This window comes from Lissotriton vulgaris, chromosome 8, assembly GCF_964263255.1.
Source record: "Lissotriton vulgaris chromosome 8, aLisVul1.2, whole genome shotgun sequence".
Classification (NCBI taxonomy): Eukaryota; Metazoa; Chordata; class Amphibia; order Caudata; family Salamandridae; genus Lissotriton; species Lissotriton vulgaris.
The window spans coordinates 1345280605-1345352693 of NC_141696.1; positions in this window are offsets into that span (position 1 = coordinate 1345280605).

Here is a 72089-nt window from a genome sequence, read left to right on the forward strand (position 1 = left end):
ACAAGTACGGGAGTTGCTGCAGATCTTTAAGGCCAAATGTGTCTCTACTGGAACGTATGGGGTGGGTCTCTGGGGGATTGAGCCAGTGGAAGTCATACGACGCATTGAGAACGGGTTCCTACGGTACTTGCTGGCCGCCGGTACATTTTGGACATTATTAAATCTGCCCGGTCCTATTATGGCACAATGTTTGGACTAATTCATGTACCAGTTTGAATAGAGAGATAATAGAAGACTGCCTGGCATGTGATTGAGCTACTAATATCAAATGGTTCAGCTATGTCAAAAATTTGTTGTATGAAATTGGACATCCCGAATATTTCTCAAACCCAGTTAGTATGGAGAGTGTGTCCAGAACTGATTTAAAAAGTCCCTTCAATGACACCTTAAGAGTAAAATATGGCGGGAAGAAAGATTCAAGAAAACTGTCATGGACCATGACTTGATAACAGTTCACAAGGACATTCAGTTGTATCTTTTGGTTAAACAACCTCTATATCATCATATGCTCTTGACCTATTTGCGCCTGGAAACTTTTTACAGACTTGTTAGTCTACCACAGTGCAATGACTGGTCAAGAGAAAAAAGAACTTGTCCCTGGGACAATGTGTCTGTTCAGTCAAATATACATTGCATTCTTTTTTGCTCTTTCTACAGTTATCCAAGGAGGAAATTGCTCAAACCTCTGCTTGTTTCATTGGGTCTGAGGTCATGTAGAGGGGCATATGACAAATTAAGAATTTTAGATGATGAGTGCACCATTAGTACTGTATCCTCTTTCTTGAGAACAATTGAGAGGTACAGAAATACAATGTAAATTGAATTCTGCTTCTTCCATTTTTCACCCCTGTCAGCTAGAATGTCTGCAACTCAAAATGAATTTCTATATTACCTGCTGGTATTTTATTACTATTCTCCTTATTTCTAACTGCTTTTTAAACAGTCTTTTTCACCTTCTATTAATTGAGTATGTAATATGAAGAGACTTTATATTGATTATATTTGTTGTTTTTAAATGTGATTTTACCTGTACGCTTTTATGAATTTGTCTCTGCAATTCGAATAAAGCTTTTTGAAATTGAAATTGAACTTGCAGAACACACAGCTTTACCACTACAATCAGCTGAAACACTCGGTGAAGCAGCCTGATATGCAGTAGGAAGCCACTAGGGACCTACTAACCATAGAAACATGTAAGTGATGTTCAGGGTGATCCCAGGGCTGTATTTTCTTCGTTTATTTACTCCTGGCCTCCTCTGCCAACACTACCACTCCTAGACACATACCTCTCTGGGGCCAGATATTAGGTACACCTGTTGCCCCAGAACAATGGAAGAAAGTCTAGAATTAATGTTTTTGATACAAAATTATTTTGTCTGTAATTTAATTTATTAATTGCTAATTCATAATTATGTGAATCAAATAGTTAGTTGTTATTGTAATAGCTTGATGTTATAATTCTTGTATTAAATATTGTTTAAATATAACATTGCATTAATTGTATAGCTTTCAAATATTTAATTCTAATTGTATTAAAAAAAAAATATTGTAATAGATTTTAATTTTTATTTTTTTATTCTACCAAATGTTTTGTGTTTTGGGTGGTACAAAGAGAATTACATTTATTTTGAATATTTATCATTCCTTTCCTGCATGTTTACTTAATTTATTTGTAAGAAAAATATTTTTTTAAATTAAATGTAATTTATATATAATGCATATATTTCTTTATTTTAATAGGGTTTCTGGTAAACAAACAATGTCTGCATGTAACAGTTTTTAAAGATGACAATCTGCAATTTCCCCTGTCCCGCCATCAGATCAGTCTGATACCCAAATTCTGCATGCAACTCCTATCACTTATATGCAAACCTCTGAACTGACTGACTGACTGACTGACTGATTGTACTTACTTATAAAGCGCACTACTGCCGAGGCGTCTTGGCGCTGTGTTAGAGTAAAAGCTCAATCATGAAGGCATCTTACCGTTGCTGGGGAAAGAGAATGGTGAATAGTGAAAAGGACTTCATATATATGTACAGTGGAGATTCAAATCTATACAATCGATATATACATATATAGACAATTATTTTTTTTCCAAAGCGTCGAAGCTGACACTCTGCAGCTGATCCCGGGACCCCTGAGCCAGTGATCACCTCAGACAATCATAGAAAACGGATTCTACGGCCTTTGGGTCACAGTATTTACAGGCGATTCAACACGACCTGCTATCCAATTGGACTACTGTGCAACAGACCTTTGTCTTGAGAAAGACCCGCCGCGACTTTAGATACAAGCGCAGAAGGGTCGAAACGTCGACACCCCACAACAGGCCTTCGACATCTAGGATTTTAAATACTTAAAGAAATATTGGAAAATCCCTAGAAAATTGTCAAGAACGGCTTTGGAAAAAATAATTGTGTATATATGTATATATCGATTGTATAGATTTGAATCTCCACTGTACATATATATGAAGTCCTTTTCACTATTCACCATTCACTATTGTCACACTTTTGCACATGAATTCACTTGGACAGTCTGTTTGTTTGTACTCATGAAATAATTGAATGACTTTAATTCATAAAAATATGGAAATGCAATGAATAAGACCTCGAGTCATTAATTGAGAGGTTTGGAATTGTGTTGTCATAAGAGGGGGCTCTTCTAATAGAGTCAGGACTATTCTAAATCACTTTTGGTTTTCACCCAACAGAACCATTTGTTTTATTAACCATTAATTACCCAGGTTCTGAGGGACACAGGGTTACCCCTTTTTCTTTAAATAATGTTGCTGGGGAAAGAGCCATGTTTTAATTTGAATTATTTTCGTCTGCGTACAGGGAGACAGTGAAGGTCTCTAATGGCTTTTGATGTAGGGTGATGTTTAGGGAGCCCAAGCAGTACTCTGGCTGCTGCATTTTGAATAGCCTGAAGCTGATCTAGTTACGCAACACCCATTCCTAGATAAAGGGAGTTGCAGTAGTCCATTCTGGACAGGATGGTAGAGACAACAACCGTTTTCCTTAGGGCGAAAGGAATATACGGGAGAATCTTTCTCAATCCTCTTAGGGGAAAGAAGCAAACGTACGTGACCTGATTGATTTGTGGGGCCCAGGTCAGATTTTTATCAACCATTACTCCTAAACTCCTGGCTTTTGAAACTGGTATCAGGGGTGGTCCAGCAGCATTAGGCCACCATAGCTGGCTCCAGATTTGTTCTTTTGCTCTGAATTCTAGGAATTCTGTTTTGGCCACGTTTAGTTTTAGAAAATTCACATTCATCCAACTAAATAGGGATAAAATGCAATTACTGAAATCCATGGCCCGGGTATCTGCTGACTCAGCTACAGATACTATAAGCTACGTATCGTCAGCATAGGACACCAACTTGAAGCCATGGCTCTTTATCATCCTGGCCAATGGAGCCACATATATGTTGAATAATTATGGCGAAAAGGCCAATCCCTGTGGGACTCCACCCGGCAGGGTAAACTCTTCTGATCTTAGGCCATTCCAACAAATCATTTGTCTTCTGTCTGACAGAAATGATGATACAAGAGACAGTGCTGTGTCCCTGACATCAGCCTCCTGCAGCCTTTGATTAAGCACAGTATGATTTACCGTATCAAAGGCTGCGGTTAGGTCAAGCAGGACTAATATAGCCCTTCCCCCATCATCTGTTACCTTGCGTATTTCTTCTATTGCCATAATTAGAGCAGTCTCCTTAGAATGTTTGGCGCGGAAACCATGCTGAGTGGTATCCAACAGATTGTTTGTTTCCAAGAATGACATTAATTCCAAGTTCATTGCTTTTTCCAATACTTTCACGGCAAATGGCAGACAGGAGATGGGTCTATAGTTCATCTCAACCTGTGGGTCCATTTTAGGTTTTTTCAAAAGTGGACGTATACATGCTTTTTTCCATGCCTTGGGGAAAAAACCGTCAGACAGAATTTTATTGATTAGTGGAGATAAGGCAGAGCTGATGAGTTTTGATTCCATATGCACTATGTATGGGGGACAAGAATCCACAGGGGAGCCAAATTTAATACTTAAAACCAATTGCTCTACCCTTTTTTCTGACATTGGGGAGAATGATAGCAAGCCTTCATGTTCCATCCTAGATTCTGATTGGACTACATTTATTTGTCCTATGTTATGTATTGATTTTTCTAAGCTATCATACACTGCTTACAGTTTGTTTTGGAAGAAAGTGGCTATTTTATCTAATTATAACCAAAAGATACCAGTAGGTCACAATGGAAAGGAAGTAAGCTGTTTGAAAAATGTGTTGATTTGGGAACAGTCACCAAGTCCAAACTTGAATAGTACGCGGTGGCCATCAAATGATTTCCATCAGATACCCGTCCTGTGCCGCCCTACATCATTTGGGATCCTTCACCCGAAGGAAGAGATGTTTTACCACTTAGGATTAGGTGAACTGTAACCTAATCAAGTGGGAAGAACTCAAATGTGATAGTTTTGTGTATATGGCATAGGGAGGGTAAAAGTATATTGCAGTGCTTAAATGTGTTAAAGTAACAGTGTTATAATAGTGAGTGATATTAAGATTGGGTTGTAGAAATGGAAAAAAACTATTTTAATAATATCCTATCCACACCCAACAATAAAAACAGTGCATGATAGTATTAAACATATAAATACTCAGATATATAGAAGGCCAACATGTTTCTGCGGTAGTTGGAGTCTCGAGATCTCCTCCAGCTTCGTCAGGACCTTATGTCAATGCTACTGCATGATGTGAATTTAAATGAAGAAGTGAAAATAAATGTCACCTGAAATTCGCCTGCTCAGACCGTCACGTGGAATGACCAAAGAGGCGGAACAAAAGAAACACATAATTAAAATCAACAGTTTACTATACACATCTTTGAATGTGTCATGTTAATTAATGCCAAATATTATTGGTCAACTAGTCTCAATAAATAGGCCATATGCTATCATGTCACATTACAACATGGAATCAGTGAAGAAGATACCTTTATCTTATTACTCACCCAATATGTGGGGAATATACACTCCACCTCACCTGGCTACAGCTCAGGTAAAACGGAGCACCACTCTGAAGAAGAGAGAAGAGAGAAGGAAATGAAAGAGGAAAGATGCTTCACTGCTATTTTATCTACAAATTTTTGTTCTGGCGTGAACATTATGTCACGTGGACATCTCATCAGTGCATTGACAGTTTGAAATAGTTCTTTAGATGAGTTTGCAGCTTCTTGGATTTTAATCGTATAATATGCAGCCTTTGCCTGTATTATTACGGCCTTATATTCTTCAAGGACTGCGCAATATTCCTTTTTATGATCAGTGTTATATTGAGATCCCCAAAGTCGCTCCTTTTGTCTGCATTTGATCTTTATCATTTTTAAATTGGGGGAATACCATGGCGATGAAACCTTTTTAATTATAGATTTCTTGGTTACCTCAGGTGCCATCTTGTCTGCTGCTGTGTTTAGCCAATTATAGAAATCCTGAATGGATTGGTTTAAGTCATTAGATATTTCTGGTCCTTTTGTGAGTGCTGATATATGTTGTGATTCATCTATTGATTTCCATATCCTGTATTTATTATCCAGGGAACGAAAAATGCGTCTTCTAGTAGATATTGTTGTCAGTATATCGAAATAAACAGCAAAATGATCAGTCCACGGCAACATTCAGACTTTCCTAATTGATATGCCAGAGTTGTTGGTACATATCCCGTCCAGCGTGTTTCCTGCTATATGTGTGGGTTCATTGATAATCTGGATAAAATCAAGGCTGGCTAACTTGTCTAGCAAGCAGTTTGTGTCAGGATTGCCTTTGTCTTCCAAACGGAAGTTAAAATCTCCCAGGGTTGTGAAGTGCTCAGTGTCTAAACAGGCTTCCATATAATTAAAAATAGCTTTTAAGAAGCCTGCTATGGGTCCAGGTGGTCTATAAATTACCAAGCCTGGGAATGTTTCTACTTTATTCCATTTTATGGAGAAAAAAATAGCCTCCATCTCGGCTATGAGCTCAGAGCCAGTTTTGACCGAATATTCCGAGCGGAATATATTATCCCAATTCCTTCGCCCTTAGCTCCTACTCGGTCTTGGTTAGTAACAAGATATCCTACTGGGATTGTTATCTGCCAATCGGGATCGCTATTCTCATTTGCCCAGGTTTCAGTAAGAAAGACCAAATCCGGTTTTTCCAGTTGAATCATACATTCAAGCTGGAATTTGTGTTTAACCATGGATCTGGTATTGAGTAAAATACCCTTAATAGGAGTTTTGTTGGCCTAGTCTCAAGGAGGGAATGTGATGACAATGCGTTCCATTCACATATATTGCAGTTAGGATGCAATGTGTCTTTTGAACCTAGTGCTATGGTATGTGGGGCACCTACTTGATAATTAAGACAGTGTAATTACTCTCTTGTGTAGACGTGCTTATTAGATTGCACAGGGGTTCTGGCCTTGGGCACGTCTCTAGCGCGGACGGGCGCAGACGGGATTGCCTTTGGTGTGCCTTGGGCGCGCCCGCTGCACTCGTACGCTGCGCTGACAATACATCCGTCCTTAGTATAGGAAGTGACGCGGGGAGGGAGGGAATCACGGTAGCACCAGCAACAACTAGAGTGCTACTCTTCTAGCGGGTCCGCTTCCTGGACTCCACGTTAGCGCTGAAGTTGGGTAGAGTATGGTAAGCAACCAAAAAGCTTTTTCAATAAGAACAAGTGACTGGTAAAGTTAAAAAATGTTTTACATGTGTCTAAACCCCAGCCATTTGCCAGCATTCATATGCATCCTCTAACACTGGAGCAGGCAGCGTTTGGCCCTAATATCATAAGTGACGAGGGGAGGGAGGGAACCACGGTTGTACCAACAACAACTAGAGTGCTACTCTTCTAGTGGGTCCACTTCCGGGACTCCGCGTTAGCGCTGAAGTTGGGTAGAGTATGCTGAGCAGCCAAAAAGCTTTTTCAATAAGAACAAGTGACAGGTAAAGTAAAAAAATTATTTACATGTGTCTAAATCCCAGCCGTTTGCCAGCATTCATATGCATCCTCTAACACTGGAGCAGGCTGCGTTTTGGCCCTAATATAGGAAGTGACGAGGGAAGGGAGGGAACCACGGTAGCACCAGCAACAACTGGAGCGCTACTCTTCTAGCGGGTCCGCTTCCTGGACTCCGCGTTAGCGCTGAAGTTGGTTAGAGTATGCTGAGCAGCCAAAAAGCTTTTTCAACAAGAACAAGTGACAGGTAAAGTTTAAAAATTATTTACATGTGTCTACATCCCAGCCGTTTGCCAGCATTCATATGCGTCCTATTCTGCAAGAACAACCAAGAGGCTCTTGTTCCATTTCAAAAACCCTTCAACCTGTGAAGTCCCAAACCCCACCAACCAACCCTCCACACGAAACCCTCCAACCTTACCAAAACACGAGTAATCAGGTTGAACCTCAATGATGTGCAATCTAGTTGACAAACCCACCAATCCGCCCTCCCCTGCCTAAACAAACAAAAACAATCGACAAATTCAGTTTTAACATGCATGCTCCCTCATGCCTCAAAAATACTCATTTTATTAGACTACTGTTAATTATGCCCCATTCATCTTTTTTAAATATTCTGGTGCCTTAATTTCCGAAATAAAACTAAGAGTTTGCACATTAAAAGTCACTTTCAATCTAGCTGGTGGTATGCGCAAAATGTGGTTTGACTTAAAAGGACACCCCTTCATGTTCTTTTTCAGCATTTAGGCGGGCTTGACAATATATATATTTATTGCCTAAGAAGAAAGTTTCCAATGTATACTAGCATTGATCGAGGTCTCTCAGCTCCATATGATTGACCTTTTTTCAGAATTGAGGGAAACCGGTGTGCACACTGAACTTCCATGTCTCGTCCCATTTTATCGAGTCCGGAAATGCGCCTTTTAGGAGATTCACAATACATAATCTGGCATTACCCCTCTCCAGCCCCTTTGGTATCCCCAGAAATCGTAGATTATGCTTTTGTTGTCTATTTTCATGATCTTCAAGTTTCCACATAATGTCAGTCATGATGGCAGCTTGGAATGAGCTTTGAGTCTTTAATGCACTAACCTTAGTCTCTAGCCTCTAGGTCTGCCCTTCCACCATTGCTAATCGATCAGCAATATGTCTTATTCTGCTTCCTTATTCCCCCATGCAGATTTTTAGAGGCCACTTTTGCCAGCCAACTATCATTCTGAGCTACCTCCTGTAGCTGTTTAATGAATAGAAAAATAGTAGATAAGGAGGGTTCCAGACGCTTGCCTGCCACAACATTCAACCCTTCAAGTCCCAATTCTTTCCAGGACTTCTCCTAGTCATGATAGGAAAGCTGTGAAGCGGAGTAGTCCCACTTTAACTACTGACAACTCCCCCTCCCCTTTTTTCTTTAGCGATGATTTCTTCGATTGTGTTACAACTGAATCCGCATTGAGGCTGCTACTGCTTGAGTCTGAGGCTAGCTCATCACTGGTTGTGAGATTATCATCTGCTAGTGAAACAAATCGCTTACAAAGGGTCTCAGGAGACAAAGCCACTCCTTGTGAGAACAAAGAGAGTATCAGTAATTATGTTGTTGTGTTGCCCATCATTAATGTCTGGGTGGGAACAGCCATTCTGTATAGGTTCTGGGGTACTCATTGAACATTCTGCTACCGTCGGTTCAATCATGGGCCCCAATGGTGGTAAACTGTCTTGGGCTTGAGACTCCAGTCACACTAGTGATTCTAGGTGTTTACCAGGAGCTTGAGTCAGGTGCTCTTTTATTGCCTCCGTCTGAGTTCATAGCATCATGTTGTTTGGGTTTGATTTACCATGAGTGTTCCCTTGATATATGAGCAATGAAAGTCTGTATGTACCCACTTTTCGAGTGTTAAACTCCATAAGTCACCTGCTGCGCTGTTTTTTTCAACCCTGCTTCATGTTTCCCTTTGCTGGTAGCCTTGGCAGTCTTAGCCTCCTATTCCTAATTACGGTGCACCACCTACGGCACTGTGACAGCCATCCCGGTCCCAGCTCCGACAGCTATCAGTGAAGCCACTGCACTCGTCTTCTCAGTCTACATACCCCGGCCCTCCATGACCTTGGGGAAAGACACTCCTCGAATCTTGCTCATCCACAGCAATCTACGACTGAACCAGGCATTACACAATGCCAGCTGCAATATTGCAGCCAGAACCAGGCAAGTTAGGGCATTATTTTTAGTATTCCCGAACCGTACTTCCAGCAGCTGAGTTGTTGGTGGCATCTTCTTAGCGAGGATTGCTTCAGAGTGCTGAATCCTCCACGCATGATATGATCAGGATTGGCGAGTTCCAAACTAGAAAGACAGGGGAAGAGCGGTATATGGAGTACTACTCAGACACCATCTTGCACCCAACCTATATTTCTTGATTCTAAATATGTTTAATAATTTATTGTGATCTATATTTAAGTGGTGTTTTACACAAATTGGAAGTTGGACAAGTAAATATGACCCGTCCAAAATCTATCACTTCAATTACTTTTGCCTATGTGGGAAATTTGACCCTTATAATAATAGTAATAATAATATCCAGGCCAACACCTTTGCTACTGTTGGTCCCATTGCAGTGGAATGAGTAAATCAAACTACTCCAAACTGCAACACTTTCCCTGCTTTTTCTTATAATATGGGAATAATCATTTTGATGCAAAAGTTCAACACTTTCCTTACTCTTACTCAGATTGGTCTGGGAATCCCAATCTTAACTCCTTCAAAGTCCAACACTTTCCTGACTTTCCTGTCTATATCAACCAAATCTGTTTGTGGGGCCTGATGAGCATTGGCGTTGGATACCTTAACCCCTTCAGTGCTCGTGACGAGACCAGTTTGTCATGAGTCACGGTGGAGCTGTGCTCATGACGAGCTGGTCTTGTCATAAAGGCCCCGCTCCGCCAATGCGTGATGAATTCCTTCCTGGGCGGGCAAATTAATCAGTGGGCAGGGTTGTGATGAGACCAGCTCAACATAAGCACAGCTCCACCGCGACTTATGATGAGCTGGTCTCGTCACGAGCACCGCAGCATCGTACTCATCCCCCGCCTCCCGCACCGTGGGGGAATTACCCCCGCAGGGAAGGGGTGACCCAGGTATTCGGTTCATCCTGCAACATCAGTTTTGCTTATGAAAAGTGAAGGTCCAGGATCCTACCCAGTCCTATCTGCAACAGGATTCGGGAGCCTGAACTTGAGAGGATGAATGAAGATACCCAGAATGATTGGTGTTCAAGCGACCTTCAGACAGAGGTAGCCCCGGGTGGAACCTGGGGCTGCAAAGTGCATTTGAAGTGCTGATGAGCAATGTGTCCTAAAATTCATTCTAATTTTAGCAGCTAACTGTATTCTTCATTGATAAGCAAGATAAGTGTAACAGGGACGTTTTCCAATGTTCACTCACCTGTGAGTGCACAAGAGAGGAGGGAGAAAGTCAGCTCTGACCATCCACTGCCTGTGTAGTAAGACAACCAAGCCCCTGTCAGGGTTAACCTCTAGAATGCAACCTCTACAATTTAAAGATTCACTAAACCATTCAATTGGTAGGAGTGAAAGTAGTGAAAGGCAGTGTGTTCAAACTGCACAGATTTAATCAATGCAAAAGTATGACCCACACTTACTGGGATTTCTTTGTTCATGGGAAATCATGCCAAAAACCCAATCTCTATTGTGAACGGGGTTCTGCGGGTTACACATACCTGTCAGCAAAGAGTTGACACATTCTTATGCCTTCAGTGTAGCATGCATACAGCCCTGGACATCTAAGGACATAACAGACCTGTCATTGCTCAATTTTGTGTGGCTGAACACCGATTGACCCTCAAAGAAGTATTCAGTCAACTTGCCTGATTGGAACACTCTGCATCAAGATCATCAAGGGAGCACTGAGAGGTAGGGGCTGGGACAGGCAATAACCTGCCTCATGGTGAATCACCAGATCAATTTCAGGATCCAACTAGGAGCTTTTTGCCTTCAGCAACTTACGATATGCTACTGGAGCTGGAATTACAACAGCTGCTGCACCAGACTTGACCACCAGACTTGACCACCAATAGATCCTCATTAAAGTGCATTAATTCCAGTTAGAGGGCTTCACAGAAGACTTGTATAGTTATTTTTCCTTACTACCTCCCCAAGTGAGCAACGTGTTAGCAATTTCTCAGGCTCCCTCCTAAATTGTACTCTAATTCCCTGTTATTCATGGTCACCATGGCAGGCACAGAAGTACCAATGAAAGTTGATAGGACAGTATGTATGTCTTCATCACAGCGATGGACGATCGGCTTGAGGTTATCTAGAGTCACCAATGTGGCCAGGTGAGCCTGGATTTGTCATGGGCTGGTACATGTGCACATCCTAGGAGGTCAGCACTGATCAATATGTATCAGCTCTAGAATTACCACATTTATACAAATAAAAGATGGCATAATCACCGGAATTATAGTTATCTATGTATTGGTGTACATAGTTAACGTTATAGTTAGGACTTAGCTACCATAGACAGAACATTATCTGGTTGCTAATCACTTTGGGGCTGTTTGATGAATCTTCACAATACTTTTAAAATAAACATTCATCCAGACAGACAATAACCAAGGGGGAAGGCCGAAACACAATTTCCCCATGCAATGTTCCATAGGAAAATGCATGACTGAAAGCTAGATCTTGGTCCAAAAAGAGTGCGTCTGTGATGTAGTGTAATTGTTCAGTAGTTTTTGAGGAATTAAGGTTAAAAAAACTTTGCATACCTGGATGGTTGGGCTTGCAAGAGGGTCGACAGAGTCCTATGATCATGCAACTTCAAATAATAGAGCGATCTGATTTGGGTTATTTTTTTTTTCCCCACTGCCTCCCTCGGGAGTGAAAGGCAATTGCAGGTGGTCGCACTCTGGCTGAAGAAAAAAATGTTGCAGCTGTCATTACATAGCACAGGGACAGGAACAGTGCCCTGAAAATCTAAAAACATACAGGGGAGGGGAGGTGTACCTTGATGCCATGGATCTTCTGTGGGGTTGCAGAGATATTCCGGGGCTGGGCCTGACTTATGGTAGTAAAATATTTCTTTACATTAAAAAAAGTAGAAATTCACTGTTTTTAGTCATTTAAAGTAACTATAACTTACGCTGTCCCCATGCAGTTTATTTGATTGCACATATTACAACACTCATGACATGTTGTATGAAATCATTTTATTATTATTGATGACAATTGAACTGACATCATTGATTATTAGACTGTGCATGGGCGCGAGGTATAGTTACTTGAAATAAAAAATGTATGTTTAAACCGACATTTTCATCTAACTATAACATAATTTTAACCTTAGGCTTTTTCAGTGAATTCCTTAGGTTTTTTATGCAAGGTAGGATATAATTACAATGCCTAACTATATGATCACTTTAACGTTTGTTTGTTTCAGTGAAAGTATTATATAAATATGTATCTATACATATATATATATATATATATATATATATATATATATATATATATATATATATATATATATGTGTGTGTGTGTGTATATATATATATATATGTGTGTATATATATATATATATATATATATATATATATATATCGGCGATTTGAAAACCAGCACGAAATAAAGAAGTAATCTTTGCACCTATTTGTTGCCCGTATCTGTTTCTGCAGCTTTGAGAACTCTGCGTTGTGATTCGGATATCCATTGGCGCTGCTACCAAAAGCGGTTGGGATCCTGCTTGTTCATATATAGGGGAAATGTTGCGTATCAGACGCATCTGCAGCAGTGATGAGGAATGCGAGTTAGCTCAGGAGGCAAGCAAAAGTAGATTCCTTGCCAGGGGATATTCTAGATCCTTAGTTGAGTCTGCGCAGAAAAGAACTCAACTGATATCCCGTGAAACTGCTCTGGTCCCTAGAAATAGAGTGGCAGAAATGCCCCCGGCTGGGGATGTTATCAGACCACGCATGATTGCTACATATAGGCACCAGCACCTAGCCATGAGAAAGATTTTCAACCAAAACTGGAACCTCATATTGGGTGATCCGGTCATTGGCAACAAAATATTGAAAAAACCACTCCTCACGTTCAGGAAATCTAAATCTATGGCCAATGCTTTGGTCAAAAACACCTTGGAACCCCAAATGTCAGCTACGTGGAAGGCCTTAGGAAGTGGATTTAAGAAGTGCATACAGTGTAAGGCGTGTAAGTATGGGGTCAACAAGAACAATTATGTTGTCCCATTCTCCCGAACACCCATCACTAAACGCCTCACTTGCAAGACAGACTATGCGGTCTATGTGCTGGAGTGCACTTGTGGACTCAGGTATGTGGGTACCACCCACCTGCCGGTCCACAAGCGTGTGCTCCAGCACATTAGAGCCATCACTAATAAAGACCAAGCCTACCCTGTGGCTAGGCATTTCGAACAGGAGCATAGTTCTAATCCGGTGCATCTATCCTATTTTGTTATTGATGCAGTATGGCCAATGAAGAGAGGAGGGAATCGTGATGCAAAGTTGCGTCTCCTTGAGACGAGGTACATCTTAGAGTTAGATAGCAAGCAACCGCAGGGGATCAATGCAACAGAGGATCTGTATACCTGTTTGTTAAAGATTAGGATATTTGTATATTGTGTCCTCAACAGCATTTAATACAAAATGGATTCTATACTTATCAATGTATTACATCTGTACTGTCTTAAGGGTATTTGGTTTTTAATTTAATGAACAATGTTGGTATAACACCTAAATCATCGTCGTCTCCTCATATTCTGACAAAAGAGCTTTTTCAAATAAGGAGAGGCAACCCCATGGCGTAAGTCCATGGGATTGATTTTTAAAAAAAAACAAAACCTGTTTTCTTTAAATGAATTTTCATTTTATGTTTAGCACTTTATGCACGAGCACTTTAGAAAACCGTATTAATTCTGCACTTCTTCTGTTGCCGATGATACGATAATGCAAAAAGTACTTGTATGCAATTTTTTAAGGGTTGTTGCCCACTGGGGCTTGATTTTCTCTGCAATGTGCATTGTACATTTGGGAAGTGATATGAACAACGTGAAGAGTAACATTTTGTGATCTAATAGGATAAGCCATTTGATCACGTTCACTCGTTGATTATCCTGTATTCATACAGTGATTAATAATAGTGGTTTTTTAAATGGTAAATATATATTTATATATTTTATTAATTAAGCCACTTGTACATATAACATTGTATTTTTGTAAAAGGTATACAAATGTTAGCACATGGAAACGCAGTATTTCTTTCATGTTGTTTGAACCCATTTGAAAAATTGCGCGCGCACTGTCACTTTAAAAGATCGGCATTGGCTCTCAGCAACTCGCCATGTGATCAAGCTTTGTAAAGGCGAAACGCGTAATGGCGGCGGCAGGCTTGCTGGCAAGAATAAATCACCTCGATTAAGCACTTATCATTGGGTCTGTTCTTTCGTCATTTCTGGATTTTTTGTTCTGAGGCGGCTGCTTCAGTTGATGGCGAATTTGCGTGCATATACATATATATATATATGTATATATATATGTATATATATATATATATATATATATATATATATATATATATATATATATATATATATATATATATATATATATATATATATATATATATATATATATATATATATATATCTGCAATACCTCGCAGACTTTCACCGTTCCTAGGCGAAAAAACAAGGCAAGGACCACTTCTTGTAGTTTTCTGCAGTGTTTATTAACCCCAACAGCTAGTCATGACGCGTTTCGGCCGTCCCTGCGGCCTTGGTCACATGACGATGCCATAAATTCAACCTCCTTTTAAAGTGCAAGTGCTCACATATACAAATGGACATAGAAAAAATACTATCCGTTTAAATACAGTGAAAGTAATGGAGCATTTATAACCGTTTAAATACGTTTATATATATATACATAGACAAGATTTTGAGTGTGGTGTTTGTGACCATGTGTGGTGTTTAACTTAATCCAAGAAATGGGCTTGGGTGTAGTGTAGTTTGTGAATAGCAATGGTGGTTTGTGGGTGCATATTTGTATTAGCACATCCCAAAACCCCTTACGTTTCTCTAAACTCTTGCCATTTTAAGTATTTGTTACATAGTGAGTGTTTATTTCCAAATTTTGACAGTCAAAGGAACCCAGTTTCTGTGCTAAACCATTGATATTCCAGCAATTCCAATAACAGGTATATGCTTTGTTGCTAAGCTTCCCACTTCACAATCCTTAAATTTTAAGGTCTAATTTGAATTGATCGAAGAGTACTCAGGGTTTATTGTTCTTTTGGTTTTGTCTTTCCCCACATTCTACATGAGTCAGAGGGAAGATGTTCACATGTGTATTTATATTTGACATTAATGGAAATGGTTTTGTGGCATTTTCCTCAAACGAAACCTCTGGAATTTGGTGATGTCCCTTAGGTGACTCCTAAGTAGAATATATTGAAAATATCACCCAAGGATCATGCAGGCTCTTTTCTTCCATTTCCACTACTACCCTTAGTTCATATTTCCAGGTCTGGGACAGGCTCTTGGTGGATGTACAGGAGGCAGATTATAGGTTGCAAATTGAACCCTGCCCTGCCACTGTTTTTCTCTTCCTAGTGGTTACCCACCAAGTGTCACTGATTTCCTTCTAGTTTTCTTCCCATAAGATAGGAAGCACTGGTTTACCCACTGGACAACTGCTTAAATGCAGGGCAATGCATTCCTTCTACCTCTGCTCTCCCTGCCCACATTTCTTCATTTTACAAGGCTTCCCTACCATTTAATTTATTGCAAACCAATAAAAAATCCTCATCCGTGTTCAGTAGTGTAACAACGACCTCCTGACATTGTGAGTCTTGCCATACCTGTTTCACTAAATGAGTGCCTTGATTTTCCTCATTTCCTACAAAGGCAAGGGCATCTGAGTTTCTGCAGCATGATTGGCGTCTCTATGCAAACATCCCCTATTAAGAGTTCTTTGCTCAAGGTCCCTATCACGTTAATGTCAACTATTGGCTGTAGGGTTCATGGACCAAGATCTATCAACTCAACTAGCCTGGATTTCAGGGAGGACTATCTGGGATACTCCTACAGTTTAGCCAGCCAATTCACAAGTTTAGTTGATAGCAGGGCAGCTAAAATAGCTGCTGTTTTTTGAACCAGCTTCATAGTAGTAATCTTCCTGCCAAGTAAGACAGGATTCTCAACTCTTTCAACTACAAATCAGTCTTATGTGACTGGGCAAATATGGGATTGAGATAGCATCCAATGTGTTTTGATTGCTTCAAGGAGAGGAAAGATGGGGAGTTTTGTCCACGGTTTAGGTCTTCTTTCTGTTACCTACTGGCACATACATCTTTCCATCACCCCTCTTGAGAAGAATTGTCAAGGGCACATCTAATGTTGATCATCTCTTAAATGTTCCAACCCTTACAGGTTTTGAAGTACCTCAAGAGTCTTATCAGGGAATGAGATATCTGTGTGACAATTCAGGCCACCATTGATTGAACTGACAATGCAGTTCAATTACAGCAAATACAGCAGATTTCCTCACCACCATACATCAAACACAAAGATCGATAGATATTTCCATGACACAACATGTACCTCATATAAGAATTATTGGATGCCAGAACAAATGTTTTGGTGGTCTGGCCAACAATAACTGCGCACCAGTTCTGGCCTCACCATTAAGAATGATTCCATAGTTCTTAACATTAAATGGCCTGGTGCAAGGACACTATTGTTAGAACTGGCTATTTCTGGATGGCTAAGGCTGACGCCAAAGCCAGGCAGAAACCACCATTCTAGTCAGGGCAAGGGAGTCACACGCCAAGATAACCCCTGCTCACCCCCTTGGTAGCTTGGCACGAGCAGACAGGCTTATCCCGGAGGCAATGTGTAAAGCATTTGCACACGCACACAACAGCAGCAACACACCACAAAAGGAACTCCACACAAGGTTATATAAAAATTACTTTTGTATTGTCAAAACACATCAGATAGTAATCACACAATATACATTGTGCCAACTGGCACGGGCAATATTCACAAGGGATTATTTACAGGACAGGGCCACATGGGCCACTGTCAGAATCAACACTTTTAGAACTAGAAATACTGTTAGAAATAGCACTTTGAACATATAACAAGCAGAAGTTTCACACATGATGCATAGAACATTCAGAGGTGTAGGAAAGACACATGATGTATAAACATACATTCAGCGGTGTAAGGAACATGGCACATGACGCATCAAAACACATTCAGAGGTGCCGGAGAAAGACACATGATGCCTAAAACATTCAGAGGTGTAAGGGAAGGAAACACACGATGCATAAAAACATTCAGAGGTGTAGGTAAGACACATAATGCATAAAACATATTCAGAGGTGTCACAGGCATAATGGCATAGCACATTATCCATAACTCACATTTGGGCCTAACCGGAAAAAATACAGTAGGTAATCTCCTCACTTGTCTAAACACATTAGACTCCGCCTCCTAAGAATAAATCATATTTAGGGGCGTAACTCACATAGTGAAAACATCTCACTAGCATAAACCTACATAGGTAAAATAACCTCATAATCACACTGCGCAAACATCACCTTAGGCAATTACTATCAACAACATAGCAAAATCACATTACGCAATAATCACATACCAGCCCCCCTGGCCAACTGGCCATCCAACAAGGGGACTCAAAAAGCCCTGTGTCCAGAATGTCAGGGGCGCTGCCAATGCAGCGCTAGTCAGGGGTGTGCCACCAGCGCAAACCTAAACGTTGCAGCTGCCCACTAATTGCTGGGCAGCTGGGAACAACAACAGGGCCTAAAAGTTGCAGCTGGCACTAAGTGCTGCGCAGCTGTGGCAGGCCTGGCACCACTGTGCCTTCTCTGTCCCACGCAGGGACTCTCTCTCTCTCTTGACGCCTAAATGGTGCAGCTGCCCACTAATTGCTGGGCAGCTGGGAGACAACATAACTGCGACATGGGCCCTCAGGAACAGAAACTGCGCCCCAAGAACAACTCTGCGCCAAACGCTTGAGCTACACAGGCTCTGGAAATAAAACCTGCCACTAGGAGCACCCTAGCTCCTAAACGAATTGTGCGCCCATGAAGAGACAGAGCACTGGCCCCCAGACACTGGTGTCGCAAATAACTGTGCCCCCCCCCAGGGAGTCACTCAGGCTCTAAAACAAACATGCCCCCGGAGCCACCTAGGCTCTGCAAACAACTGTGGGGCCCGGGAGCCTATGCCTGGGCTCGAACTACTAATGCGGGGAGCCTCGCAGGGCTCAACAAATATGCCCCAGGAGCCTCGGGGCTCGAAACAGAATGCAGCCTTGTCGGAGTCTCTCAGGCTCTATACACCATTGGAGCAGCCCTCCCGCACTCACCGGCTGCTTCTTGACTCCTCCGGTGCCGGTCCTGGGCGGCGGGGCTCAGAGAGGCGGCGCCTTCCCTCAGTGCGGGGCTTCCCAGGACTCTGGGAGCCCCGCCCTGCCATTGGCTGCCTCGGCTGCCATTTCAGATTCACCCGGGCCCCCTCCTGGGACCCGGGCTTTGGGCCATCACTGCGAGGCTCTACCCTCGACAGCTCGAAAGCTAGCGCCACTTCCTGTTTCCAGCTCCTCCCTCGATGACGCGGCGGGAGGCTCAGCCAGCTGAGCCAATCCCAGCGCGGCTGGGTGGGGATGCCGGCGGCTGCCCCTCTCCGGGGTCAGGGAAAGCTCGGGGTCGCAGCAGTGATCCTCGAGGGGTAGCACCGAGGGGTGGGCACCCTCGGTGCGGGAAATAAACGTAGCAGTGAGGTGACACCCGCTTAGGGCACAAAAAGCTTTCAAATAAACGTGGCCATTGCCGGGTGGGCACCGGCTGAGATCAATAGCGCTCCCAAGCGCTAGCAGGACACAAGGTAAAGCTCTCTCAAGCGCTATGAGTAAAATGAAGCACTCTCAGGCGCTAGGGAAGTCCAGTCAAAAATAGAACGCTCTCCCAGGCGCTCAGGGGGCAGAGTCCATCCAGCCCCCAAGGCAAAAGATTCCCAAGCAAAAGGGGTCCCAGCATCCAGCAGGGGATCCCAGGAAAAGGGTCTCTAGAGTCCAGGACATCAGCAGTCCATCAGGTATCCAGGGAGGCAGGCTTCCCCTTGGCCCAAGCAGCAGCACGCCCCTGGCAGGATTCAAGTCAAGAACATTTTGGAAGGGGACACAGCCCCTTTTTATACAGTGAATTCCTTTGTCTAGCAGGGTGCAGGCAATTTGAGAACCAGCTACAACTGGTTATAGGGAACTCCATTCACAGGCCAGGCTAGGGACATCAGACGCACCACAGGGGGTGGAGCCAGCATTGTGTTGGGAAAGCCCAGCCCTATTTAGGCCCAGGTGCACCCCTCCCCTCACATCAGCATGCTAATCACTCCATTCATCACCCGGGCAGACCCACCCAGACTCTTGGAGCCAGGCTCACCAGCCAGCTTCAGCCAATCACACGCCAGACACAAATTACATAAATATGCCAACTTCTAGAAGTGGCACTTCCACACTAGACACAATCATGCCGCATATATCATTGTGCAGCATTCAATCTCATGAGTTCGCACATACCAAACTCGACCCTGCACTCCCCACACATCAGGAACTACCATGGTCATACATATTCCCCATTCATTCCTATGGGAGGGCAGGTCACTCTCACTACACACATAGAGAGCTCACACACTTTACACTGTACCACAGTGAAAAAGTGCGCAGAGGCCTAAAATCACCAACACCAGGTCACAGAAACAGGCTAGGAAAAAGCAAAAAGTTTCAAGGTGAACCTGCCAAAAAGGGCCAGGTCCAACACATTATCCAACTTGTGAGTGGCTAGGAGTAGGGCTAAATACGGTGATACTGGTATTGATGTCAATAGTTCCAGTAGTAATATTCATCGAATCTGTGACGGCTGAGAAGTGATTTCTATACCAACATTATACAGCTTAAATCCCCTCTTACATCTTGTAAGCATTGTTGGTGAGCACATGAATAAATACATTATGGTTCTTAGTCCCCTTTCCATTTTTCTGCATCAGATTTTATGTTTTATTTCTCTTAAATTCTGCATCAGATTTTATGTTTTATTTCTCTTAAATTACAGAAATATTACAACTCACTAGATTCCTGAAACTTCACAATCTAGCAGTCTGGTAGCTCATTTTAAACCTTCATAACTTTTTTTACACAATGGGTATCTATGCCAAATTTGGGATTTCTTTTCAACATTCTGGGCATTCTAAATATACCAAGAGTTTGTAGATTCCCCTAGAGGGAACCGGGAAAATAGCAAAAACGAAGCAACATTTTGTTTTTATGGCAAAAATGGCAAACACAGTCCTTTGCAAGGAAGCATATTGTTTGGCCTGGCCCTCTTTGCAAGATCTCTCGCAGTTGTTTGCCTTCTTTTTCAGAACGTCTTTCTTTTTGTTGACATTAAGATTCTGCAGTTTTTCCCTGCTAATCAGTTGAAAAGTGCCTGTGCTCTCACCATAAAACATGGTACAATTGGCATCTACCTGATTGGCATATTTAATTTACTTTTAAGTCATTAGTACGTGCTACTTCATGTACCCAAGACATGTACATTAAGTGCTATTAGTAGGCACCAGCCCTCATTGCACCAGACAATAAAGCCTTTTCAAACATGCCTCAGCCCTGCCACTGCAGCATGTAGTGATGTCTTAAACTTCCATTTCGACTTAGCAAAATAAAACTTTCTTTCCTAACGATTTGTGTTTTCTGCCTATTACTTAAGTCAAATTGCTGTGAATGGCCCTACTGTTGGGGTTTGTGTATTGCTTCCAGACTGTAACAGAATGGGGGCTTAGATGTGGACAAGATGGGCCATCCTAGAAGGATGACTGGGAGGAGATGTGCCCAGCCCAACTTATATTTTAAGGCTTTGCCTTCTGCACACACAATGGAATCAGACAAAAGGCCTGCCCTGTCTTTTATCACCAATGGCAGTTAAGAGCCCTTTTAAGGGACGGTGAAGAACTGTCCAGAAGTAGGGATAGGACAGGCAAGCCTCCACTCTTCCCCACAGACACACACAAAAGCTGGCACCACTTATAAATATTGGACATCCAGAGCCACTCTTCAGAACACTCCTGGGCCTGTGGACCTTACACAATATGACTGCCCTTCTGCCAAAGGACTGTCCTGCTGCTGAGAGCTGTCTTGCTGTCTAAGAAGGAAGACTGAACCTTCTTACCTTCATCCCAGGTTAACCTGAGTGACTCCAAGGGTCAGTTGGCTGACTTCTTGTGTGAGATACAGGTTCATAAGCTCCAGAGTCCTCCTTATAACATTCCAGGTGACCTGTTCCACAGGATCTGCCTGGACCTGCATCTGGAACCGCCTGCTGGCTTCTGCTGCAGTGATTTCCTGATTGTCAAGAGGTGCCCTCCAGGTCCTGGACCTTTGACTGGCATGAGCTTGAGCTCCTCCCAAAATGAAAATATTAAATCCTTCGCAAAAATTAACAGGTCCCTTAGAATCGGCCATCCACGATGACTGCCAACACAAAGTTTTGATGAGACCTGCTCTTTGCACTACAGCGACTGTCAGCGATGACCGGCAAGGCAAGATTTGCACTCTACCCTACAGCAACAACTCTCTGCTGTGAGTGCCAAAATGACGCTATATTCAGTCTGTGACACCCGGCCTGTGCTTTGCGCTACAGCGATGACCATCTGTGACGCGACACCTACTCCTTACAGCATCTTCCACCATGAACTCTTTGCACCGCACTCAGAAGGTAACTCTTCAGCGGGACTAATTTGGTCTCTGTATCTGACCTCCACTCCAATGCAGTCAACCTAAACTTGTGACTTTTCACTGGTCTAGCATGACCAGATGACTGTAAGTGGTGTTTTTTGCTTTTGGCACCGTTTTCAAAAAAACATTGAAAACAGAATATCTCTGATTCTACAGATTTCATTTTTGTCTTTCTGGTGCCATTTTCTTTATTAAAATGTGTTCTATTTTCTTAAATTGGTTTGAGATTTTTTTGTGTTGTATATTCACTTTATTACTGTTTGTGTGCTGCATAAGTACTTTACATATTGCTTCTAAGTTAAGGTTGATTGCTTTGTGCCAAGCTAATAGAGGGTTCAGCACAGGTTAATTTAGTGACTTTTCTGCCAAGAATTGTGACTGCTGGCTGAGTGGGGCTTTCACCCATCTCAACCAGTAACACTATTTCTTATACATATTTTTTTTTCTAAAACTGGCATTATTGAAAACATTGCTGTGCTAGGTTCACTATCTTCCTTGCTTTCAGGAACAAACTCAAAAGAACATTTATTTTACCACACTTTTTCATTTTACTAAGTGGTAGTCCATTTTTCCAAATGTTTGTGGTGTCATCTTGCTTTCGGTTTGCAGTGGAAACAGGTGTGAAACCTTTGAGTGATTAAGGAATGCTAGAGTTTTGGGAAAAGTAGACAAAGTTATGCATTTAGAAATCTGTCATTTATGTCGATCTCTCAAGGTTCAAATTAGTAGGAAAGAGAAACCATTTGTATTAACATTTTTGTCTAACTTCTTTTCATGATGCCTGATTTACAGATGCAATATTCAGTTGTGTCCAGAAGACTATTCTGGTTGTGATGATAAATGAGGATTGTAAGTTCCTCAAAAGCAGTTGATACCGAGACCCAACAACTGAGCTGCACCTTATAATGATATTTTATCATGTAACAACTATACAGCATTTCATATGGTAAACTAAAAAGAATTAAAAAATATATATGAAGGAAACCTATGTATTTTTCACATGTACAGAAGACAAAACATTTAGGAACAGTGGTTATATGTATACCTCTGAATATGTGATTACCCATACTATTGTGTGATTCAGAGGGAACTTTGCAAAATGTCTTCTTTCTTGCACACAGTGGTACATTTGTAAGCCACAAATGCAGAGAAATCTAATTGGCGAAAACAAATGTTTAACTATTTTGTATTTACATTTGTGTCCCATGCACAAACAATATCCGACTTTTGTGGCTGCACCATGAGCCTGTGACACAAAATGCCCCAAAATTGAACCTGGAGACATCACATTTCACTGAGCAACTTCAACCCTTTTTTTTCAATGTGGGTACAATGTGGTTAGGTATGAATTTAAGACCTTAGCCTGGCCACTACCAAGCGAAACTTACTGTATCAGACATATCTGAAAACTAGAAACCTGGAGAAGTCCAGGGCCGTGTGACATGTGTGTTTCTCATATTTGCTTAAGCAGAAGCCCTTGCAAACTTCAAACTTTGGCTAAAACACACATTTTCCTCAAATTACTGCTTTTTGTGAGGGACAGTTCCAGACATTGCAGGGAGCCACACATTTCTTACCACCAAACATGACCTCTGTATACCTGATAAAAATGGTACCCCATTTATATAGGTGGGCATAGTGCCCCTGATACTAATGGGCTTTAAAAAAAAATGTACGCATCACATTTTATACACTCAAAACATATAACAAAGACATATAACTGATAGTCCCCTCTGGTAATTCGGTCAATTACTTTTATTATTTTCTGTCCAAGTGGTATGTACATATTAGAGTGACTCAATTTATTTCTCTACACATACTCTCTTTGGTAGCTTGCTGTTTTTAAAACATTTTTAGGAAAGGGATTATTGCAGTGGATTTTGTACAATATTTAGAGTTGTGCAGATGCAGGGCATCCCTCAAACAATTGCCAAATATCCATTCTACCCAAACAACGTCTTTAAGCCTATGGCACCCCAACCCTTTTTTGACTGTTAGTGGTAGCTCACGTTTAAATCTTCATAATATTTTCCATCAAAAGGCATGTAGTGAAAGAGCCACTCAATTGGTTTGGCACCCTATGATGACCTTCGACTACCGCCATTCTAACTGACTTTAGTGTGTTATTTTATCATAGCCTTTATGTAGGGCAGTCCTGCATATGCCTGCTTCTCTTCTGTCTTGTAATCTTGCTGTCTTTCATTGGGAACTGTCACGAAGTAGAACAGTCTTTCCAAGAGCAGAGCATGTGGGATGTGCATTTGAAGGTGTGAGAGGGGGATAGAGGTGTGGAATGTCGAAGTGCAGTGTTGTGAGCGGTGATGGACACATGTACATTGTCTTGTACATTGACTTTGACATGGCCTCGCGTCATCTTGTTTTCTGACTTTACCTTGCTGCAGTTTTTGTACATGCACAACAGTGCTTGCAAGTTGTGTGGGTTATGAGAATTATGCTTACTATTGGCTTTGACATGGCCTCATGTCCTCCTTCTTACTGACTCCATTTTCTGAACTAATGTCATTTTCTGTGCTCGCACGTAGCTGCAAAGTGGGTAGGGCATGTTTTTGCTCCTCATTTGTTGTATGCTCTTCACTGACCAGAGTAACCTGGATATTATCTGTAGAATGCACATTTCTGTCTCAAAGTCAAAATACAGGAGCTTGGCCAGCCTCCGTCATAGCCTTGACGCTGACTGGTACAGCCAGCTCCGTTTTTTCAAATGAGAAGAGGGCGAGGTTTTCTAGAAGCTTCACGTTGAGTAATAATATTTAAGCTGGGAACCTTCGAGGGCCAGGTGGAAGTTCATCACAGAATAGAGATATTGCTGTGGAGATGACGGAACTTGAGTCCTGATTAAACTCCTTTCTGGGCTGTTTACGGACTTCCCCCAGCTTGAGTTGGCAAGGATGATGAGGTGTTCCTAACCAAATACATATATATATTTTCTACTCTTTGCTACTTGTATATACTGCATTTTATTCTAATTGTACATTTAATTCACTTGACATTTGAGAATCTGCATTTACTGATATATTTGGCCTACCGTTCTAAAATGTTGCATTAATAAACTTATGTGTGTTATGTTAAATGCACCTGCATTTGTTTTCTTACCTCGCCTAAAGGGAGTGCTGTGTTCTTCCCTCGTCATTTGGGAGTGTTGCTCAGACATGTATTATTTAAAGGTGCAGTGGTAAGCTTGCCTCACCTAAAGGGAGTGCAACTTAAAGTATAATATTTAACGGTGCAGTGGTATATTTGTCTCCAAAGTGGGAGTGCATGGTTTGGGTGTGGAGTGGTGTGGTTCACTGGTTAGAGGCGACAGAGGATGGCCCGGGACCAGGGTTCAATTCCCGACACGCAGGGTCGTGGACCAGGGTCAGCGTACTCGATAATTCTCGCCTCAGTGCCTACTCTAACCATGGATCACACTCGGCAACTCTGAGCATTAGCTTGCCTCATCTCCACAACGGCCCCCCACATACACCGGGGATGCCTGGTTTCACCTTGGAGATACCCAGCAGGGACCATCTCACAGGGAAAGCCAGGACGGGTTCCCCAGCGGTCCACAGCGCTGAGATACCCCATGGGGGGGTGATACATGCGCTTTACAAGACATCATTACATTACATTACATTATTGGTGAGAAGGCACGTTCATTACAAGGCATTATTGCCATATTTGTGTCCCTTTTTTCCAACATCCTGGGCATTCTAAAGATGCACAAAGTTTGTACATTTCCATTGGATGGAACGGAGAAAGTAGCCAAATAAAACTGCATTATTGGTTTTGTCGGAACAATGGGAAAAACGTCCTGTGCAAGAAAGGCTAAATGAAAGGTTTACTGTGCTAGGATCATTATCTTCCAAGCTTTCAGGAACAAGCAGCGTTATATCAAAAATATAAATATTTGACCACAGTCTTTGCATTTTTGTACACATATTTTCCTCACATTTCTATGAGAGAGATTTCTAGACACTGCGGGAATTCACATATTTTTCTACACTCTACAGTCCCACATATTTCCAGATAAAAATTGCACCCCACTTGTGTGGATGGGCTTATCGTCGCGATACTGAAGAGTCCAAAAAAAACAACATGGACATATTTAATGTTTCCAATCAAAACCAACCATTTTTTGCAATGTGGGTAGCTGTGAATTTTGGGCCCTAGCTCGGCGGATATCAAGGGAAACCTACCACTTTTATAAATGAGACACCAGGGAAGTCCAGAGTGGTATCTACTGCATAGGTCTCCCAAGGTTTACTTAATGTGGAGCCCTCGCAAACCTCAAAATTTAGCTAAAAACACACAGTTTCCTTACAAACTGTTATGTCCTTTTTGGGGATAGGGCATTGTCCTGAGTATTGTGGACCACCTCTACGCCTCTGTTTTCTTTTTTATTATCCCAGGAGTCAAATGGGCTTTCTGCCACCCGGGGGCAGACTAAAGACAAAGCCCTCACTCTGCCCCCCCCCCCAGAGGGTAGAGAAATTGTAGTGCCCTTCTTGGAGCTGGTACATAGCCTTGCAAATGTTGGTCTACCCCTTCATTTTTTGTACAAGTGAATCCCTGGAATCTAGTGGGCTTTTTGCCTCCCCATCCCCTTGGGGTTGCAGTTTAAAAAAAATCAAACCAGGTGGCAGAAAGACTGATGGTGTTAGGGATGGGTGGGGGAACACAGGCCTTTTAGCAATGGGCTGCTCCCCATACAGAAATTCTTTGTGCAGATGAGGAGCACCAGGCGATCACATCCTGGTTTGATCACCTTAAACTCTAATGTGAAAGGGAGGTGTTGTTTGATAGCTCAGTTTATCATCTTTTAATCACCACCTCCCTTTCATTTCAATTTCCTGGGGGGCACAGAGATCAGGGCTGTTTTCAACCCCTTGCCGCTCCCAGGGAAACCAAGACGTTGTTTCCTGAATTCTATCCTTCCTATGATGCGATTGTATCACTGACGCAAGTGGGTCCTAGGCATGAGGGTCACACATCCCTAGGCTGGAGTGGAAGATTTTCCTGCTTTGACCCAGGAGGTTGTGATAAGAAAGAGGCACCTGAATAGCACACACCATTTACTGCTTCATTGCACCCAGTTAAGAGTGCTATGGATGTGGAGGTTAAGTCTATAGCACACAGGTGGGCATTAATATCAACTGCAGTCTGAATACTGGCAGGAGGACATCTGCCACTTTTTGGCAGATGGCCGGTCCGCCACACTTTAATTAAGGACAATTGTTCTTCATTATGAGTATCAGGAGAGATGGCCATAGTATTTATAAGTAAATTATTGCTGGCAAGGTGAAGGTTGCATTTTGCATGTGACATCTATATAATGGTGGGCACATTGTAATTATTGATAAACTGGGCAGTAGTATGTTTTGTCCTGTTGGAATCATTTGTGTTTTCATTTTTGTTTTCAATAACCGAAATTGACAAACATTATGATGAAACAATACTTGGCTCCCACAGCACTTTACTAATGTTGCCAGTATAAATACATTTCCAAGACACTGTAGAATCAAATTATTGATAAGATAGTAAGTAGCATCTCGGGAAACATAACTGTAGAACATTTTGTTACTCCAGCCAGCATGAAACATAAATGAGCTAACAGCAGGATTACTTGTCTTCAAAGATGTAATAGTACACACTTTTCAGTTATCTTTCACCTCATTTTTTCCTATAGTGTGCTCCATATTTAACAAAAATATGTTCAGCAATTTACCTTTAGGAACAGATTTGTACAGTATTTATCTCAACTTTAATACATTGGATGTTTCTGAATATTAACGCTAAATATTCTTTTTTAGCAGCTGGTCACAAAGCACCCATGTAAAGCATGTTTTATAAGAATCAACAATCTCAGAGATTCAGGCCGTGAGCAGAAAGATAACATACACAGTTGTTGCTTGGGTATGAATTTACCTAAAGAAATTAAAAGACAAGAGACATCTGGCGAAACAGGAACAAATTAGTTTAATTAAACACAGCGGCCAGGAGAGTATCGGCAGAGTGAACCTGAAGAAAGTCTATCGCTTTACAAGGTTTTTGTCGACAATGTATAAATCTTGTGCGGTACAATACATCAATTCTGCATTCTTCAAAAAGCATCCTAGTCATAGATAACATGTTTGGGCATCTGATGATGGCCTCAGATGACTCTCGACCTCGGGGAGAGCTAGTGTGTATGTGTCCAGATGTCTGACGTAGGGAGCGAGTGATCATTACATGTGGTGTGAATGTTGTGTCCTGATTGGCTGGATGCTTCTGTTTACATGTGGCATCTAGCTTCATGGTATTTTTGGGGATCAAGCGCACCAGGTCAAACTTATTTTATTGGGACCGATTTCATCAGATCTGTTTGTGGTGCAAACATCTATATTTAGGATCGATCTGGGTTTACCCTGGGTGCACGTTTGTCTTGAGCTAAATGAGGCCCCACCTGTGACCTGTGACTCGATATACATAGGTTGAGGTCCTAGTGCGTGTCTGACCATGTAACTCTGACTCGGGAATGATAGGGAGGTCACCTTTGGTGAAACCAATAACAATGATTTGAGTTCATTTGAACTTTTACAAATAAAAAATATCATATTTCAATGACATTCTCAATATTATGCGTAGAGTTTTAATAAGCTACATCGACATTGTCTTTACTGAAATTGACCTGTTATGCATGCCTAGATCATGGAGTACATTGACATTGTTTCTACTGGTATCAAAATCGTTTTTAAGCCCCGGGGTAAAACTCTGCTACGTTGACGAACTTTGCGGAGTTCAGTAGCTCTGCGTTTCACGTAGAATGTAGTGTTACCGTCAGACTCTACCCTTCACAACAGAGTGGACTTGTTTTTGGGTTTGCTTGCTTGAAATGTCATTTCACGTGCATAGGTGTGACTTGTCGGGTACTTTCGATTAGTCCACAACATTTTTGGGGCCATTCACGGCTGCCTCAAGATTTGCTAGCTACCCGCATGCTCCTGCGAGATTTTGTAATCGCCAACATGTGATTCGGGTGCGCCAGTGACTTCCTGCTGATGCTGTCTGCTGCACGTGATCCCAAACAGGCAGCATCTAAGGTGACTGCAATCTGTGGAAGATTCTCTCCTTGAAAGGCATCAAAATCTTCCCAAACTGATGTTTTGGAGTTAAAAACCTTCTTGAATTGACATTTGGTGGGTTTTTTTGTGAGAGGAGTCTTTTTGGTTTTTTTAACGTTTTTTTCAACATGAAGGAAGTGCCCCAGAGCCTCCATTAGGATCCTCTCAGTGCTTTGTCCATCTCCTGGTCACTTTTCATTTGGATTTGGAGCTGGAAGGATCACTCTTTGGGTCTGCTGCATATCCCATTGGATTTAAGGACTTTTGTATTTGAATGTTCGTAAGTAAGTTGAAAAACTGGTGTTGTTTCTTTGATTGGGGCCCAGCACCTGGATGTTTTTGTGCTGTTAAGGGATTGTTTAAATTTATTATGATGGGTGACCTTTTGTTTTAGTAGGCACCGAGTGTTTTTTTTTTGTAACATCGTTTTTATTGCAGAACCAAATCTTGCTTGCATCATACAGTTATGGGTATTACATCACTGCAGCAATAATACGAAATATTCGCTCAAACGAACCGTGTACACAGCAGATAATCCCGCAACCCGAAATTCGGGCAGCGTCAACTCTTTTTACATTCTTCGTACCTGCCCCCGAACTCTAGCATTCTGTTTGCAGGATATCTGCTTTTACATTTTCACCCCTCCCCCTAACACTAACTTCCATCCCGCCCAGTGCCTCAACTCTCCCCCCCACCCCTCTCCCAGTGCCTGCGCCTGGATTTTCAAGTAGCATACATCCTAGTTGTTGCAAGGAGGAATGTGTCATTTGCTAAGAGTGTGTACCTGGTGTGCTGGTGGGATCTTCCGTTTCTGAGTCGGTGTGCCCCCCCCCTCCTCTCCTGTTCCATCCCAGAGCGCCTGCACTAATACCTCCCATGCTGTCGCCCTTTCAAGCGCTTTTTCGTCTGCAGTGCGCCTGGCTAGTTGATACCTCATTGTGCTTTCGATCTCCGCCCATCTAAGACATTCGTTATACCACCGTTTGTACGTGGGCCCCTTCCTGGATTTCCAGTTCCTAGTGATTTCACGCTTGGCTAGAATTAATCCCATGTCTATAAACTTACTAGTTGTCTTATTTTTGGGTGTGTGAGGAAACCAGTGCAGCACTCCTACTGCTTTGGTGTACTGCAATTCCCTGTCTGTAGCGTTATTCAGTGCCTCCCCAATCTCCCTCCAGTAATCCCGCAATTGCGGGCAATCCCACAGCATGTGCCCCAGATCCACCTCTGCAGTACTGCATCTAGGGCAAGCCATGTCCTCCAGACCAAAGTATTTCCCCAGTTTCCCCGGAGTAAGGTACACCCTATGGAGGATGTAGAAGTGTATTAATTGAAATCTGGCATTTCTCCTGCTCTTCCTCGCTCGTCGTAGTAGTTGTGCCCAGGTGGTATCAGGAATCTCCATCTGGAGATCCAATTCCCATTTAGATTTCAGAGCCGTGAGTGGTTGCAGAGTCTCCCGTATCATTCGAGAATAGAGGCAGGTTACTGCCTTATAGGTACCGGCTGCCATCATTGTGTACTGGCAGGCTACAGACGTAGCGGGTTCCTGCAACCCCTCCCCCCAATATTCCTGCATGGCTCTTGTCACAGCAGCATGTCCCCTCTAGGCAGATCAAAGCGTTCTTGCAAGGTCCGGAACGGGAGTAACATCCCGTCCTCTTGCAGATCACCTAACATCTGCAAACCCGCATCTTCCCAACCCTGCAGCCGCGACCAGTCTCCACCATGAGGAAGTGCTGTCACCATGCCCAACGGAATCTCCGGTGCGTACATTCGGTGAACACCTGCTCTCCGCCGCGCCTGATTCCAACACAGCCGAAACGTCTGCTCCTCCAGGGAGAGGTCGCTGACGAGGAGCCTCTGTTGCAGGGTGATATAAGCAAGCACATGACATGGGTTACCCCCGTCTCTGTCCAGTTCTGGACCTCGATACACCATCGCTACCTCTTGTGTGATGGCCTGCAATTGAGCCGACAGGTAGTAGCACTCAAAATCTGGCACTGCCATGCCCCCATCATCCTTGGGTCGTAGCAAAGTGTCAAGCGCTATCCTTTGTCTACCCGCTCCCCACAGAAAGGCTATCACCAGTGACCTCAATTGACGGAAGATAGAGCCCGGTATCCACACCGGCAACGTGCGGAAGTGGTAGAGCAGCCACGGAAGCGCTATCATCTTTAGTAGGGAGAGCGGAAGAGTGGCCCAAAAGGCCATGCTTCCCTTCAACGTGTTGATACAGCGGCCCACGTTGCCCTCCAACATGTCTGCCGCTGAGTGATATATATGCACTCCTAGATAATGTAAACAGCGCGGCTCCCATTGGAGTACCTGGAGATTGGCAGGGCGTTCCTCCCCCCCTCGTAGAGGAAATAAACAGGATTTGGACCAGTTAACCTTCAAGCCCGACAGCCTACCGAAGATCCCGAGAAGCCGATTCGCTCCCTCTAGTTCCCTATCCGCATCTGCCAAGAACCGTAATAGGTCGTCCGCGAATAATGAGATGACCTGCGGCGTTCCCCTATACACTAAGCCATTGTAATAGCGCCTTGTTCGGGCCTCTGCCGCAAAAGGTTCCATCGCCAATGCAAACAGCAAAGGAGATAGCGAGCACCCCTGTCTGGTCCCACGGCCCACTCGATACTGACTCGAGATTAGGGAGCCTATCGGGTCCCTCGCCATGGCCGCCGTGTACAACACTTTGGTCCAGCTAATATAATTATCTCCCAGGCCGAAACGCTGCATCACCCTGTAGAGATACCCCCACTCCAGGCTATCGAACGCCTTCTCAATATCAATAGAGAACACCAGGGGCTTATTCATGTCCGATAGCTGGACCTCAAGCAGCCGAGTCAACCGCCGAATGTTGTTGGTAGTATTCCGCGTGGGAATGAATCCTGACTGGTCCCTGTGGATCAGCTCCGTCATATGACTCAGCAGTCTGTTGGCCAGTATTTTGCTCAGGATTTTATAGTCCGTCGTCAACATGGATAACGATAGGAGGAGAGTTTACTGCTCTCCCTCCCCGGTTTCAGCAGCGGGATCATTAGAGCTTCACACATGGACTGAGGCAGCCTCCCTCTTGACTTTGCTTCATTATACACCGCTTGTAGCTGCAGAGCCAGGAACTCCAGGTATCTACTTTAAAACTCTATAGGCAAGCCATCTAAGCCCGGAGTTTTGTTCCGAGCCACCTGTTTCACTACACTTCCTATTTCCCCCAGTGTGATGTTTCTGCCCAAATCATCCGCCTGTTCTTGCTCCAGCCGCGGCATTTGTAGTCCCTCCAGAAAGGCGTCAATTTCAGATTCTTGGCCCTCCAACCTGCTCTCATACAACTGTTCGTAATATGCCCGGAACCTATCTAGAATCCCTGTTTGGGAACTGCATAATGGTTCCCCCTTCCTCTTCAATGGTTAAAATCGGGTGGCTGCGCCCATTCGGGTTAGCAAGCCAGGCAAGCATCGTTCCTGCCTTGTCGCCCTCAGCATGCGCTCTGGTCAGGTAGATCTTATAATCAAAACTACGTAGCCGTTCCATTTCCACCGCCACCGCCTCCTTGGCCTTGCTAACTGCCTCTTGGAGCTCAGTGTGGTTAGGGCACTCCTATTCAACATCCCGCAACTCCTTTTCGGCCCTATCAAGGTCATCCAAAAGCGTTCTGCGGGCGCCCGCAGATGCCCCAATACAATGACCCCGGATGGATAACTAATTAAAAAGGCGTCCCATTTCGTTGCCCTGGAAGACGTGGAACCACTATTGTCCTCAAAATATCGAGTCAGTCTCTCTTCTATGGCGTCTCTGAACAGTAAGTCGTCCAAAGTCTCTGGTCGCAGCTGCCAGGTCGGGACCCGCGAGATCTCAGTCATCCAGTTTAGGGACAGTAATAGGGGGTTGTGGTCAGACAGCGTGCGGGACAAATACTCTGCGTTTGCCACAGTGGGAAGTATAAGCGAGGTGCACAAAAACACATCCAGCCGGACACACAAATCATGTAGTCTAGAGTGAAACGAGTAATCCCTCATAGTAGGGTGCAGTGCTCTCCATGCGTCTTCCAGACCCCATCTCTCTTGCCATTCTAGCCTGCGCTTCGCTAGTCTGTGTACTGGTGATGCATTCAGTGGTGGGTGAGACCTGTCTAGTGTGGTGTCTACTACTGAATTAAAGTCTCCCCCCATGAGTAATGGGCCTGTCAAGTAGCTCGCTAGCTTGCCTGATAACTTCGTCAGAAAGGCGGATTGATCTATATTGGGGGCGTACACGCTGCATAGTGATATGTCCCGACCTCTGAGCTACCCCTCCACGGCCACAAACCTGCCCTCCGGATCTATCACCTGTTTAGACACTTGGAAGGGAACTCCCGCCCGGACCCATATCAAAGCACCCCTTGCGAAAGCAGAGTATGTTGTGTTGAATAGCTGGCCTCGCCATCGCCTCTGCAGCGCTATACCCTCCTGCTTCGTCAAGTGTGTCTCCTGCAGTAGCGCTATTTGAACGCCTCTGCAGACTAGGTAAGCATGTATCTTGTGCCTCCGCGCCATGGTATGCAGGCCCCGTACGTTCCAGGTCACACATTTCAACGCTCTAGTACTAGCCATTGCCCCCTGCATACACGTTCACAGCAATAACAGTCTTCTTCCAGGCGCTTATGATGGCATTTCCCTGAATTCCCCCCCTACCCCAACAACTATTCCCCAAGCCTCACTCCCCTTGCCTCGAGCCCACCAAACTACTCTCGGCAGCCACCCCGCCAGAACCGGACCCATCTTTACCAAAGTAGTTCCCATCCAAACTTTTACCAAAAGGGTTAGCTACCCCAGTGGTCAACACTATATTCCGCAGTCTCCACTGCGGTGACCGTAGGGGCCAATAGGGCACAGCCCGATTCCGAGGGCGGTTATGACTCTATGATGCTCCCGTCCCCCCCGCCCCACAATTCCCCCATTATCGCTCATGAGTTTCCTTACTTCCACCGCACAGTCTCTGGCATCAATGGGCATGGTCCCGCCAGGTCCAATGTATATTGCAATCCACCAGAGTCTTTCTGCTCAAGCTTCTATGATTTCCTCCGACATTTGTGGTATCACAACCGGCCCTCTAGCCCCACCTAGTTCCGAGAGGTCCGTTTCTGATCCTGTGGCCTGTCCCCAGAGTCCTTACATGACTGGCTGCGCACTGTACCCGACAGGTCCACCACTGCTTGAAGTGCTGCCTTCCTCTCCTCCTCCGTTTGCGACGCCGATGGTGTCCTGGTCCTTTGCTGCCGCTTGTGAAGGCGCTGCGATTTCCTGATCGGTGGTCTCCACTGTTCCTCCTCCACTCTAATTCGAGCTCCATCCGTTCCGGCTTTGTAAGTATCCCACCACGCCCAGGCATCCGCCGATGTGGGGAAGAAGAGTGTTTTGTCGTCCACCACAATTCAGAGCTTAGCTGGGAAGAGGAGTGAGTACTTGATACCTTCCACACGCAGCTCCCGTTTAATCGACAAGAAGGTAGCCCGAAGTTTCTGCGTCTCGAATGTGAAGTCTGGGAACAGTGTCACCTTGTTATTGTCCACCAGAAAGGGACCCGTTTCTCTGGCTCTTTGCAACAACCAGTCCCTGTCCTTATAGTGTTGTAGTTTGATCACCACAGGACGGGGGATTGACCCGGGGCCGGCGGCCTGGCCGGGACCCTGTGCGCCCACTCCAACGAGAAGAAAGGGGAAAGCCCTTCCGGTGCAACTTCAGTCCGCAACCAGTTATCAAGAAAACCCACCATGTCGTTCCCCTCCTTTTTCTCCGGAAGGCCCACTAAGCGGACGTTGTTGCGCCTACTGCGATTTTCAGCGTCCTCCACCCGTTGTTCCAGCGCTATTATACGGTCCAGAGCATCTCCCAACTGACCTTCCATGTATTTATGCTCCGGGTCCAGCTCCTGTAGGGTAACCTCCATGCTCTTGACCCTGTCCTTCAGCTTATCATGGTCTGCTTGCAGGACCCCCAAGCCTGTCGCCACTTGGGCAATGTCTTGTTGCAGGGCTTCTTTCGTGGCCGCAATAGCATCTAAAATGCGGTCCTGCATTTGTTGTAGATCCGTATGACCCTGATCCGCGCCGTTTCAGAACTAGCAGCTCCGTCCCCTTTCCCCTTCGTCTTCCCCATCTCCGATTGCGCTCAGGGCTGTGGTTGTTCTTCTGGGACCGGAAGAGCAGGAGTAGGGGACTTCCCATTATGCCGAGGCAAAAGTTAGGTTACACTTTCAATAATCACTAGTGGTTCCACCAGACCTGGGCCGTGGGCCACAACCTACACCCAATGTCTCCTCTACTGGCCAGCATTCACTCCGCCTAGCAACCAGTTCACGGCCAGCCACTCGTCACACCAGCGCTGGTCTCTCCAGGCCCTCCTTCAGCCGCCTCAAGGCCTACACCCCACCAGGGAGCAGGGGCACTCTAATTTAAGCCAGCGCTCTGGCCTGTATGTCCCTAGCAAGCGTTGGAACTCCGGGTTGGGTAGGGTCACTCCCCCTGCCGTTCGGTTCACTACCCCCGAGGTCCGGTGCCCCAGTCGGCTTCGCCACCACCAGGTCCCCTTAGCCGTCCACCCGGGAGCTCCACTAGTTCAAACGAGTCCCCGACCACTCTCGGGACGTCCGGGCCTGCTCATTGGCCCGGTGTGGCGCAGCGGCGGCATCGGGTGTACACCAATCCGCAGTCGAGGCACCGCATACCCCCAGGTCAGGCAGGGCGTCTGGCCTACTGAGGCCTTCACAGGTCAATGCTCAGGGTGCCGCCCGTCTCAGGCCGGGGTTTCGCGTGGCCGACGGCACCTATCCAAATTGGTATGCGCTCTGGGTACAGGTTTCTGTATGGACCGCCGCTCTGTGCAACCAGGGGGAATCCTCCCCTCCTCAGCCGACGCTGTGCCTTGGGAGCCCCGTTTGCCATCCTTGCAGCCCTTCTCTGTTTGCGAGGTCAGCAGCTTTCGTTACCCGGGGAAGCCCTCCAGTCGCCTATCTCTGTCTCACCCGTACGAAGTAAGGGAGGTCGTGTGTGGACTCCTCCGCTGCGGGCTCTCAGCGGCTCTTTTGGCGACATCCCTGATTATGTTGGCTCCCTTGAAACGGAGATCACCGCTTCCCCTCTGTCTGTGACAGTGCCGGTGCAGACCTCAACCAGAAAACTACAAGGGGGTGGCTCTAATCAGTATGGCTGAGCCAGTAACTATAGCAACAGAGAGGGGATGCCAGTACTGATACAAATAACCTTTCAGTAGTTTAAGACAATCAACCTGAAGTAAAATTCAAGGCTTGGAGCTGGTCAGTAGCTTTTATTATTTTGCTTAACGTTATCAAAGGACAATTGGTTCAAAATTAAACCGTATTACATGCTAAGTACAACAATGTGGGAAGGAAGGTCTCTCATTCTATCAGACATGTCACAGGCTTACAACAACCAATCATACAGGGACAGTGGGGGACATGAAACCATATATTACAGTGGACAATATTTACAGTGAACTGACAGATACAAAAAGGATAGAATAGGCCACAGTCTGCTGAATTTCTGGAGAGATTAGTTATAAAAATTATTATTTACATAAACAGTACATTCCTAACGCAGGTTTAAATAAATACAATTTTTGATGCAGTCAACCAAGTGGAAGAACAAGGTAATGTACAACTAGGGGTGAAAGAAATGGCAAAACAATTCAGCTCGGCTTGTCACCCAGGCAGACTTAAAGGTGGTGGAGGGCCTACGCGTTTCGAATCCTACAGGTAAGCGAGGATTCTCATCAGGGCCTTTGGTTCTGAAGAAAAAAGAAGAAACAGAGTGATTGTAAGATCAAAGGTTTGACCTCAAGTGTGTTTAAAAACGGATCAACATTAGAATCACCACTCAGTCCACACCCTCTCCTGTACAGCTTACCAGAACACGGTGTTAGCACATCCAAAAGTGGTTTATTCAGCATGTAAACTGGGGTGGGAGTTATTAGTACCTGCAATATCCGAAACAGACTAGAATTACATGACGGACTTGGATACAAGTGGTAGAGCGGTGGCACAAAATGAGTTAAGAGCTATTAATATTACCTGCTAACTTGTTTATAAATGATGCTTTATCAGGCGCAAGGTCACTTAGAAGGGCTGGAGTAGTCCTGAAAGATGGTAAACATACGCGTTTTTAGGAAGGGGTTTGCTAAAATTGTCATTCGAGCCGGTTGTAAAAGATAGCCTTTCGCTTTACCTGATATTTTAGAATCTCTAATCATAATTATGCCCACTGTCGCTATATTCTGCGTCGCTGTCGCTTTTATGGAGACACTGCCACCGAAGGCGTGGAGTTCAGTCAGAAGCCGAAGCTTAATTCAGCAATTTTGGATTACCAACTTAAACGGATAATGTACCTATAACAAAGCACACGCGGCGCTCATTAATATATTTGCAAAATAGAGACTCCCCTTAGTTGCGTGCAACGGCGAGACAGGGCTCAGCTGCTTACTGCGTTATAAAATACGGCGGGCGTGGTCCGCTAACCAAGGTTACAAACGCTCGTACAAATACACGATCCTGCAACAATGTAAAGAAACAGCGTATCAGTGTGCTATTTTTACCGGGTTTAACAAACGCGGTTTCTATATGAAAAACGGAAAGAACAATTTACCGTCCATACTGCAACACACGCTGCGAGGGGATGATTTAATCCTGTCAAAAAAAGACAGAAGTATCTGAATTAGTTCGGCAACATGGGGCTTTTACTAGCAACTAACGTGGAGAGAGTTCCTTCCAATACTCACTTTCAAAGGTTCAGGCTGGCGACCATAGCGACGACGAACGCGAACAGAAGTGGTTCCCTTCAGGCAAAGGCGCCTAAGCAGACTGGGCTGCTGAAACAGGACCCTTAAGTACCGGTCATTCTCAAGGCCACACCCACCAGGTGTGCTGGCCGGTTGTGAAAAAAATGAGGGCAAGAATGAAAACCCGGGTCGGAGTAGTCACTTTCAGCACTTAGTATTGTACCTAAAATCTGCAGTATTAAACAGGCAAAAGCAGAGAATTAAAGCTTGAATATCTCACTTAATTCGTTTAGACCAGATACCGCAGTATCAAATTTCAATATCAAAAGGGCTTCCCGTTTTGACAAGGCAAGGTTCTGGTCACCACCTCGCGGATTTTTTTCCACTTTGGAAATTACAGTCCATTTCAAGTCACTCACAGAGTGTTGCATACGTGTCCAGTGGAGCACCAGAGGTGCATTTTCAACCCGCTTTTTGAGTCTTGATTTGTGCTGCGAGATCCTTTGCCGGATCTCTTGGTTGGTTTTGCCTATGTAAAGTAGGCGGCACGGGCATATGATACCGTAGACAACAAACTTGCTCTTGCAGTTACTGAAAGATTCATGTTTCCAAAATATTCCGCTGTGTTCGAACAATGAACCCTCGATTGAGGATTCACAACAGAGGCAAGTGCCACACTTGTGGTGTCCAAGAATCGGGGGCATCCCCATCATTTGGCGCAATGTGGCCGGTTTGGATGTTGGCAATTCAGCCCGGACTACATAGTTGGCAATGTTGTTTTCCTTTTTGAAGGCAAATAAAGGGGTATCTACCAGGCTGTTATCCAAGTCTTTCACTAGATGCCAGTTTTGTTTTATGACCTTTTTCAGTTGGTTGGCATTAGGGCAGTATGTGGTAACACAAACCTGTCTTTTTAGTTCAGGTTTGGTCTTGCGTTCTAGAGTGGTCTCACGCGGTGTCCATTTCGCGCGCCTCATACAGTTCTTCACAAGTTTTTTAGGGTAACCTCTTTCGCATAATTTAGATGTTAACATCTCTGAGTGTTTTTGAAAGTCATCTTTGAATGTGCAATTCCTGCGAATTCGCAGGAACTGCCCATAAGGCAAGTTCTCTTTCAGGTTCCTCGGATGGTTACTAGAAAACATAAGTGATTTATTTCTATCTGTGGGCTTACTGTATAAAGTCGTGGCCAATTTCCCTTCAAAAGGGAAGACTTCCACATCTAGAAACGAAATCCTTTTGGTTGAGCTAGAAATACTGAACTTTATATCAGCAGTTCTATTATTCAACCATTGGTAGAACTGGTCCAGGGTGTTACTATCACCTGTCCATGTCATAAAAACGTCGTCAATAAATCGGAGCCATGCTCCGATATATTGAATGAAAGGGTTATTCTGGTAGATATATGCCTCCTCGTACATAGCCATGAATAGTACTGCCAATTCTGGCGCAAAGGGGCAGCCCATGGCTACTCCCTTGGTTTGATAATAGTACTCTCCATTAAAGCAGAAATAATTCTTCTTTAAGGCGAATGCTGCTAGGTCAATGATGAATTTGGTGGGCACCTGCATGGGTCTTAGTCTTGAATCAAGGTAGTGTGTTAGAACTGCTATCGCCTCATCCTGAGGGATCTGAGTGTATAGAGCAGTTACGTCCAGCGTAACAAGTATGTCTCTGTCTTCGTGAAACTCAATGTTTTCGAGTTTATTAATGAAGTCCGTTGTGTCCTGGAGATAGGACTTCACGCTGGTCATGAATTCCTTTAAGAAACAGTCTACATATTTGGCTGCCGGTTCTAATAGCGAGCCACAACCGGCGACGATAGGTCTGCCGGGGGGTTGGTGTGGGTCCTTATGTACCTTGGGCAGTACGTAAAACAACGGCACCTTGGGATGTAAGTTTTTTAGATATTCTAGCTCTTTAGATCCGACAAAGCCCAGATCGAAGCCTTCTTGTATGATGGAAAAAAGTTGGTTTTGTAGTTCAGAGGTGGGATCTTTCTTTATTTTACGATAGCAGCTGTTGTCAGCCAGCTGTCTCATGACTTCAGTAGTGTAGTCATTGATGTCCCATACTACAATTGCTCCGCCTTTGTTGGCTTGTTTTATTATGACAGTACTGTCATTTTTAAGGTTGTTCAGAGCTGTCATTTGTGCCTCAAGCCGCCATCTTAGGTCGAAGCGCCTCGGCTCGCGGCCCTCGGCTCGCGGACGCGGACAGTTCCCAAAGTCGGGTTTCCTCGTTGATCAGCGGTAGAGAACTGCGATCGGGGGGTACCGTCTCTCCACCGATGCCATCAGCTGACGGACCAATCGTTTTCCGTCGGAATTCGCACAGTTTAGCAGGAGTTTAGCCGGGATCGGGCGCGGAGCTCCGGGCTCACACTGCCTACCTCCTCGGCATCCAAGCCACGCCCCCCTAGGGACCGAGTGATCACTGATTTCTTTGCATTTTATATTTCTTCTTTTATAAAGAAAAAATGTTTTACAGTTTGCTACATTTTCTCTATGTTTTTTTAACTATATTTGCGATATTGATTTAATTCACTATGTGGCCTAGTCTACCAATTGGCCTTCAAGCCAATAGGGCCAGTGCTAGTCATGGGTGCATTAAACAACTGTTTCTGTGGTGTTTACAGCATGTAGACCATGTACGGATTTGAATTGAAATCCAACATGTGCTTTTTTTTGTGGTAGTTCATGTTATTTTTTCATGCAGTGTATAGGACTAGGTGTGGAAATGCCTTTGAAGGATGTGTGTTGTTGTAAAAAATGTGTTTAGCCCTTTTAATTTTGTTTTTTGGCATTGCTGAATTAATGATCTTTTCTTTGTTTTACTATGTCTCCTTTGCCTTGCCAGTGTGTATGTTATTGCCATAGGCCACCATTAGCCTTTGTTCCAGATGCCATGTGGCTACTGGCCAGGGTCCATTTTGTAAAGTCAGTGGACTGTACCTAGGCCTGCATGTGCTGTTTGTTTTACAGGGCTCCTGCCTCTTGTTGTTGGGACCATTTTGTATAGGCAGCCAGTGTTTTTTCCATAGTATGCATTCTTTGTTCCAGGATTCCAGCTTCTTGTGTGGCTGGTGGCTATTTTGGGTATCCTGCCAGTGTGCTTTTGCCATAGGCCAGCATGTGTTCCTTGTTCAACCCTCCAGCTTCTTGTGGTGACCACGTTGCTGGTGGTCATCTTGTGTAGGGAGCCAGTGTGCTTCAGCCAATGGCCTGCATGCTTTCTTCATTCTAGCACCTCCTTGTGTAGGCAGCCACTGTAATCTAATCACAGCAACGCTGACGAGCAGTGATGTTGACAGTGATTTATCTCTATCACAAAGTAGTACCCAATTGTTGCTGGAAATTCAGAGAAATGGACAACAAGAACAACAGTCACATCCGCCAGTAGTATTTCCTCCTGAAGTACAAGCGGGTCAAGAAGATCCATTGTCTTCCAGATCTCAAGCTAGAAAAGGAGTGTTAGTGGTACATCTTCTGAGGATATAGACACAGTGGAGACCAACCTCTGCCAGTTTATCTGACATTGGCAGTGGCACCATCATCAGAAAGTTAAGCTCCCCAGTTTGGATTTCTTTGCAGTTAGTAAACACAACGGGGAAAAAGGGTCAGAGGGAAAATGTTTAAAGACCTACCCAGGGTGGAGTCCCCCAACAGTAAATGCAAGAAACAAAAAGCACACACTGGGGGTCTAAAGCTGGGCCTAATACGCTCCAGAGGACAAACTGACAAAAAGACTGCTCAACAACTCAGTGGACGTTTGCCAATGCAGTGTAACAAAAGAGTTTACGAGGTATTTACAAAAAATGACCTATGCAGAGGGATTCACTTCAAATATAGACTAGACCCATACAGAGAAAAGTAGGATGTCCATCAACGTCAGATGTAGATCATATATTCTCATTTGGCCATCCAAATAGGAATGGTGTGTCCAATGATCATTGGGACTAAGCCATAACCTAAACTTGTCTGGGTCTTGTCTCCAGATGCAGTGAAGACCATATGAGTGAAAGGATCGCAATGGAATCCAGTGCAGTGCAAAGAAAATGTGTGGTGAGGTTAAAAAAGGGTAGTGAATCAATACAAAAAATTTAATATCACTTGATCACTCCTTTAGTAAAAACAACAGGAACAGTGCAAAGATGCAGTCTAAACAAATAACTGCATATATTCGGCCAACATGTTTCAGCCTAGAGGGAACCAAATCCCGCGGCTTTCTTCAGGGCCACAGTCCTTAACGTTTGCTACTGCGTGACAAAAAACAGTGAAAAGTAACTAAATCAATTAAAGGATACAACTGTGTCGTGATAAGTATCTTTCAAACCTCTGTATCAACCAGTGTCTGTTTTATCTGTTGATGGAAACAAAACAAAGATATTTTGTATGAATCCCAACCAAAATTGCTTACAGATCACTATTCTGTACTAATGAGTACTATAGTTTGATAACCACTTAGTACTAACCTGTGTTGTACAGGGAGTAAACCTCACCTCTCCTGGAACCTGGCTCAGGATAATATGAGGCCCGCTCTAGAAAAAGGTGAAAAAAGGGATGAGGGAATAGCATAGGGTAACAATCACCAGGTGTACCTCCTAACTACCTGAATTGATATCCCTTTGAACTTTACACCTTGTCGAGCACAAACTCAATCTCAGGCTGATGAACAAACAGGCCCCTCCTCACTATAGTCAGCAGGAACCATCTCCAGCTCCTCACTACTATCTTTGATATAGACAAATGTATTTCATCTGATTATTCTACTAACCAGGATGTCTTAAATCTGAGAGTGAAACAGAAGCAACACTCTCTGTGCCACAGTGAGAAGGACCAGTCTCTCACCCCAAAAACATGGCAAGATTAACAATGGTCAAAATGAGTCAGCACTTTATACCACCAGATTACACCATACCATACCTGAAGTACACCACAAGAAAGATTAGGGAGACTCAGGTCATGGAAGTAGTGTGTTAGATGACCTACTTCTAGGCAAAGACAAGCTCTACTACTCTGACTACTAGGTTTTGTTTCTTTTTTTGTCACCCAAAAAAATAAATATATTGTTAGCGAACATTACCTACTTTATTATTTGAGTGTGTCTGGTTGACCAATTCATCCCCACCGCCTTTCTCGTAGACACATTTTAATGGCAGATTACTTTAGCAAGTGTGTGCTGTGAAGAAGTCCTTACTCACCCTCCAAAGCCATTACCCTCAAGCCAGACATTGGACAGAGAATACAAACAAATGTGTGCCTGCCTCCAACCCAGGGCCTTGACTATCTATCATTTTCTACCCTACCGGACGGCTCCACATGTGACATTATTATAAATCGATATACACAGACAATTACTTCTCTGCTTCTTGAACAAATCGAGGATCTGCATTCTCCAGTGTACTTCCAATCGACCATGGTGAGCACACCCAACGAACAGGTAAATGCTGGCATTCATTGCATGCTGAGTGATTGTTGTCTGTGAATATGTGAACTTGTTGTGATGTGTCTTCATCATGTGTTTTGAGAAGAGAGGATTAATGTGGTGGCAGGCAGCGTGAGACTGGGTGTTTGTTTGCTAAGTTTAATGTGTTAGTGATGATTGAGATTCACAATGTTGGTGGCCTCCTGATGGCTGATCAATAATTTTCCTACAGATATTTTAATTTTATATGCTAAGTATCTTATCTTTCAGAGCTAGCTCAGTACAACAGAACATAACGTAACTTGCATATCTCTGGGGGCAGATGGACAATTTGATTTATCATGCATGCATTTCATTTTCCGACCATAACAGATAAATGATGGTCAGTTGCCAAGGTGAATGCTGTCCTTGTGTAGTGTTTATCTTTGTCAAACCTTTCCTTCTAATTCCCTGTTCCCATACGTTCATCGAACCCCTTACTCTCTTCCCCCGGGCTGTGTGATTTATTGAGGTATAACTAAATTTAATTTACACCATTAATTGATCACACACTTGGTGGAGTGGATGTGGTAAAAGCAGCAGCAACTCAAGGCATTGTCCACACTGGCAATATTATATATATTAGATTGCCCACCCATGCACAGTTTACCATTTTTTTTTCAGAGGAACATAATTCATATTTTGTCTCTCTTCTTCTTTAATACTACTAGTCATACTCTCGTCTCCCTCCGGTGACTGTCTCATATTTTTTGAAAAGTTTTCTTTTAAAACAGCATTAACTCAGGTTTTTTTTCAATTTAATTAGATCCCTGTGATGAATATTTCTCATCCTACAGCTTAAGTTCAGCTAGGAGGAAGTGGAATCTAACTTCTGGATCTGGTTCTTTCACTAGTATTTGACTAATCCACTAGCATGCTGCTACTGTCTATTAACATCATCATATCACCTTGGGAATTCATGCAGCCATTGCTTTGCCTAATCACAGATAAGAAAAGAACTGTGGGAGATTAATTGTTGAGCTGCAATAATCTATATAGAAGGGAAATTCACACACCCACACCGCCTCCGAGTCCTTAGGGGATAATATAGTTGCAGACAGCAGAGACTAGGAAGACAGAGTATTAGGACAATTGAGGGTACTGTATAATAATCTATTGGTGTGCTCTACTATAGGCAGATTTTAAAAACTGGCTGGAGGCCCACAGCAAAAGAAACAGTGTGAAGTAAAAGAGTAACCCTCTAAACAATATTTAAATCATATGTAAAACTATAAAAATGTATTTCCCTAACAAATATAAACTAGAAACCCACAACACCTGGCCCATCCCTCTCCCTAACTCCAACCTATGTCTAAAGTAAAACAAGTCCAAAAACGTAATTGATCATAAATCATATGTCAATAAATAAATATGCAAAAAAACAAGATTTCCCCAACACCCACATTCCTACCCTCTCCCCAACAAGACCCACCCACCAAACAAAAGTTAAAAAAGGGTGTGGAGAGGCCTAGCGGTGGCTTAGGAGCTTCCTCTCCGACCAGTTGAAATGCTCCCCCATGCTGGCTTCCAGGTGTGCCATTCTTTGGGGCATGTGGTGCTGCAAGGGAGAAGAGTTGGCCTAACGGCTAGGGCAGTCGACTTTGGAGCGAGGGAACCAGGTTCAAGTCTCGGTAGGGATGAGCAACATCCTGTGATTCTGGACAAATCACTTAATCTCTATAGAGTTTATAAGGGGGAGGACCAGTTGTTGAATGGTGGCGGGTGGTTACCTGATCACAGCACCATACTACCAGAGGAACTGGGGCCTGGCTATTGCCCCTAGCATCAGAGGCTGCCACTGCTGCTGCCGCCTCCGATGCTCCTTGACCACCAACCGCTATCATTCAGCCCGGATGGCATATAGCTTCTTTGGCCAGGTCCTGGCTGCTAACTCCTGCCTAATGGGTTGTGAGGAAGATGGATTAGCAGGAGTAGATATATCAAGAAAGAAAAAGACAAATTGTTACCCCATACTCTTGGAGAAATAGTAACACATAAAATTATATTGTGGCACAGTAGCACTACGAGTACATAACATTTGCTGGTATGTATGATTTTGTGATTAGAGTTTCAGGACTAAGCACTATAGAGTATACAAGTATTATTTTCTCTCATGTTTAGCCAAACTAATGTAGGCATGTCAGTTCAGCTTGTGCCCTAGACAGACATATTCGTGTTGTGTTACTTTGCTACTGTCTGCAGGTGGGGCAGCTGTACTACACAATTATCTCTTTTCTGATCATGGCCATACAGCACAACATGAGGTGCTACTATTGTAACAATGCAGTTGAAAGGGCACCCATTGCAAGACTAGCGAAATGCCTTTGGTAGTGAGTGGGAATCGGAGGGAGGCGATTAATAATGATGGGTGGGTGCATAATATATGTTGTGCTTGAAAACTATTGCAAGCCAAGGGAGTAGACTGAAATACAACCTCAAACCTTTGAATAAACACACCTTGATAATAAAACATTCCTTGTATATTCTTCCCCCTGGGGGTTTATCCATTTATCATTTCAAGGTTCTTCTGGTATTATTTGTATTCTTCATACTTTGTTTTGCTACTCAGTCACCATTTTATATTCTCTTCATTCAGTCTTCAGCTATGACATTTGAATACCATCCTTCCATACAAACATGGATATCATTTGTAACAATCCATTAACCAACGTCATATTACATTTCACCCGTCCTTCCTCCTTCCATCCTTCTTTCCCTTTTCCAGCAACCCTTCAAGGTCTGACTCTTAATGAAACCCTGCTGAGTTGAAGATAGAAGAGGCAATTAGTTACTGAACTTACGCTGTATATGCTAAGTAAAGAGGGGTGTCTGCAACTGTTTACAACTTAGTCTCAACAGTACAGTGTTCACCATTGCCGTGAGTACATAAATTGTCAATAAATAAGCAATATGACTTACAACCACTGGCCACTGTCGCTGGCTCACCCCCAGCAGCTGCTGCATCTGTTTTCTGGATGGTGCAGCCTTCCCTGCTGGCCCCTGAACTGGTGGTCGATGCGGCTAGAAAAGACATTACACTTTCTTTATACGCCTCACCCTAATAATTTTTTTTAGTAACAAAATTTAAAATACATACACCACACACATCACTACAATTCGGGTATAGACAGTATGTCTTATCAAAAATAGTAAAATATCCGGTTGGTCATTTTGTTGGTGGCAATTTTTGTAAATCTGCTCAAGAAGGCTACCTGTAAAGGATTGGATTAAGTGGCTAGAGCTATTGGTGAATCTGATTTTTTTTCAAAGAAATAACAGTGGCCAACTGGGCAGACAATCAGACATATTCTCTTCTTGGTTGGAAAATGTAATGGGGCCATCCACCATCCTCCTCATACTTCCTTCTAGCCATGGTGCACGGTGATCAGTTCACCATCAACTGCTGCTAATAATACTAGGACTAGATTAGAACCCAACTTTGGGGTGTCCAACATGACCATGCCAATTCCCATCTCAACAAACATGCATAGAATCCCTTACTTGGGCATGCAATCCACTTGCCAGAGTAGTAGTACTAGTACCAGTAAGTGACCATGACCAACGGGATCTCTGAGTATTACAGTACCACCACTAGGCAGTCCACAAAATATACAAAGGGAGAGTGAAAACTGACTGAAGAACCAGAAGAAAGGAAGCTACAGACAGACTAGTACAGACAAAGACAGTTTGAGGCAAAATACAGACACTAGAAATATAAAATAACTTAGTGAATAGGAAAATGCAGGGATTACAAGATTTTTGAAATGGATAAATCGAAGAGGATTTGGGGAACAAAATAAAATTATGAAACAGGTAGAGATTAGTTCAAATTAAGGAGCAGTAAAAGTTAGGGAAATATATATTAAGATTAGCAACAGGAGGACTTACTGGGGCCAGCAGAGCCATCAATCAAGGTGCATTATTCCTGGGAGGCACCTCCCTCCCTCTCAATCCCCTCTCTTGAGACAAAAAATAATTGGTGGTAAATAAATATTCCCTCCAAAAAGATTTTTTGACAGGAAACAGTAATTACAATAATACTGAACTTTTGATCGACTAGTAGTAGACTAGTATTACCGGACTGTTCTATCTGTTTATTCCACATTTCCTAAACCTACCTAGTCCACCTATTCCAAAGATTTTGGAATAAATTGCAACAAATGATATTTGCTTCTAAGTTCCGATCTCATTCGCAATCATTCTCAAACCCTCCCTGATGGTCTATTTCACTAAGCCGGCATTTTGTCTTTAAATGCATAGATGGGTGCGTGCACATACCATATTGGTTGGGTTGCTTGTCATTGTACGAGCTACAAAAAAGGTTCTAAGAACTGAAGTGAGAGGACGCATGCCGCAAAATTACTAATACTAACCACCACTATCTTAGTGACAGGACATAGGAAAAGAGTCTCTCTCTAGTCTGCATTACTTAAGTCCAAATCAGCCCACGCAACCGCAAAAATCACAAACATGCAAAATTAGGTAGCACCGAGCACCTATGTAGAATAATGATCATATAAAATAACATTTCTAAATGTAACTTGCCTGCATGTGATCAGCATACTGGCTATTTGGGAAAAAATATTACTACTATTAATATTTAGCTAATCACCAAGCCCCGCATCCTCAACCCCTAGCATGTCCACCAGGTCCTGCTCTCGGACCAGGATGTTGGACCACCCGGTCATCAGCTGATTGTGGGTGAGCCGGACCCCAGAGCAGTGATACACTACCCAGCGCACCCTCGCCCTACCCTGCTGGCGCTTTCGGAACCAGGACCCAGGACTGCCATCTGCTGCCCGGGTGGAGGGGAGGTGCGCAAAAAAACAACACTGCCACTTCCACCTCTGAAAACAAGGATCAGGCTGCACCTCTTCCAGGCACCACCTTCCACAAGGAAGGCAGCTCATCTTTGCCATCTCTTTCGTGGCATGGGTCCTGCTATGATGCTTGGGAGAGGCAGAAAATAAAATGTCAAAAGTATACACAAATAACTGGGAGAAGAAGGAAGAAAGTAAAAAAAATTAGGAAGGAAGTAAATAGAAAAGCAGTGTAAAAACTCACAACAAAACACACAAAAAGTAGAAAAAAGCGCAAAATATACTCTTAATTAAATCGAGGGTGAGAACAAGATGGCTGCGCCCATGCGCGACTGCGTGGTGCAGTTTGTGTGATATTACCCTCCGAACATGCAATCCCCATTGCCATGTGGCAGAAACATCATGTAAATGTGCCCGCGCGCCAGTGATTTATTACCACTTCGCAGAGTTCCGTGTTCCACTGCTTTAAACTCCTCAAAGCCTTAATTGTTATGCATGCATGGATTATGGCATACACTGATATTGTTTGTACCAGTATCAGCACTGTTGTGCTGGCATAGATTATAGCATACATTGACAATGTATTTATGGATATTGACATTGTTATGGGTATAGTTTATGGTTTATTATTTATATATTATGTATAGTTCATAGCACACATTGACATTGCATTTTTTGGTTTTGCCATTGTTGGGCCTGCATATATAATATAATACATCACCATCATATTCACCCACTCCAACCCAGTGAAAACCATTGGCCCCTTGTATGGTGTGTTCCCTCAGATTCCTTCCGAATACACATTGATGTGGCTCAATCTGTTGAGACCAAAAAACTACAGTGTGCAAGAATTATACCAATCAGAACTTACCTGGTGTAACTTTGTCACTGTCAGAAACATCATCTTTGACTGTGGCAACAATGACATTGGATAACAAGGCCTCTGATGCCCTTGTTAATAAGAGTCCAATGTATGAACATTTTGCGAATCATCAACCCGTCACAAATTAGTTAGCAAGTGCAAAAACACTGAATCACAATGAACCAAGGCTAAGAAATAGAGTTCACAAATTCATTTCTAGAAAGTTGAATAAGGAAGAAATACTGAAAAAATGACAAAATTAGCAATAACCAAAGAGTGATTCCCTAATTGCAATCCACAAATTGAATGTATGGAGAATTCACATTTTTCTAATAGTCACAAAATTGGATTTTGCACTCTCACTTAAGCATCACAGGAAATTATGTGGTAATGTGCAAACTCAAAAAGGTGTACCAGAAAACAAAAATGCTTCTCTGAAATGGCTGGACATTATGCCATGGTAAAGTGAATAATGATTCTGACACCAATGCACAGGAAGAGCAGAAAGAAGGAAAGAATAGTCTAGGTTAGGATCCTAATCATTGATCAACAAAAAGAGAACAGATACAATAAGTATGAGTAAGCTACCCGGTCATTTATGACCTTATAGTACTTTCAGATTCTGTACAGACTATAGAGACACACACACTGAGGTCATTGTTACATGGGTGCAGGCCCTATTTTACCTAAATCTATAGGGCTTTGACAATTACCAGGGAATTGTTGAGTCAGAGGATGGGATGTCACATTGTTTCACTCCAACTCTGTAACCCACTGCACTGTGCCTGCTCTCCTGTATGTTGATGACAAGGTCTTAATGGACCGCACTCCCAGTGGTTTACAATGATTATTGAATGTTTTTGTAGGTTCCTTATGGTTGATTTGAATCTTACAGTTAACCTTGGTAAAACTTTCACCATGACTTGCAGATGTAACATGTCAGAATGTGGACATTTTAGAGTGAAGGATACCAACAAAGAGATTGGTTTGTTCTCATATTTGAGGGTTCAGTTTGACTCTTGTGGCATTTGGAAAAAGTTAATAACCATGCAGAAACACAAATTTGACAAGGCAATTTCAACATTGTTTACTTTCCTAAATTAGGGTCAAAACCCCTCAGAGAAATGTGCACAATCTCCTAGGCAAAATGTTTATCAATTTCCACTTATGGGCAGTTATTTGAGGCAAGCAAATGTCACAAAGTTACAGGCACCTCAAAACTCATGTTTAAGAAGACTGCTGGCAGGACCCTCAAGCCGTTAAACCTTTGCTTGCCACAAACAATTGGGCAGGAGTTTTTTTGAAGATCTTATCCTCTTTAACTATGGTACAGGTTGTAGACTCTCTTTAATAATCTTTTAGACCTGGATTCAGCACTACATATCCCCTGGCTTAGGTATGTTAAGTTTGTTTGCGATACATTGAATAGATCCATTGAGAGCATACAACTCTGTCTTCACAAATATTTGAAGAAAAAAGCTATAACACAGAATGCCATAAAGCAGCTGTCACGTCTCATTATATTTTGTTAACCATTGGGGGCCTCATTTATGAGGCTGTGCGTCACTTTCTGTGATGCATCGTCGGCGTAAAACATGCCTCCTGTTGCGCACTATTTACAAAGTGACACATCTAAGAAGATGCGTCACTTTTTAAACCCCTGCGCTACATTATACCTGCGTCAGGTATAATGTATGCAGAGGGGGCGTTCCCCGCAAAAAGCCTTGTAATAGTGACGCAGTGAAATCTATGAGACTTCACTGCGTCACTTTTAGGACGCTGCTGCGTCAAAATCTTGCGCCTGCCTCACAGCAGGCGTAAGACTGACGCAAGCCCTTTCACATGCGGCTTTCCCCATGTGAAAGGACGCATTGCTGGAGTTGCGTCACTTTTGTGACACACTCCAGCAATGCGTCACTTTTGCGCTTACAGATACATCAGAAATATTGACGTATCTGTAATTCCTTGTGCAATGATGCGTTATATTGTAAATTTGACGCATCATTGGAGTCGCAAGGAGGTTGCAATGAAAAGTGACGCATCGCTGTTTTATCGTAGCGATGCGTCATTTTTCATAAATGAGGCCCCGGGATTTACAACTACACCTGGAGATTGTAATAACACTCAGCACAATAACTGCCCTAGCGACAGGCTTTCACACCAAAGTATTTACCACTTTATGTTCTTCTGCAAGTTTTATGGTGAGCCAAGAAGAACTGTCATACCTCTATTACAGAATTGTAATTTTGGGCAATGTTATTCTTTTCACAACAATTAAACACACTAGCGGCCCGAGCTGCATTTTTCACTTATATTTAGCTTGCTATCCCTAAAGAAAAAAACTTGGAAGACGTGTGGCCGATTTGTGCTACCATATGTTCTCAGGGTACAGGCTTAAATGATCAGTGTTTAATAGGGATAGATTATCCATCTTTTTAGTGTTAAATTTGCTTTTACTAATTGACTGATCAAGTTGTGTTTTTTACAATCATTTTAAGATTCTTGAAATCACTGATACATTTTGTTCTATGTGCTTTCATGGTTGTTAATATAAAATATGAAATATTTTACTGACTGACTGACTAACAAAATAGTTTAAGCTCTATACTTAAAACAATCCAAATGTTGAAATTGAAAATATAATTCTACAAAAATATCTAAAGTTTAAAAATATCAAATACAAAGGAATAGATTACAATAGTGGTGAGTTTAAAAATGATTGAACATTTGAAAACCAAATTATAGTGTGAAAAAACAAAAATAACATTAATTATTACTACATGTATCTAATTTTAAAAACCTTTACATTTCAAAAAGTTGCAATACTTTTTAAAATCTATTTTGTTTCAAATGAATTCATTTTTTGCTTATTGTTTAAAAATATGTATTTACATTACAAATAAAAGTAATTATAATTTTTCAGATAATATTCAAATTATAAATTAAATCAACTGAAACATATCTAATGTATGTAAACTGTAAAAAAGGTAAAATAATTTAATACAAATATATGAACATGCAAAATAATTGTGTTAATAAATGTCAATGTGTAATAAATTGACATCTTTTGAGAAGACTACATATTTATTATTCCCACTCCAAACTAAACAACACTGGAAAAGTGCTGCACTATAGAGCAGGTCAGAGGGATCAAATGTACTAATCCCACTCCAAACTAAGCAACATTGTGGAAAGTGTTGGACTCTGGGATCAGGGTGTCAGATGTAGAATTTCCACTCCCAAGTAAGCAACATTGGGGAAAGATTCGAACTTGGAATGGGTAGATTTGCTATTCGCATTCCGAATTGAGTAACACTGGAGCAACCATAGGACACTGGCTAGGTCACATTTATATTCCCATTACAAACCAATCAACATTATGGGAAGCGTTAGCACGGGTGTTAATTTACCAATCTCACTCTAAATTAGGCAGCATTGGAGAACATGCTAAACTTTAGGGTGTTATATTTACTATGTCCACTCCAAACTTTACAACACTGGGAAAAGTGCTAATTTCCACGTGTGTGTGTGGGGGGGGGGGCAAGGGGTGAAGAATTTCAAATCCAAAATAAACAGTTTCCTGAAAATATTTATCTCTTCTGGATCAAATATATTATTCAGAATTCAAACCAATCTACATTAAAGAAAGATAAATACATAAAGAAATATAAAATAAAAAACAATTACAATGTCAGAAGTGTATTACCTAATAAAATCTGAAATTAGCTAATTAAAATTCTTTAAAACTTAAATGTATAATTGTAATACACATATAAACATTGAAATAAAATGAAAACATGTCTGATATTTTCAATTAACTAATTCAAATGATTTTCTTTGTTTACAAATAATTTAAACAATGTAAAAAATCTGTAACACCTTTCTATAAAAAATTTTGGATTGTATGATGTTACATATCAAACCTTTACCACGCTTACTTTTACCGTGCATAGATCATTTCCATGAATGTCTTCAGCATGCATGTCTTTACCATGAACATACATATAAATACATTAAATACACCGTTACCATGCATACCATTACCAAGAAGACCTTCAACATGCAACCCTTTACAACACAACCTTTTTTTTATAAATAAATTGTAATAGATATGGATTCCAAAATTAAAATAACATGTACATACACAATATATTCATATTGTGAGATATTTTTTCACAAAATTTTTATGCCTTAAAAATATATCTAGTCAATACCACACAACACATAGCAATTGAATGCAACTTTTCGCGTCCTGTGCAAACATTTTTTATTGATTTTACCTCTCAACACAACACAAAACAGGGCAACAGCAGGTACATTGTTAACTATCATTATAAATAACAAAACGGAATGCAAATTATTGGAACCCTTCCCAATATTTCCAAATATAAACAAAAAATAAAGCAATGCCTCACAATACAGTGCACACATTTGGTGAAGTAGTTAAACGCTATTTACAATTAAGATTTCTGGCTATAATGACTCTGTTTCTGTTTGTAAAAGCTTTATTCGAGATAAATTCTCATAAAAGCACAGCATAAAATTGAACATGACAAAATAAAAACATATCATTTGACAAATACAAATTCGTGTAAACCTTTGTGCAAGCTCATACAATATCTATATAAAAATTTACATATATGACACAATAAATTTGGATTTTATAAAAAAATCTAAAAACATGATTAACTGGACCCTCTCAGAAATCGCCGCCTGATTGCCCAGGCCCACCCCAAATATTTGGCTACCCCAATAACTATCGACTCCTGAGTTGAAGTGCACAAAATTCTCAGTGCCACAGCACTATCTCGTGTCCCGAGGTTCTTACATACAGGTGTAAGCCATACCTTCCTAGGTGAAGAATAGGCTTTGCAGGCAAATAGGAAGTGGCCTAGGCTTTTCTCAGCTGTTTCGCATACTGGGCATAACGTATTGGTTGACCTCTGCCAACCTGCAGTTAGTTTTTTTAGGGGAATAGAACCAGATATAACCTGAAAGACTAGCTTCCTATCCATTGGGACCGTAATAGTATCCCAATAATTTTCTAAAATAGGATAGATTTTAGTCTCCAGGAAGCGACCCGCCATAGAGTCAGACCTAACACCTCTCAACAAATTACTGCCCACCCAGTCCCAATATTGTAATTTGAGGGCTTCCTTACTAGGGAAGACCTCCCCAAGTGGATTGGTCCAAAGGTTGGAGAACCCAAGGTTAAATAACATGGACCTTACGTTTTTTAGCCACTTTATCTTGTGGAAGTTATCTTCCTTGATTATCGAAAGGAAATCCTCAGCATATTGCCTAATCTCCGGGGTTGTCCATAGACGTCTCCAATAGAGGACAGGGCGCAATCGCGCTCTATCACTAATGGGACGTCTACCCAGCTCCAGAAACAGTGGCTATAGGGGGGTACTCTGTGGGAGGCCTGTAATCCCTCTGAGAAACTTGTTCTCAGATATCTGTAAAGTCGAGAGATTGTCCCAGGCCCATAACTCTGCACCGTATAAGGTCACGCCTAAGACCTTGGCGTCATAAACCATAAGAACAGGTTTGATCGGTTTCGTCTTAGATTTTCGATGTTCCCCCCGCAATGCTCCTGATAGTTGTTGATGTTTTAGGGCCGTTTTTTCCAAGTGATGTGACCAACCAGGGCCCTCTGCTATCTGTACCCCTAAATATACAAACTCTTTGACAGTCTCTAGCTTGCTATTATTCAGGGTTACCTTAGGATAAGTTTTACGGCGTGGGGAGAAGGCCATTAGTTTCGTCTTCCCCACATTTACTTCTAGGCCGTGCTCTTTGCAGAAAGCATCGAATATATTTAATGCACGTTGTAGCCCCACAGGGGTTTTTGACATGATCAGGGTGTCGTCAGCGAACATCAGGATCGGGACCCTGACGTCCGCTAACGATGGGGCATCTACGCTAGCTTCCAACATTCGCTCAACAATCCCATTAATAAATAATGAGAATAGTAAGGGTGCCATGGCACAGCCTTGTCGGACCCCCCTTTCCACCGGGAAGTCCGGAGTTGACTCGCCATTCCCACCCCACTGTACTCTTGCAAAGTTAGATTCATGCAGACGCATGATCAAGGTGAGCAGTTCAGCAGGGATCCCCAGTTTTTGCAGGACCAGCCATAACTTGAACCAGGGGACCAAGTCAAACGCCGCCCGTAGGTCGACAAATGCGACGTACAGGCAGCCCCTACCAAGTAAGACCGTCTTCCACCGCAGTATAGTAAAGCGGAAGACCTGGTCAATGGTGCTGGTCGTTCGCCTGAATCCTGCCTGGAATGGCGAGAGAGCGTTATTGTCCTCCACCCAGTCCATAAGTTGATTGTAACCATTCTCCCCATTACTTTTTGCACGGTTGCTATCACACTTATGGGCCTGTAGTTGGCGGGGAGTGAACGATCTCCCTTTTTATAAATGGGGATAATAATTGCTCCTTTCCATAACTCGGGAACCACCCCCCCCTTGGCTAAGGCATTTCCTAACAGAAAAATATATTTCACCCACCTCCTCATATCATGTTTGAAAATATCCGGGGGAATCCCGTCTAACCCTGGTGCTCTCCCGCATTTTACCGAGCTAATAGCATTCTCAACTTCTTTGTGGGTGAACAAATTGTCAGCTGCAAAGACTGGCAGTATGCACTCCCCTACCCCGGGTTGCATGACTTCAGCATATTGTGGTCTGAAGTACTCTACCCAGGCTTCTTCAGCTACGTCGTTATCGGGTCTTGCGGGGCTACCTCCTCGACCCCACTTGATGATTTTCCAAAAGAGCATAGAATCCTTGCTACTAGAAGCCCAATGATCTTCATCCCATTTCCTCTTTACCCGAGAAATGGCTAATTTATACGCTTTCCTTGCCACCCTAATGGCAACATTGTCCCTATTTCTAATGGCTTGGCCCAATTCCAATCGTGCGGATCTACACTGGCAATTGTACCATCTACCAACATCCGGGTTTTTCCTCCCTTTATTGGTCTTAGTCAAAAAACATGGTTTTAGGAGGGAAAATAGCTTATTATGGATATCAGTGATGTCCCTAGCCCCTGGATTTGTGGAATCTACCAGCTCCATGGCAGAAATTGCATTATCCACCACAAGATTAATGTAGGTCATTGTTTCATCATTTGCCAGTACCCTTGGCCATTTTAGCCTACGCCCATCATTAGTCATAACTGGGATCTGGTCATTCCTTAAATGCAAGTTTTCAGGTCCAACATTCCACCACCTATGGGTCACACAAAGGGGGTTGTGATCACTTTCGATTCTAGGATTAATTGCCATATCAATAACCCCCTGCCACAGCTGGAGACTACATATTACGTAATCGATTCTGCTCCTACTGTTGCCGTTATCAAAAGTACAACTACCCTCTTTGTCCCCTGGGGTTCTCCCGTTCAGGGCTCTTAAACCATGCTCCATACAAATAGTATTTAGTAACAGGATATCCTTTGTCCACCTTGTGATGGGATTTAGAATTAAAGGTGGTACTCCCCAAAGATTATCCTCCTCTTTCCCTAGGGGGTCATTTGTACAATCAAGGGGTTCAAAAGTCCTATTAAGATCCCCAGCTACTATTACCCTGCTATCTTGCGACTTGGTTTCTAAGGCCTCAGACAGCGCCTCTAGAGTGGAAGAATTAGCTGAGTTACTCCCTCCTGCATAAACATTATACAAGTACATTAAAACCCCCTTTTCTGATGAGATTCTTAGCAGTTGCAGATCGCTAATTCCCAAATCCAGCATAATGACTCACATGAGCAGAAACCCTATCCCTAACCAAGATGGCTGACAAATTCTGAGAAGGTCAAAAACACATTTCACCACAAAAATAATTTAAACTTTAGTCACAATTAGCTTCACAAAAACACAGTTTTCCACAGTTATTTAATTGTAAATTATAGTATATCCCTTAAAAAAACATATAAAAACAAGAATCCACCATTTCGTAGTTAGTGATACACAGCCTTCTGATGTGACCACATGTACCAGAGTGCACACAAGAGTTGATTAGAGACACTTCAAAACACTGTCATCTATGTATCAACATAAGTAAATTTTGCACATTTAATGGGCATAGAAATTGCTAGTAATATTAGAGAAATTAAAATGTAAACATTTGTACTTCCTTTTTCAGAAATTGTGTAGTTAGTGAACACACACAGATTGTAACGCTTTTCAAATTAGCATTAATGTAAGTTAAAAAACCAACCTTATTTTATATTTGCAATCATAATGTAACAATGTTAATTTTTATTAAAAAAGTATGTTAACAAACTGCAATCTACTCAGGAAAGATGATGAACAGTGGTTAGGGAGCAAATTATTGTTCTAACTCCACCAGGTGCTTGACAGTGGTGGAGGGGCAAATTTACTATGCTATGTCCACCACTTTCTTACTTAAGGGAAGCTGCTGGATAGTGGCTGGGGCCAAATCAAATATTACAAATCTGCCTAGTACTTACCTGAAAGAAGGTGCTGGGCAATTGCACGGAGCAAAGTTAATATTTTAACTCCACTAGAGAAGGTCTGGAAAGTGGCTGGGTGAAAAATGTATTATTCAAACTTAGCCAATGACTTACTTCAGGAAATGTTCTGGAATTTGGATGGATTTGCTATTCTACCTCCCCCAATTGCTTACCTTAGGGAAGGTGCTGAAAATTGGGTAGGGGGAAATATTTTATTCTAACTCTGCCACATACTTAAATCAGGGAAGGAATTGGAAAATGTAGTGTAGTTACTATATTCCCAATAGGCTCTGCGCATTGGAATAATATATCCTGTAGATGTGACGTAGGACTTAGGTCGACTAGGTCTCTATCGAATATATTTGACTTAATTGTGAGTGCCAGCTAGCTCAGAGGTTACTAGAAACTTTCTTGACTACACAAGAGGGATTAGTTTCTGACAACCGCATAAACATGACAACTTTGTTTCCCCAAGATAAAACGTATCTTCAGACTCGTGGAAACAATAGACAGATATTTTACTCAGTCAATCGTGCATGCTTCGTTTCATCAGAGGTGCAGAGAAATAGAGAGATGGGCGTTTTCAATAAAAGTATTTTATTGAACAGTCTTCTTTCTCATGCAGAAGAAATGAGCTGCTACAATCGTAATACTGGCTGTAAAGTATAATGGGTACAGCAAAAGGAGTATTATAAAATAATACTGTAAAAGCATGGTATGGTTTCTAAGCCCTAAAATACATGAATAAATAACAAAGACTAAAAGTACTCAACTGGTGTTTCTAAAATACACCTACTCAGATGTACCTAACCTACGTCTAGTACGAGGGAAGGAGTAAGTGTGGCGTAGCATAAGTTTAGTTTCTTTGCCAATAATCTATCCAAGGTTTCTCTTAGGGTCTAATCAGCTCCGTACCTTGGTTTAGAATGAAGGAGGTCTGGTATCTCTGTCTTGGGACTCGATTTCCCAAACACTGGAGCTGGATTCTCAGCGAGAGAAAGGCAGCCTCTCTGTCAGTGTGTCAGCTGGAGGGTCAGCTTCCTTCGGCACTTGCTGCAGCGAGCTGTGTCGGGCAAGTAGATAGTCGAACTGCTCCAAACCACTGTGTGTTTGCTAGGGCAAGTGTGGGCATATTTATACCTTGAAGGTGCCTGGTTTGACGTAAAGTCGGACATACTAACGTCACCAAAGAACCCCAAGGGAATGGTAGTTCGTTGAAAATGCCATGATTTCTAGGATAAATCAATATTCAAGAAAGGGGATGTCCCTGACTGTTGAAGCCGAGTTTTCCAAGAAATCGTTGTGGCTTTTTGGAACTTGTGGAAGTAGCTATGACTGTATTTGGACTGCATGGGCTATGTCTAAATATGTGTATGTTTACTATGCCTATATAAGGGTAATGTGAATTTATACCTATATATGCATGAATCAGGAAAATTACACTAGGGTCCTAAAACACTATACAACACCCACTCCACTTTATTATGTTCGATATTACTAAATACTAAGCAAAAACATATCTAAAGCCTGTGTTTACAATCCCACCCAAAATACATACAATGCATTAGAAATGGTTGTACACGAAAATGAGCATTTTTGCTGTACGCATTTAAAAAGCACTATTTTAATTCAAAGCATGTAGTGTGACATTGGAGAAAATGCTTATCAGAATGAGTCATGAAATAACATTTATGAAATGGCTCTTAAATACAGAAAAAAGGTTGAGACCATTCCATGGCAGAATATATATATTAATTCTGTTGTGGGCAAGATCAAATATTGTCTCTTTGGAAGTATACACGGAATTCTTGTTCTCTAAGAATAATTCTACTTTAAGCAGATTACTTTGTGCCAAAACAAAAAAAATCCATTTTGGAAAAAGTCAAATTGTAGAAAAATTGAGTTCTAAAATCGGAAGTTTGTTTTGAAAAGTGAAGGTCGAATTCAGAGTTCATCAGAACTCTGTGTGCCAACTCAAAAATCATTCTCGCTGTTGGGAGAAAACATCAAATCTTCTAAGTTTGAAAATAATTTGTCTATTATTGTAGGTGAAAGTTAGACTACCTCGTTAAGCAGATCAATTGTACATAGATAAGAAGCATCGCCGTCAGCGCCAGTCGCATTAGCAATGTTCACAGTAGAAGGTACTTGTGCGCCTGTTGGTCCATGTATCTCACCATCAGCTGGTTGTGCCAGTGAGACCTTCATGAATGCCGTCATCAGGATTGGTAGCCGTTGGGGACAACACAATGCATGAGCCATTACCGAACCAAGAAAAGCGTTAACCTCCGCTGGCAGTGCTGATGGAAGTGTTAGACACATGTCTAGCATGCATTCTTCTCCACATAGCAGGCATCGTAGAACAGGGAAGATGCCATCTTGCCAGATTGGTCTGAATGAAAGAAACCATGTGGTATACAGATCTCTTAAACGATCCAAGCCCAAAATTTGGATTATGCGCTCACGACAGTTCATTGCCAGGAGAGTGTTCTCAATGGTAATCTGGGCATCGGTGGATTGGCTTGCCATATCAGAGCATAATGGTAAGAATAATATTCCTGCTGCGAGTCCCCAAACGAGAGACAGTCCGCCAAAAAAAGAGAGCACGAAGTTTGGAAATATGCCGAGGACTGCTTCTAAAGGTGCTAACAGTCCCGAAAAAATTATCTTAAATACATGTACAATACCACTGGTATCAGACACGTTTAAGATACGACCTAACAGTTCTGTGAAATGAATTGGACAGTTTGTAGATAAAAGGGCATGTATCTCTACAGAAGCCTTTGCAACCTGCAGATCATACGTCTCTTTGGACGAGGTCAGTGGCACAGTTTTTTTGTAAAAGAATGGCTTTCATTCTGCTTAAAGTATCAATTTGAATAGAAGAAATGTTCAGTGAAGGCCAAAGCGGTGACTCCCCATCTGTCTTTGCTTTAGGAAACAATACTTGCATACAACTAGTGAAGTGGTGTGGCTCACTGGTTAGAGGCGGCAGACCCGTAAGCAGAGGACGGCCCGGGACCAGGGTTCGATTCCCGACGCGGCAGGGTCGTGGACCATGGTCAGCGGGCTCGATAATTCTCGCCTCGGTGCCTACTCCAGTCAGGGACCACACTCGGCAACTCTGGGCATTAGCTTGCCTCATCTTCACAACGTCCCCCCAGACCGCTGGGGATGCTTGGTCGCACCTTAGAGATACCCATTAGGGGCCATCTCTCAGGGTGAGCCAGGACGGGTTCCCCAGCGGTCGAAGCGCGGAGATACTCCTCCGGGAGTCGATTCCTAGCGCTATATAAAACCCACAATTAAATTAAATTAAACAAGTGACCCTGGCTGACACACTTACAAGACAGGTAATTACTGGCAAAATTCCACGAGAGCAGTGATCATTCAACATTATGTAGCTCCCATTGGAAAGCTGCCTAAAAATTGGATCTATCACTGCTGCCGGAGAACTTTGCAGGTGGCAGGATAAGTTGGTCACAGAATTATCACAAGCTCCGTGTTAAATTTATACCCTGACATAAAAGTGTACTGCTTAGTGAGCTGTTACCCCCCACTACAACATTTGTGTGTGTATGGTAAATCCCAGGTTGACTTAATGTATTCTTTACCCAACCTTTCATACAGGCCTGCTGGTATGTGTTTCAAGTAAGGGTGGGCGTAAAATCCGTATCGCGGGCGAATTTGCGGATTTTCCACGATTTCGCGATCCGCGAATCTCGCAAAATCGCGGTAAAATCCGCGAATCAGCGGGGACGAATTTTCAGCCAAGCAAGGGTTACAGCAGCAGGTGCAAAAGTTGAACCTAATTTCTTTGTAACCTTTTACAAAAGGGTTACAAACAAATTAACTTCAACTTGGACACCTGCTGCTAATTGCTTCCTGTCGCCTCGTTGCCTACTTGCAACTATTCTCTGACCCTGCTCTGACGCTTGAAGCAGGGTCAGAGAATAGTTACAAGTAGGCAACGAGGCACCTGTACAAGGAATTAAACCTCATCAGGAAGCATTTACAGATATAAAAAACAGGAAGAAGGGAGAGGATGGCAAATACACCCATTTTGAGTTTTTAGGAGGGGTTAAACTAAAAGAGACCTTTACAGCACAATTTTCATATGCATTTTGCTAAAAATAAAAAGCTGTATGTTTTGTAGGGGCAACTCAGGAATCTGGCTCTTCAGAGATCCGGCCTCTCTTTCTTTCTCTCGTTCTCTCTCTCCCTCTCTCTTTCCCTCTCTTTATCTATCTATCTATCTATCTATCTATCTATCTATCTATCTATCTATCTATCTATCTATCTATCTCTCTCTCCCTCTCCCATAAACGACTGCATGGGTAACTTCGCTATGCAAGCGGCTTGCGAAGACGCAAAAAGCCCCGCGAACACGCAAAAAACACCGCGAACACGCAAAAAATCTAAAATCCGCAAATTCGCGAATTTTGCGGAACGCGAATATGCAAATCCGCATATTCGCGGATCGCGAATTCGCAAAATTCGCCCATGCTTAGTTTCAAGCAATACAGAAACTGGAAAATCGTCACTGGCAACGTAATGGTGCCATGTATTATCCATTCAATGACTGGTTTCTCAGAAACAGTCAATGGTAATTTTTCCAGTTTTTCTATGCTCAGCACCGTATAGTCTGCTCCCCTTTGTGCCAAAGAGATTTGTTTATCTGTAAGGTTCAATCCAGTAAACAGTGACGTGGTGTTGATTAGACGCCAAGGCACATAGCCTGAACGAAGATTTTCTAACGTCCAGCCTAGCAGCATTATAGAACGCAATTGAGACTCCCCATGTTGTAACATGAGCAAGTCCTGTTCAATTATGTCTATGGCAGAGGATACTATGCTGTACAAAGAATAAATTCTGGATGACAGAGTTGTTAACCCATTATCAACTACAGAGAGAGCTTTCTCTAAATGAATATGATCAATTTCTCATATTCTTTCTGCAGTTTCTATTTGCGTGACTTTCCATGCTTCATTATATGCAGCATAAATACCGGCGTACATGAAACGTTTATGATGTAGTTTATGAGGCCCTAGTAAGACGTCTCTCAAATCAACACCATCTTTAAGTAAAGTTAAGTGTTGTTTAACCTCTATAAGTGTTGATATTTGTAGCCATTCGAGGCATAGTTTTCCTACACTGTATGTTGTTACTATCCCTAGATGTTGTCTCTGGACATATCTTGGGTCTGGCCTAGTTACTGTAAACCCATATGTCATGTTCAGGAATCTTTCTTGACAGTTATTTGTGTCTGTGGGCCAGATTAACCATTTTTTCCAATCAGGATCAGTTCTGTTTTTTAATAAAATAGTTTTTACGTCGACCCCTCCTTCTGAAGAGTTTTTGCTATCGGCTGTAGGTACAGGTATGGACGGTTTGTTTCAATCTTTTATCTTGGCCAGGCCAAGACAGTACGTTTGTTGAACAGTGTCATACAAAAACATTTGCTCAGGAATAATGCAGGCACGGAAGACCGCTTCTAATCCCAGCACTTGCCAGTCTTTTGAGCCCCAGACAGTTTTTGTTTCCTTGTTGTCACTCCAAAAGTCAAAGCCTAATGAGGACAGCTTGGCATAAAAATCTGCTGAATAAATGTGCCTTGTATTTATTAACATACTTTTCATTCCTGTTTTATTACCATTTTTAAAATAAAATGTTTCCAGATTTGTGGTATTAATACCTGAGAAGTATGGACATTTTTCATAAAATGTTTTGAGCTACCTTTTGGGGGTGTTGGACAATGTTCCCATTGATTATAAGTATAAACATTTCTAGGGTTTGCAGAATTGTGCAAGTAATGATGACCATAGTGATTGTAACAATAAATTTGTTCATAATCTGATGAACCTTCTAAGTATTCATGGTTTGTAAATTTTGCAGACATTTCTAAATCTGACATCATATCATTAACATTCTCAAAGTCCCCATTATCAGAAAATGTGCTTAGTGAAACAAAGTTGTTCAAGGAAACCTTAAATTGGTGTGGAATCTTCAACAGCTCTGCCGACCATCAATTTCATAATCACTTCTGTCCCATGCTATGCCACCAGGTATGGGAACAGCTGTGATGTTCACTGATGACAGGTCTCTTTCTTCATGATGAGATGATTTGTGTGGCTTCAGGAGCAAGGTGATGTTCTTACTTGCTTAGTCCATTTTACTATATTTTTCATCTATCAGCTTTCCCAAACTTAAAACAAGAATGAGCCAAAGTAGGAGAAAAAGTACATCTAACACAATCCATAATTCATCCCATGGTGAAATCAGATAAGACTTTTCTAGTTGCTGGAAAAGTTCTGTTACTCAGCCTTTAAAATTTGTATTTACTGGCGTTGTTTCGGGTTCACTGGGATCCTCAGAAAACATATCAAAGTTACTGAAATAGCCAGAGGCAGTTCTGTCAATTGTTGGTATTGCATCAGAATTATTTGAAATAGCTGGAGCTACTTGGTCCCTTGTCATGTTAGTATAGTCAGATGCTATATCATTGTAGACAGGAGTGTCTTGAGGGACTGTTATTTGGGTTTCAAGAGGCACAAGTTCCATTCCTTTGTTGCATAGTCCTTCTTTTCTTACTGCAGATTCTTCAAAGATGAGGAGTCTCTCAGTTTGAACCTCTTAGATAGTAGCAAGATTTGGTTGTCTGCTACATCTTTGGAGTCCACTGAGCCTACTACTTATTATCGGCCACATGATGTGGTTTTACCAGGACGATTGCGTGGATTGCTAGCACAGGTACTGGTTTTCTGTATGAAGGCCAGAATTCCTTCTTATCTGCGATCTTTTCTCTGACTAGATCCCCAATCTTTGGAATCCAGACAGGCCCTGCTGGGACAGGTGGTTTTTCTTCAGTGGTCGTTGGCTTCTGTAATGTGTTGCTTAGACTTCTTCTTGTTTCATTTAAGTCCTGTAAAACAGCCAAACGGTCTTTCATATCAAAGGGTTTTTGTTCTACCACTGAAGTATGACGATCGAGGTCTTCGACAATCATTCTAGTACCAAAAAGGATTTCGTATGGAGTGATTCCACCCAGAAAATTTCTTTGCAGATTGTTTAAACTACGTTGGACACTTATTAGATGTTTGACCCACACGTCACCCAAGCCTAATACCCTAGCTGTTATAGATTGCTTTTTGTCCCAGTTTTTTCTTTCCACTACAGAATTTCCCTCAAGATGGAATGGACTTGAGTACCGCCCAGATTGGCCATGGCTTCTTTGTAAGCTCGAGAGCTAAACGCAGGCCCCTGGTCAGACTGTAGAGTGCCCATAGCATATGTGCCGATAAAGACTTGCATATCTTTTATAACAGTTCAGGCATCAGCCGAGCGCTGAGGCCACATCCAAATGAATCTTGAGCATGAATCCACTGCGACCATGATATATTTATAGTTGACATCCCTTTGTAAGGGACCACAGTGGTCCAGGTAAACACATGCTAATAGTTTATCTGAAATTAGAAGGGGTGTCTGCGCCTAGCATTTCACGGTTGAAACCTTCATTTTTTGGCAGATTTCACATTCCAAAACATTGTTTCGGGTCTGTTTCCTCATGGGCGGCCACCAGTATCTTTGTTTTAATAACAACACTGTGGCGGAAACACCTGCGTGTGCAGAGGTGAGCCCTTCATGTGCTGTTAAGATTAGTCCTAATCTATGTTCCATGTTTGGAATTACTCTATCAGCCACTCCAGGGATTCGAGCAAAAGGAACATTATTTGCGTCAGTTATATATGAGTAACCCTGGGCGCAAGACTACGCTCCGCCCACGGAGTGTACGTAGTGTTGCCTACTTTGCATTTTGAAAAGTAGGCTTTGTAGGCAACACTACGCACGCTCCGTGGACGGAGGGAAGTTGCCCGCCACCGGCCTCCCTCCCACCCTCTCCTAAATACCTAATAAAAGCTAAAAATACTACAAAAGTAAATTAAAGGCACTTACCTGATTCGTGGCGTCCCGGGGCTCCCTCTTCTCTTTCACGACGCCGTCTTCGATCCCAATACGCATGCGCGGCCGCCCGTGCATGCGCATTTCTCGCGAGAAATGCGCATGCACGGCTGCCTGCACAGCTGCCTTCGCGGCTTCATCAGCCAATGAATTCCCTGCACCGTGAACGCCATCACGCTGATGACTCAGTGTATGAATCACGTGAGTCTTTTGTAGTTCTTTCTGTAATTGAAGTACCAAAGCAACCTATGCTTGATTGTGCCACCTTTTGCACCCAGTTCTGCAAGTATTCATTGAGAGATTGGACACAGTAATACGAATCGCACACTATGAGTGTGGGGAATTTGTGATCGGTATTTTCAAGCGCCATCTTGAATGCCTGTAGTTCAGCTCGCTGAGCTGTACAGACTCTGAGAGATTGTGTTTTTGTGACCATAGGTCTGAATTTACCATCGCACCAGCGATCTTTAACAGACGCGCACGCAGTACTATAAGCTTGTTTACCCCCAATTGCGGGCTGTGCTGATCCATCTGTATAAATCATACATTCGTACTGTTCTAGAGGCAGAATTTTAGTTGGCAGAGGACATTCTTGTTCGTATTGTAAAAATTCCTGAGTTTTCGAGTAGGGGTCAAAAACGTATTCAACGTCTGTTGCAGCAAGAGAGTTAACCCATTGTATCCATCTTGGATGTAAAACCTTTGCATTAGGAATGCTAGCTTTTGTCACTGCCTGTTGGAAACGGCCCGTTTTGCTGAATTATCCCCAAACCTTTTGCTTCTTCCTCCCTTATTTTTCCTGACCTGTGGTTGTTGGCAATAGGACTCTGGGCACTTTACCACTGCTGATCAGTGCTAAAGTGCATATGCTCTATGTGTAAATTATAAGTGTAATTGGTTCTCCATGATTGTCATATTTGTGTTACCAGGAAGTCCCTAGTAAAGTGCACTAAGAGTAAGCATTGGCGCAAAATACGTTCCGCTCGCGGAATTTGCGGATTTTCAGCAATTTCGCGATCTGCGAATCTCATTAAATTGCCAAATAATTTGCGAATCCGCTCCAAGTTTGGCAGTTGAGTAGAGGTATCGCACAAACCGATGGCGTCTTCTTGGATAAATATGAAGGGCAGAGTTAATTCTGGCATGATGCTCCTGTCACAAGAATTAAACCTCAACAGGAAGCACGTACAGATATGGTGCCTGAGTTGAAGCTTAAATTCAGTAAAGCATTCATCAGCCCAAAAACAATTGTGAGCTTTGTCGAGGCCGGGCAGGTGTGCTTTCTCCCCATAACTACCATCGAAAATTAGCTGTGATGCTGGATGGAGGCCTTTGCATCCTTCACTTTCACGAGCGCAATCCCTGTGCAGTTCCTGTGACTCGGTGCTTCTTTCTCCTCGTCTGCTGCTCTGATCGGTCTCTGACCTTTTATACACACAAGAGGCATGTGAACTCACATAGAAGCCTACCCGTTTGGCCCCGCCCACACACTATCCGTGTGCACCGTCTTCCCGCCATTTACCCACTATGATGGACAGCTCACTCAAGGGACTCCTGCGCCCTTAGGCGCGATGGCATAGTAACACACACATGGTCACTGGAGACAACTCTTCTGGCACTTTACGCAGCTGCAGTGTCGGAAAAACACTATCCATTTACCCAACGAGCTAGCACTTACTGATTAGCCAGTAGAAAGTAGTACTCCAGTAATATTTCTGCAAATCTGCAAGTTCTCAGATTTTTCCGCGAACTCGCAGATTTTTTTGCGATTTGGTGGAAATTCGCGGACCGCAGATCCACAAGATTCACCCATACTTAACTAAGAGTGCCAGGGCAGGTGATTCAAATGTTACTAGTGGGCCTGCAGCACGGGTTGTGCCACCCACACAAGTAGCCCTAAAATGGTGTCTCAGGCCTGCCACTTCAGTGCCTGTGTGCAGTCTGTGAAATACCATGTCAACCTGGCCGGTGTCCCCACTGACCAGGCCTAACTTATCCCTTTCTGTACACATTGGACACCCCTATGGATGGCCCAAGGTATCCCCTTGGGCAGGGTGCAGTGTATGTGAAAGGTAAAGCATGTACTGGTGCAGGTGACATGCTCTGGTAGTGAATTACAGCCATTTTCGTTTTTCACTATTGTAAGGCTATCTTGCCCCTATGCTATCATGGGGAATGCTAGCTACCGTGGCTACCAGCATATCTTCCCATAGGAGATGTTGTGTTCTAATCTAGGACCCCGATCAATATTGTGACCTTATCCCCCAATATGGCTATAATCCATCCATACCCCTATAATTGCATAAATGATCAGAGCCATATTTCAGATACTCGTCACTGGCAGAAACGATCACAGCCATATTTCAGAACCTCGCCTCGCCAGCTCGTTACAGTAGATGACACAGCAGAAGCCACTATCTTGGATTCCTAGATGACACACCGAGTTCTTTCAACAGATAAAACCCCCCAGCAACCTGGGAAAGCCCCGCTTGCTATGTTTTGATTAGTAATAGAACTCTAATGAGCACTGTAAGAACGACCGGTTCTTAGTGACATCTTTATTGACGTCCTATGTCCAAAAACTTACGTCAAACAAGGCACCTTCCAGGTATAAATAATACCAACGTTGCCTTAAGCAAACACAGCGGTGGTGATAGAGAATACAGGAGCAGAACAGCTGTCCCTTGCAGAGCCCAGCAGATGCGAGAAGCCCACGGACGCTGCCCCTCCTCCTCCTTGACGCGCTGAGAAAGACGCTGTCTTTTCTCCTGCCGAGAAAATCCAGCTCCGGTGTTTCCAGCCTACCCTTGCGGGTAACTGGGATATCGAGTCCTGAGAGGAGATAGAAGACCTCCAACATTCTATTCCAGAGGTACAGTGTTGACTAAATCCTTAGAGAGAATTCTTGCAGCAAACTCTTGGCAAAACCAACTTAACTTAAACTGCTACTTACTTACTCCCTCCCACATATTAGGCTTAGGTCAGGTACACTGGGGTAGGCGTATCTAGAAGCATTAGTTGAGTATGTTAGTCAAATGTATATATGAATGTATATATTTTATTCATTTTAACCATTGTATGGCTAAGAAACCATATCAATGTTTTTACAGTATTATTTCCCAATCCTCCTTTTACTGTACGCACTTTTTATAATAACAAGTCTTGCATTTGTGGCAATTCATTTCTCTTGCATGAGAAGAAAGACTGTTAAATAAATAATACCTTTTATTGAAAACGCCCGTCTCTCTATTCTCTGCATCCTGGTGAAAGTAATTCTTGCACAACTGACTGAGTGAAATAGCTGTCTATTGTTTCACACGACTCTAGAGATTGACTCTTATTCTAAAGGAGCAAAGTTGTCATGTTTATGCGGTTGTTGGAAAACTGAATCCCTTCTTGTCTGAGCCAGGGGAGCTGATCACTTCCTATTCAGTCAAGAAAGTTTCCAGTGATCCCTGAGCTAGTTGGTACAAACCCAATTAGGTTTAGCATAGTCAAGTAGAGACCTGGAAGACAGCAATTCTACGTCTATACTGCTGTTTATGTTATTCCAATGCGCAGGGCCTATAGGGAAATTAGGAACTACACTACAGAGCAAGATAGGACATAAAAGACTGGTATCCCTGAACTCAGAATTTAATAACACATTTTTTCGGAAAGGTGTTTTTTAAATCCTGTGTTTGAGAACAGCACTTTTAGAAAAGTTACTGCTCTCTTGTCTGACCTTTTTGTGTGCCTTGGTTTATTTGTGAATTGACTGTCTGGCCTCACTTGATGCCACAAGATAGTAAATTTATTCCAAACTATCAGGCAGTTTTTATTTTATGGCATTAGGACAATCCCTAATAAACATATCTTTTGTCCTTTTAGTCATGTTTATCTTCACACACGTTTACCACTTGCACTGCACTCCATCAGTTCCCTCATACCTTGAACAATCACATGGCTGAGATCTTTGGAGAATATGAGGTCTAGTATCCATATATGTTAGCCTTGGAGCAACACTGGATACATTTGAATCTCTTTTCTTAGTTCTCCAGATGACGAAGTTCCCCCAAATGGGTGGGCTGATGGAGACTTTTCTCAAGCCAGGTTTTGGGCAAAACTATGTAAGACTGGTGAACTGGGCACTCTTGAGCATTAAAGGTTTTCTGTCACACCAATAGACTGATTTTCTCCCCGTAGTTAGAAATGTTTGTGATAAGGAGTGTGGAGTCAATCCGGTCTATAAATACTGTCCCCTAGACCCTCCCTTACACTTTTTGTTTTAGATAGATGTCATCAACATACGATAATGCCTCATCATCATACGTTTGTAGTAACTCTGTTACTCTGTCTGAAAATAACCCTGGACTATTCTTGAATCCCTGGGGGAGACGACAGAAGTGACTTTGTGTCCCCATAATTGAGAAAGCGGTCAAGTACCTGCTTTCAGGTGCAATATTTTGACAGAATAAACCGTTTGAAATATCTAATGTGGTTTTATATTTTTTTTACGCACAATGTTATTCATTAGTGCTGCACTGTGTGCATTTTGTACTGCAAAAGTTTTGCAACAAGAGTTGTAGTCCAAAACTAGACAATATGTATTGTCTGGTTTGGAGACAGGAAACAAACGATTGTTCATGGACGAGGTACATGTTTCAATCACCCCTTGATATTCAAGTTGATCTAAGATCTCCTTTACCTTTTCTTTTAGCTTCTTGCTTTAGTGGATACTGTCTCTGTGCAGTTGGTTGATTTTTTAAATGGATTTTATGGTGAGGAGAATCCTCATTCCATCCTACATGATTTTTATATAATGCTGGAGCCTGGGCTACTGCCCATTTTCTGGCATAGATGTATTTTAAGTGAATGGGAATATGATTAGAGAAGGCTGGCATAATAATGTCTTCGCCATGTGAGCACTCCCTGACAAATTTTGGTGGACAGTCTTTTTCAGCTAGAAGAATGTCATAACCCTTAGAGAGCTTTTCCAAAAGAGTGCTCTTATTTTCCGAGCTATGTCCCCCTCCATTCCGAGTGTTACTTCATATAACTTATGGGGTATGCTAACCCTGGTATTGGCAGTTTCAACTTGAATGTACTCATTCAAGTCCACTGTCTCCAGATGATTCTTCAGGATCTTGCGAGTTATGGCGACTTCTGCTGCGCTGTCTAGCATTGTCTGGGCCCACTCCCTGTTCTTGAGTTGTGTCCTCAAGATCCTCGGCATGTCTGATTTTTAGACCTCCTACCTTCTTCTTAGTGAATTGGGTTTTCTTATTTTTTGGAACGTGTTGATCGTCTTTGGACTTCATGTGTTCTTCCTTGTGTTCTGACCATCCTCTTCTTTCCGATTTCTGTGAGGAATTCTGAAAGGTACGAGAGAAACGTGTATCTTGATATCTATCAGATTTTCTCAAATCATCTCTATTCCTGAGGTTATACATCTTTTCAGGGGGCTCCTTTTGAGGAGACATACCTCTGGATTGAGAACTCTTCTCTTTAGGAAGTGTCTGTTTAGTGTTTTCCCACTTCTTTTTAGGAGTAGTGAGAGTGTTTTTAATAAAGACCTTTTCTGAACTTTCTGTTAGTTGGGGCTTCACTGGTTTCCCACCCAAACTATCTCTACCTAATTCGTCATAGGATATTTCTATTATTCTGGCCAATTCATAAGGTTGCTTAGTTACATCAAGTTCTTTTAATTTTGAGCGGATCACCACGGATGCTGCTTCACCTTTAATATTAGCTAATATTATAGCTGAGACCTGTTTGAAATCTTTAAGTAATTTCATACCCAGATTTAAAGCAGACTCTGCCCCGTATTCATTTTGAATTTGTTTCAGGACGTCTGGTATTACCGCCATTGACAGAACACCATGAGTTTTTATGTAGATTGTAGCAAAGACTGTATCCCAAGTGTCGCAGTCCTCCAGGTGTGATGAAATCCCCATTGGTAAACAGATTGTTAAAATTCTGTGTTTCTCATGAGGTCTACTATCAGGAAAAACTGCCTCGATTTGAGTAATTTTTTTGAGCTATCCAGAATGGAATTTGTTCCCTTTTTGCGGGCAATTTACCAATGACTGATTGTCATAGTCTGTGGTGTGATTTTATTTGTGTTCCCCTGGTAAGGGGTTTGCTGTGGAATCCTTACAAGGAGGTTGGACTGTTAGAGTCCGCATGACATACTGAACCAATTGTCCATGTATTTTTATTAGTTGTTTTAGTTTAACTAATAGTTCTGGACCTGACATTTCTTCAATGGCAAGATGTGGTGTATAGCTGGCTAGTACTGGCCATGTTGCTACTGGTCTACCTAGTGGACCGAGCTTGGTAATGTGAGTTTGATGTTGTAGGGCGCCTTCAAACTAGAGCGCATGCTCTTGGTAAGTTAGTAAAATTTCAATGTCTTTGAAAGGTACGTATTCCGTTGGATTATCCTCTACTTTGTAAAAGTGAAACACATGCGATACTGCATCCGCTTCAGGGAAAATAATCCATGAATAGAATACCTCTGTCTGCCGATATACATGTGCCTTTATGACAAAAATGACCCTACCACCTCTTGATGATAGGCCATTTTGTATAAGCTTTATAGTGACGGTTTTGCTTAAGTTTTCCAGGATGATGATAGCATCCGCATCGGTTTCTTGGAAACCTGTAATGTTTAAACCCGGTCGGGCTGCAGCTGCAGCTCTACCGGTTGCGTTATTGCCACCTTTCTAGGTGTCGTTATCCGACATTTTGTTGACTGAAAGTTTGCAGAGCAAGTTTCAAGGAAACA